This window comes from Arachis ipaensis, chromosome B5, assembly GCF_059453495.1.
Source record: "Arachis ipaensis isolate K30076 ecotype BB chromosome B5, ASM5945349v1, whole genome shotgun sequence".
NCBI lineage: Eukaryota > Viridiplantae > Streptophyta > Magnoliopsida > Fabales > Fabaceae > Arachis > Arachis ipaensis.
In genome coordinates, this window is record NC_142440.1 from 148,047,770 (window position 1) to 148,118,707 (window position 70,938).

Sequence of the window (70,938 nt, forward strand, 5' to 3'; positions counted from 1 at the left end):
GTGTCTCTTGCGCGCGTGTCTGTTCGTTGTTGGAACGACCGCTTGTCGCCTCGTTCTTCGCGCGGGGTATTTAATGCTCATAATGGGCTGGAAAACCCTGTATGCAAAGACTGTCTTGCCCCCAGGTCCTTCGCGCTTCTTGGGTGGTAGTTTTAAACAGTTTTGCTTTGATTTTTTCCTTTCCCACTCTTGCTCCTACTATCTCCCTACTATCTCCCTCTTCTTCACTCAAAAATCTCAGCGCCTCGTTCTAGCATCCTCGTGCATCTTTCCTTCTTCCTTCTCAGTTTTCGCAACCAATTCAGGTAATCTTTGATCCTTTCTCTTTTCTGCTTCATTGCTGTACGTTTTGTTGCTTGTATTTGTTCCGCGTTCTTGATGTTTTGTTTGATTTTTGTTGGTAGATGACCTTTTAGTGCCAAGTAGATGCGTTAGGGGAGGGGTACCATTCCAGGGTAGGCTTTTAGATAGCTTGCATGATAGATAACTTTTAGCCATGCTTGATCTTAACTGTTGAATAGAACGAACATAGTTTCTGGGCTTTTTCTGGACTCCCGACCTCATAGACTAAAGGAGTGGTACCCCACTGTAGGTATGCCTCACATCGTTTCCCGGGCTTCTCCTTCCGCCGCGAATTACGACCTCTACGCCTGGGTGACTAAGGATGTGAAGGACTCACCAAATCAGATGGACGAGGGGGAGTTGACGGAGTTCCGGCAAGCCGAGTATCTGTGTGGGGGGACAGACGAGGAGGCCAATTATGACGTCTTCATTCCTGCCCCCCACGAACGGCTATATGAGATTAATTTCCACTCCCCCCGGGTTGCCGACTGGATTTGGTTTTACAAATCCATGTTCACCCAGGTAGGCGTTCGTATACCGTTTTCCGACTTCCAGATGGCACTTCTTAGTCGGATATCAGTGTCGTTGTCGCAGCTTCATCCGAACAGTTGGGCTTCTATCCGCTGTTTCAAGATGGTGTGTGAATATCTCGAGCTGCCGGTGTCTGTGGACGTCTTTCTCTTTTTTTTCAACCTTACTAACCCTTCCAAGGAGGGGAAAGCAAGGAAAGGGTTCTTGTCTTTTCGATCTGCCCAGGGTAGGAGGATATTTGGCTTGTTCGAGGACTCTTATCATGGGTTCAAGGATAAGTATTTTAAGGTCCGTCCCGTCAAAGGTTGCCATCCCTTTTGGTTGTCGTTGGAGGGGGAACGCCTCATCCCGACGTATTGGAGCTTCGGGGCGGGGTCCAACACCTTCATTAAGGTGACCTATAAGGGGATGTCCGCCGTAAATAAGAGAATTGCCGACGTGTTGTGGGCGGTCTTTGGAAAGAACCACGTGAACCCCCACCTCCTTATGGGTGAACGGGAGCTCGCCAGGAGTTATATTTGTGAGCTGTTTTGTCTTGTACTTTTGCATTGTTTATCATTTTATCTATCATCGCCGACTTCACGACTGACGTACTTGTTTGTCTGTTGTAGTGGAGATGTCCGCTTCGGTAACCGGGCTTGAAGGTCTAGTTAAGACCTTCTTGGAGGATAGCGACGAGGAAAAGACTGACGAGAAAGTTGCCGGAAAGTCGGAAGACCCTACCGAGGAGAAGAAGGAGCAAGCTGTACCTTCACCTCGGGACACCGAGATGTCCAACAAGAATTCTGCCGGGATGCAGTCTTCTCCTATTCACGACGAGACGGCCGGTATTGGGCAGTCATCTTCTACCCATCGGAAGTACGATGATCTGAAGCTTGTCCCTACCCCCAAGAGGCAGAGGGCATCCTCCAGCCCGGAAGGAACTCTCACTGTGATGGAGAGGAATTTCGACGCTAGGGCCTTTATTGACAATCAGCTGATTCCCGGTACGGAGGATCACTTTCTCAGTACCGAACTCGCGGGGCAGGCGAGGTGGATGTACCGCACCCTTCTCCGCGGAGCGGTGATAGCTCGGAAGGCCGAGTTTGAGTTGTTGGGCATGCAGGCATTGCGAAGGAAGCTCGACACTGCTGCCCAGGCCAACAACGAATTCAAGGTCCAGGTCGAAAAGCTTCAGGAACAAATGTCCGCGACAGAGAAGGGGCGCAAGGATGCCGAGGAGAAGGCAGCGTCCTTTGAGGAAAAAATGAAGGTCGACGACGCCACCGTCTCCCGTTTAACCGAGCGGGAGATGACTCTAGAGAGCCAGCTTAACACCGCGCAAGGTCGGGTGGTCGCTATGGAGAAGGAGCGTGACGCGGCCGTCTCGTCGGCTGAGGCTGCGCGAGATGAGGTCGAAGAGCTGAAAAGGAAACATAAGGCGGTCAGGGAGCAGGGAAAGAACGCGATCTTTATGACCGAAGAGGCTCTCAAGGCCCAGGTGAAGATCGTGGTCCCAGACTTCAACACGTCGGCTATTGGGGTCTTCAAAACAATTCAGGATGGCAAGATTGTTGACATACCCCGAAAGTGAACTCTTGTAACTTGCGCTTTTTATGTGGATTTGTAGAACACTTGTTGAGACCGTTTACTTTTGTTATACTTAAGTGGTCGCCTGGTCGGCTTATAATTATCGCCTTTATCTTGTTTAGTAGTATTTTGTTTTGTTACCGTTTTTTCGGTGTGGACTTATTGCTTGTGTCCGTTTTGCCGTTTGTGTTGGTAACTTGGTTGAAACCGTCTTGGTCTTATTATTGCGACCGTTTGTTATGGCTATGATTCGATTGGCTCCCGGGGTGATCAATCCCGGGTTGCCGTTGAAGAACGCGATGGTGTGGGATACATATTGGGGAATAGTAGGTGGGAGAATTCAGACAAGTAAACATTAATCGTCAGCTAAACAAGTTTATGAACATGGTAGGCACTTAATAAAAGTAAATCACTGGAAACTAAAAGGTTATCTAGCTCGTCAGGCCGCTTAACCGGTGTACCCAAGCTACGAGTAGAATCTCCTCAGGTTACCTACATTCCATCTTCTCGGGATTTCTTTGCCGTCGAGTCTCTCTAATTCGTAGGCGCCTTTGCCAAGCACTTCTCTGATTCTGTAGGGACCTTCCCAGTTTGCTGCCAGCTTTCCTTCTCCTGGGGTTGGTAGCCTGACGTCATTTCGTCGCAGGACGAGGTCTCTTTCCTCAAACTCCCTTCTAAGGACCTTGGTATTGTAACGTAGGGCTATTCTTTGTTTCAGTGCTACCTCCGACAAGTGGGCCATCTCTCTGGCCTCGTCCACCAGGTCTTTCTCCACCGCTTCTTCTACTCCCGTCAGAAGTAGTCGCGGGCTTGGCTCGCCGATCTCCACAGGTATCACCGCGTCGACCCCGTATGTTAGGCGAAAGGGGGTTTCCCCTGTGGAGCTTTGCTCGGTTGTTCGGTAGGACCAGAGGACCGAGGCAAGCTCATCGGCCCATGCACCTTTTTTGCTATCTAAACGCTTCTTGAGGCCTAGTAGGATGACTTTATTTGCGGACTCCATTTGTTCATTTGTCTGGGGATGTTCCACCGAGGAGAACTTTTGTTTTATCCCCAAGCCGGTGAGAAACTCTGCAAACTTCTTGTCAGTGAATTGCGTCCCATTATCCGAAATGACGATTTCCGGGATGCCGAACCGGGTTATCACCTGCCTCCACATGAACTTTCTACAATTAGATGAGGATATACTGGCCAGCGGTTCAGCCTCTATCCATTTGGTGTAGTAGTCGACGGCAACTATAAGGTACTTGACTTGCCCTGGGCCAACCGGGAAGGGACCCCAAGAGGTCGACTCCCCATTGTGCAAAAGGTCGGGAAAACTTCAGTAGGCTCAGCTCGGAAGCTGGCGCTCTGTGGAAGTTGGCGTTCTGTTGACACTTGGCGCATTTTTTCACGAATTCCCTGGAGTCATTCATCATTGACGGCCAGTAATACCCGGCTCGGATGAGCTTCCTTGCTAGGGCTTTGCCCCCGATATGGTGGCCGCAGCATTCCTCATGGACTTCTCTGAGCACGTAGTCTGTCTGGTCGGAGTGTAGGCACTTCAGCAAAGGTTGGCTGAGTCCCTTTTTGAATAGCTGGTTCTGTATGACCGTGTACTTGGCAACCTCCCTTCTTAACGCTTTGGCTTCCTTCCCATCCCCAAGGAGTTTGCCGTTTTTCAAGAAATCGGTGATGGGGTCCATCTAAGAGGGGCTCATCTTGGTCAGGTGTAGAGCAACTGCGGGCTCTTTTGTGATGCCTTGAATGAGGGAGCAGTTGCCGGTTCCAGGTTTTGTGCTTGCCAACTTGGACAGGAGGTCTGCTCGTGTGTTTCTTTCCCTTGGGACGTGTTGGACCGTGACCTCCTCAATTTGTTTGCTCAGCTCTTTGACCCTTTCCAAGTATTTTTGCAGCAGCGAGTCTCTGGCTTGGTAGCTTCCATTTACTTGCGCGGTGACGACCTGCGAGTCGCTACATACTTCCAACCTTGTAGCCCCGACTTCCCGAGCTAGAACCAAGCCCCCCAGAAGGGCCTCGTATTCTGCTTGGTTAGTTGTTTGATACGGGAAACTCGAACTTAATCGATTGTTCGTAAATGACTCCGGCCGGAATTTCTAGGATGATTCCGGCTCCCCCGGACGTCTGGTTAGAAGCTCCGTCCACATGGAGTTTCCACCGTGTGCCCGTGTCCTCGGTTGGATTTCCGGTTACTTCCACTAGGAAGTTCGCCATTGCTTGTGCCTTAATCGTGTGTCGGGGTTCATAGCTCAGATCGTATTGGGACAGCTCGATGGCCCAGGTCATCATCCTCCCCGCCAAATCAGGTTTTTTGGAGCACCTGACGGATTCCCTGGTCCGTTCTCACGACCACCTGGTGACCCTGGAAGTATTGTCGTAGTATGCGGGAAGAGATCAAGAGCGCTAGTGCCAGTTTCTCCAGCTTGCTGTACCTAAGTTCTACCCCTTGCAGTGCTCTACTCACGAAGTAAATCGGTTGCTGGGCCTTCCCTTCTTCTCGCACCAGCACCGCTGCAAGCGCTCCTTTTGTTATGGCTAGGTATAGGTAGAGTGGTTCTCCAGCTCTGGGTTTCCCGAGCACAGGGGGTGCTGCTAGGATTTCTTTGAAGTGGTTGAATGCCTCCTCGCACGCCGGAGTCCATTCAAACGCTATTCCCTTCTTCATCAGGTTGAAGAAGGGTAGGGCCTTTGCCACCGATGCGCCGAGGAATCGGGACAACGCGGTGAGCCTTCCCGCCAGCCGCTGAACGTCTTTGATGCAACCCGGGATCCTCATCTGGAGTATTGCTTGGTATTTTTTGGGGTTGGCTTCCACTCCCCTTTGGGTTATCATGAACCCTAGGAACTTTTCGGCCTCCATGGCAAAGGCGCGCTTAAGCGGGTTGAGCCTCATGCCGTGTTGTCGGAGGGATGCGAACACATTCTCCAGGTCGCTTATGAGGTCATCAGGTCGGGCGGTTTTCGCAAGGATATCATCCACATAGACTTCCACCGTCTTGCCGATAAGATCGCTGAATATTTTGTTCATCAGCCTCTGGTACGTTGCCCCCACGTTTTTCAGACCAAAAGGCATCACCTTGTAGCAGTAGGTCCCTCCCGGCGTTATGAACGCCGTTTTATCCTCATCTGGCCGGTGCATCGGTATCTGGTTGTAGCCGGAGTAGGCATCCATAAAGCTCAGATATCGGTATCCCGCGGCCGCATCAACGAGTGCATCAATGTTGGGGAGAGGGTAGCAGTCCTTGGGACATGCCTTGTTGAGATCAGAGTAGTCCACACACATCCTCCATCTCCCATTGTGCTTTTTTACCAGGACCACATTTGACAACCAGGTAGAATAGTCTAGTTCCCGGATAAACCCTGTTTCAAGGAGGCTGGCCGTTTGTCTGGCCACTTCCTCTGCCCTTTCCTGAGACATTTTTCTGCTCCTTTGAGCTACTGGTTTGGCTTCCGGCCTGATGGCTAGGTGATGTGACATGAGTCCGGAGTCTATCCCCGGCATATTGGCAGGTGTCCAGGCAAACAAATCGCCATTGGCTCTGATCATTTCCATCAAGGGCTCTTTTAATTCATGGGGGAGGTTCCTATTCACGAACGTGAACTTTTCCTCCGTGTTCCCGATCCTAAACTTTTCCAGGTCCCCTTCTGGTTCGGGCTTTGGCTTGTCGTCAATTCTGGCATCCAAGTCGGCGAGAAATACCCCCGATGCATCCCTAGATTTCTTTCTTAACGAGAGACTGGCGTTGTCGCAAGCGACTGCCGTTTCCAGGTCTTCCCTCACAGATCCTACTGACCCTTCTTCAGTTATGAACTTCATTACCAACATCCTTATGCTGATGACTCCTCCTAGGTCGTTGATGGTTTTTCTCCCCATGATGATGTTGTAGGCGGTGGAGTCTCGTAGGATCACGAACTCGGCCATTATCGTTCTTCTCCCTTGGCCTTGTCCTAATGAGGTCGGCAGGGTGATTATGCCATCCGGCTTGATGAAGTGGTTGCCGAGCCCTACGACGCCGTGCTGGTGAGTCTGTAGGTCGGCGTCCCTTAGGCCTAAAGCGTCAAACACATTGCGGAACATGATGTTCGAGTCTGCCCCCGTATCTACAAGGATTCGCTTGACGAGACCGGTTCCTACTCTGGCCGTTATGACCATGGGAGGGCTTTCTCCGACCTCGTCAAACCATTGATCCTCCGGGCCGAATGAAATGGGTGGGTGCTTCCTCACGCTTCGTGCAGAGGACGAGGAGACCGCCAGAACTTTGGCGTCTTTCCTATGCGCCGACCTTGATCTAGGTGCCGCATTCCTAGCTGTTACCATGTTCACTATGGTGAGGCCTTGGTAGTCGTCCTCCGGTTCTTGGCATCGCTTTGCTGCCCGAGTCCTGTCTTCGCCGTCGTGGTCGCGATTCCGTCGTCTCGGCTCTCTAATGAGGTGGGAGAATTCAGCTAGCTTTCCATCCCTAATCGCTTGTTCTAATGCGTCCTTTAGGTCGAAGCAATCCTGTGTCTTGTGCCCAAAGCCCTTGTGATAGTCACAGTAGAGGCTTCGGTTTTCCCCTGTTCGTTCCTTTAGTGGTCGGGGCTTCGACAAGATCCCCTTTTCGGCGATTTGTTGATAAACTTCCATGATTGGTGCGGTGAGGGGAGTGTAATTGGTGAACTTCCCGACACGAGGAAACGGTTTGGGTGCCTTGCTCGGACCGCCGTCCCTGGCGTGTTCCTTTTGTCCTTTTCTGCTCCCGTGGTGCCGGTCTTGGTTGTAAGAGGGCTGCCGTTTGTTGGTGGCCACGACTTGGCTAACTTCTTCGTCGTTGATATACTCCTTGGCTACACATTGGATCTCCTGCATGGTCCACACCGGCTCCGTGGTGAGGTGCTTTCTGAAGTCCTCGTTCAGGAGCCCGTTTGTTAGGCACAAGCTTGCAACTGAGTTCGTCAGCCCGTCTATTTCCAGGCACTCGTCGTTGAATCGGTCTAGGTATTTTCTGGTCGGATCTCCGGGCCGCTGGGCCACTCCAAGCAGGTTGATTGGGTGCTTTGCTTTTGCAATTCTAGTCGTGAATTGGGCTAGGAAGGTGTGGCTGATGTCTGCAAAACTGGTCACTGAGCCCTGCGGGAGGTTGTTGAACCACCGTATTGCGGGTCCCGCCAGGGTGACCGGGAAAGCGCGGCACCTTACCTCATCTCTCACTCCCTCCAGGTTCATCCTGGCCTCAAAGGCCGTGAGGTGTTCCAGCGGGTCTTGCGTTCCATCATACCTCATGTCCGTTGGCTTGTCAAAGTGTTTTGGCAGCCGGACCTCGAGGATGGAACGATGAAATGGGGTCGCTCCCATTATCACGGGTTCCCGCGTTCTCGTTGTTCTCCCTTCGTCGTCCTCCTGACGAGTCTCCTCGTGGTTGCGGTCCGTGGTACGCCGCCTTTCGTGCCTGGCGTAGATGAGGGGGTCGTGGCGCCTTCTCGCGCGTCCTCTTTCCCCGGCGCTCTCGGATTCAGCCTGAGGGATAGTTGTGCGTCTGGAATGGCTCCTTGAGTGAGAACGAGAGTGGCTTTGCTCTGGGGTGTGCTGGTCGTGTTCCCGGTCTGCTAGCCGGCATTCCAAGTCTTGCATCCTATGGCGTAGTTCCTGCATTATTCTGGCGTGGTTGTCGCCAGTTCCCCCGAAAGGGCGTCTCTCGAGAGATCGTGTGGTACGTCTCGGAGGGGACCTCGTGCACGGTCGGGGAGAAATCGCGGAGGGTTCCCCTCTGCGCTTGGTCTCGCGGCCTGTCTCTCCCGGGCCCAATACAACGTCCATCCAGGCGACTAGATCCCCACAGACGGCGCCAATGTTCGGTAGGTCGGATACCGGACGGGTTGGGTTGATATCCTGATCAAAGAAGGGGAAGTCGTCTGGTCGCACGTCTCTGAGTTGAGGGTAGGCGAGGTCCCGAGCTCTTCGGATGTAGAGGGGGGTGTCACCTGCAAAGACACTCCAACGCTCAAGTCAGTGAAATGTGCAGGCGAGTAAAGGTTGGGTGGTATATGACGTACCTTGGGGGAAGGGCTTCTTCGAGACCTCCCTTGCACAGCTGTAGCGAAGCTGTCAGGGACGCGTGTCCGGGTCGGCAATCGGGCGCCTTGTTCCTAACCGTCCAGGTCGGGTGGCACCCGGGTCGGGCCGGCCCACATTCAATTTGGGCCAGGCCGTAACAGTAGTAATGTTTTTTAGTTCTTGATTTTCATGATGGAAGTTTGATTAATATTACATGTCCTACGCATGAATTCCCAAAAATTGAACATCAATGATTCTCGTTACGGCAATTTTTACTTTTTTTTTTTTATCAAAGATAGGAGACTCGAACCTGCAACCTCTTAATTGAGTATGGGGAGACTATGCCATTTGAGTTATAACTCATTGGCAATTTTTACGTTACATGCGTGAAGATTTGGATCTTTATTTCTTTTCTTAAGTACTTGCCTTCTGAAATAAAATGTCTCTAAATACAAGCATATTAGATATCCATAGAAAATTGGTCAAATATCTCTAAAATTTGTTTGATTTTTTTTCCGATAATAAATAGAATAGAATAGAATAATATGATATTCTTTAAAATTTATCAAAATTATACACATTATCTATTTGACCATTATAGTCCTATACTATATACATTCTCTTACACTGTTAAATTGAAATTATGCTACAAATAAGTTGTGAAAATTCATTTTTAACATTTCAAGAATATGATAGAGTTATCAGAAAAATCTACAGTCCATTTCAACACTAAAAGTTTGATTAACTCACGTTATCCAGTTTTAAAAATATGGTCATTTGCACAATACCATACATAAGGTCTCAAACAAATAAAAAATATTAATCAATTATTTAACAGAGCACCAATGGTTCAGAAAGCAGCAAACTGGAAGAAATAATGAATAAAATACAAAGAATACAACTATAAAGAACTAAAAATAATAACATTGCATAAATGTAGCCTATTATAACATTACCAAATAAGAAAAAATAACAAATATATGACAAAACAATTTCCAGGGGTAAAAAAATGGGGATCCACCTATTGTGGCAAACTTAAATCATGTCAGCCTCCTCCTTCATTTTGCAGCTTCAAACTTGCAATGTACTCAACAATGAACATGGAGGCAAGCTGAAAAGAATCACTTTAAATGTCTATTTGGAATGCCAAAAGAATGGTTTACTGAGACACTGATAATAGCCTAAGGCCTGCTTCTAAATCTACCAATGTGATGGTAAGAAGTTCTTCTGTATCTATACAATCAAAGCTAAGCCTCAAGTCCAAATTCTCTCTAGCATTAACCAACATGGTGTCTACCATACCACCATTTGTCTCTTTTCGCTGCTTTTCAGTCGTTACCTTTTCGATCAATTCTGCTATAGCTTGTATACTGCAAGAAGGATGCAACTTGAATCCGTATAGTAAACTATCTTCGGCTAAGTTATGCATCTTGATGTGAAGAATTTGTGCTAGTTCTTTTGAGTTGAAATCAACAAAATTGAAAAACTTGGTAACCCGTCTGCAAAAACCTTCATTTGAAGCTATAACTCTTTTCATTGGTTCGCTGTACCCTGCGAATATAACTACGATTTTTCCACTGTCCATGACGGACATAATCTCCTCTAAGGCTTCTAAACCATAGTCCTTATCATCTGCCTTCTGCATTGGTATTAGTCTATATGCCTCATCGACGAAGAGAATTCCCCCCTCCGCTTCTTGGATCTGCATACAGAGTTTAACTCATTAAGCAAAGCACTCAATGACTGGTTCTCAAAAGGCAAAGAAGATGGGGAACAGGAAAGATTTCAAAGGCAATGGCATACCTTCCTCCTGGTTTTTGGACCAGTATGGCCGACAAATTCACCAACTAAATCAGTTCGTTGTACTTCTGTCACTTTATTGGTAGGTAGAATTCCCACCATATGGAGTAATCTTCCAAGGACCCGTGCTACCATAGTTTTACCTATCAAATAGAGAAGACAGTTGGTTAATTTTATTGTTTAGAAATGATAAAAGATAACAAGGAAAGTACATGATCCATAAAGTAAAGGAAATCAGTATGCAAAATAAAAGGGGGCAAGCTAAGATTATCGGTTATAACCTGTTCCAGGATTGCCAAGAAAGGCCATATGTGGGGGTCTTCGCGTGCCAACATGCAGACCAAGAGCTCTACGCCTCTCATCCAAAAGCATACCCTTTGCCCATTTACGTAGTTGAATTTTTAGGTCATTTAGACCCACAATATTTGCTAATTCCTTTTCTAGCTCGTCCATTTTAGCTTTGGTTTCGCTGCATGCTTCAATTGCTCGTCTCTTCCTTTGCTCTTCCTCTGCATGCTTTAGTAGTTCTCTAAGTTTCTCACTTCCAGGGCCTTGGGAAAGATGATTTAAAGGAGTCATTCCCTCCTGAAATTCAAGGGTTCAATTTTGAGAATCTATTATGATTTCACCAAAACAGATTTTAAGTAGCAGAAAAACAAGGCTCAAGTTTTGTACATTGTCCTTAGCGCTGCAATCTGCATTGTAGTCAAGCAATGTTTTCACAGTTAATAATTCTTCGGCTCGTAGAGAGTACCAAACAGCAAGGTGTAGAGGAGTCATACCATTCTGCAAAGCAAAAGATTGTAAACAAACTTTCATACAAAGCATAAGATTGTAAACAAACTTTTATACAAAGCATATAAATGGTTTTTTTGCTCAGTTTAATTCTAGAGTAAATGATAGATGAAGCAAGAAAAAAAGCTCACATTTGCTTGGGCTTCAACAACAGCCCCATGGGCCAGAAGTAACTTTGCGGCTTCGCTGCATCCATTTTTTGCTGCCATGTGCAATGGAGTTTCTCCATACTGCAAAATGGTGATAAAGTAGAGGTATTTAGAACTACAATGCTATTACTAGAAGTTGAGAATCATACATGTTCTAACAATAAAATTCAATTAAAAAAATTGTGACAAGTACCTACCATATTCTTCGCCTCCAACTCAACTTTATCTTGTCCTTGCCACTCGAGCAGAAATTTAACTATGTCAGCCCTATTTTGACCGGCAGCAACATGAAGTGGTGTCTGAGCCATCTGCATAAATCAGGTTAGATTAGAACTCCAATTTAAGCGAAATCACATGCAATGATAAAGGAAAAGGCTAGAGATCAATATATCAGTATAAAGTCTAGCAACAAGCCTATTGATGAAGTAACCACCATTTCGAAATCTAATTACTAAACACTTCAAAAAGGAAGCAATTGGAGAAATAGATCATGAGAATAATAATGACCATATCAACAGATGACAACAATTGAGATGCCGAAAAGCCACTCTTTTCCATGCCAAACCTAAAAGAGGCTTCCCCTTTTCCAATCCCTCATCCAAGCAATTTCCATGCGGCGAGGGAATCAGAATCTAAAAGAACTATGCTTGCATCTCATTTTTTCTTTCAATCCCTGGAACAGCAATGGTACTATGTAGCTAAAAATGAAAATTCAGCTAGACTAGTAATCGAGACCAATTGAAAGGTGGTATCTTTTCCTAATACCTCCTACTAATTGTATCGTCCTTTCTTCTATATTATTGATAAATAAGCAGATCTCAGAGTTATGAGCACAATTCCAAATCCTCAAACCCCAAGAAAAGAAGCATTTGAAATAACACCATCCCCATTTCACACAAAGAAACAACGAGAAAAGATATCTACATTTCAAAGTCAAAGAAGATGAAGCACACAACAAGAGAAGCATTTGAAAAGGATGATAGGAAAGAGGGGGGATGAGATCTTACAACAGGGTTTCTCTCATTGAGAAGAGAAGGGTTATGACGAAGTAGCCTCTGGAGTCCAACAAGGTCACCGGACTGAGCACAGCCGTGGATGGTGGGAGGCTTGGAAGATCTTGACCGTTGATCGTGAGAGCTGCTCATTGCTGAATTCGAATGGAAAAAGAAAGAAAGAAAGAAAGAAAGAAAGAAAGTAGAGAAAATGGAGAAGAGAGAATTGGAGAAAGAGGAGAGAGAAGAATATGGTTGGTATGTGTGGTTTCCCGAATGCGAGTGTTGCGGCAGCTCAATCAATCAAAATTGAATCTTGGATTCTCACTTGATCGATCTTTCTTTGTTTCTTCTTCGCGTTGCTGTACACTGCTTTTGATTTCACAGTTGGCATTCGCCTCCTCTTTTTCCTCTCTCCTTCTCAAATCTCATCCTTCTTCCTAAATCATTGCCTTTTCCGAATCTAATTTTCGCTAACTACAACACTCTTATATATTATTAAAATTGATTTCTTCAATTAATAATACAGCTCACCTTACATACTTTTTAAGATGTTTCTTAATTTATTTTAGAGTACTTACCCAATCAGTCCCAAAAATATTAGAATAGAATATTTTAGTTCCAAGAAAAATTAATACACAGATTAATTTCTAAAGTTTTATTTCGGCAGACAAATCAGTCCTCAGTTCATTTTTCGCCAGAGTAATTATCTAGATCAGTTCCCAAAGATTTTAAAAACGGATATTTTAGTCCGCAAGAAAAATTAATGTACAAATCAATCCTCAATGTTTCTCTCTATTAGACATAATAGTCCTCCATCCAAAAATAAAATAAAATAAAATAATTATTATTATTAATTGCACAATAATATTGTACTATATTTTTTATATTTTTTGGACAAAAATAATGATAAATTTATTCATTAAATTCTTATAGTCACTCAATAATAATAATAATAATAATAATAATAATAATAATAATAATAATAAAATTATTAGAGATTATTTTATAAAAAATTCAAAATTAAAACCATTTAATATTTTTGTATTTAATATAATCAAAAGATGTCCTATGTAAAAAAAAATATATATGTTTGTATTAAAAAATATGTATTAAAAGAAAATATTTTAATTTGGATTTATATTAAATACATATTTTTTTTAATACAAATATATTTTTTAAAATAGTACATCTTTTGATTATATTAAATACAAAAATATCAAATGGTTTTAACCTTGAATTTCTTGTAAAATAATCTCTAATAATTTTATTATTATTATTATTATTATTATTATTATTATTATTATTATTATTATTATATAAGAATTTAATGAATAAATTTATCATTATTTTTGTCCAAAAAATACAAAAAATATAGTACAATATTATTGTGCAATTAATAATAATAATTATTTTATTTTATTTTATTTTTAGATGGAAGACTATTATGTCTAACAGAAAGAAATATTAGGGATTGATTTGTACATTAGTTTTTCTTAGGGACTAAAATGTCCGTTTTTAAAATCTTTGGAGACTGATCTGGGTAATTACTTTGCCGGAAAATGAAATGGAGACTGATTTGTCTGCCGAAATAAAACCTTAGAGATTGATCTGTGTATTAATTTTTCTTGAGACTAAAATGTCCGATTCTAAAATCCTTGGGACTGATTTGGGTAATTACTCTTTATTTTATATGTTTAACAAACGTGTCTTAAGACTTAATGTTAATATATTCTTAGTTTAAAAGTATATATTAAAAGTACTAATTATAATTTTTTTATAAAAAATTATGCAAAGTTTGAATTTTAATGTAATATTATATATTTATTAAAATAAAAAATTTAAATTTTTTATTAGTAATAATCTTAACTAGTATCTTAAAGATATATATTAACTAAAATCTTATTTTATTATAAATTAATTTTATTGAAATAAATATTAAATTATTTAACATTTTATTTGACTATATTAATTATAATTTATAACTAATCAATTACCTTCATTATTTGATTTGACTGGAATAAATAAATTATTTTTATTTTAATTTATATTTATTTTTTTATGTATTTTAAATTTTTTATCATTAATTTTTATAAATATTATAATTAATTATTTATTTAATTTGATTGAAATAAAGATTAAATTATTTAATATTTTATTTTATCATATTAATTCAATTATAATTAATCAATTATATTAATTATTTAATTTGGCTTAGATAAATGAATTGATAAATGATTTGCCTTTTAAAACAAAAGTGGTTATATTGGACAGAAAAATAAATATTATTTTTATTTTATTGTAACAAAAGATTTTTTATTTGGTTTAATTATTCGGCTAGTTTTTATAGTTTCATTAAATTTTTAATTAGGTTTTTATATTTTTTTTTCAATTAAGTTCTTATACTGTATCAGATTTTGTAACTAAGTCCCTACCATAATAAAAACGTTGAAATTAATAGAATATTCGATTAAACTATACGAAATATTCAGTCAAGTTTTAGGCATATTCATTTTGTTTAATAAAATATTCCATTAATTTCAACGTTTTTGTCACAGCAGGAATTTTATTATAAATTCTGATATAATATAGGGACACAATCAAAAAAAATATATAAGAATCTAATTAAAAATTTAGTGAAATTATAAAAATCGACAGACTAATTAAACATTTTCTTTTTCATGGAAAGGATATGCATCGATAATTATTAATTTACATATCGACAATTCAAGATTTTAGACGTAAATCTTCTCTGTCATTTCCCAAGAATTAAGACAACATATTGTAGATTTAATTATGCATTCATCTTATCTTTAACAATTTTAGTAGGTGTTTAAAATAACAAAAATAATATAAAACTATTTTTAGGTACAAATAGAATTAATTCAACTCAAGAATAGATAAAATATATTGATAAGCTTCCACAAGTAATAATATTGGTCATATTACTTTGATTTCAAAAATGAATATGATACTAGAATATAAAACAGTTCTAGATATATTTTAATAAAAACAGTTCTCCATAATAATTTCTTTTGTTATGATAATAAAAAAGGTAATTCAAAGATAAATTTTATCTCATGTTAAATTATACTTACTCAATCGATTTTAATATAAGAATAAGAGAATTTAAAAGTTTTACTCATAAATCATGAGACTATATTATTTAAAAAAAATATATTTGAAAAGATAAGATTCTAATGTAGATATTTTAATTTAATCACGAACTATATATTACTATTAATGAATAATTGTTATACTTTAAAAATAAATAAAATTATTACTCATTAATTTTATTATTTTTAATATTAAAAATAATTAAACGTTAAATTTAATTAATTTTATAAAATTTTTATATAAAAAATTATTAAGCATGTTTTCATTTAAAAAATTTAAAAAAATACTTTATATATTTTTGTGTATTATACCGTGTACTAAATATTAGTACCGTGTAAAAACTTATTTATTATTGTTACATAATTTTAGATATTTAACTACATGTTTAGATTCATTCTATCTATCAAATATTTAGCTCAACCGTCTTGAATAAGTGTTAAAAATTTGAATTCACACATATTATTTTATATATGCAACAACTCATTAACCAACAATAAATTCTTAAATGAAAATCTTAAGTCTATAATAAATTCATTCTTAATTTGCCAAACTAAAAAATATCATAAAGAGTAAAGTATTGTTTTTGTCCCCAACGTTTGGAGTAAGTCTTAAAGTTGTCTCCTAACGTTTGAATTATCCTATTTAAGTCTCTAATGTTTTAAAATTGACTTAATGTTGTCCTGCCGTTAGGAATCTGTTAACGGAATTGACGGCGAGACAAAATTGAGACGGTTTTGAAACGTTTGAGACTTAAATAGGACGAACATGTTGGGGACAAAAACAATACATAGAAATAAATTTTAATTTTATCCTTCAATAATATCAATTTTTTACAGTACATAGTTATTCAATTATTTTTTAATCACATCTAAGTAAATTACACATAATCATATTAATTTTATTCTAAATAAATTTATTTTTTTATAATTTTACTCTTAAACATTTTTACTCATCATATATTTGTAAAATGACTAGTACATAAACTTGTGGGGAAAAAATGATACATATACAATAAAGTAATGTGATTCTAGTCATTTTACAAACATTTCATGATGAGTAAAAAGTTTTAAGAATAAAATTATAAAAAAATAAATTTATTTACAATCAAAGTAATGTGATTAAGTGTAATTTACTTAAATGTGATTAAAATATAATTGAATAACTATGTACCGTAAAAGATTGATATTAGTGAATGATAAAATTAAAATTTATTTCTATATATCGTTTTTGTCCCCAACGTTTTCGTTCTATTTAAGTCCCTAACGTTTCAAAATCGTCTCAATTTTGTCCTGTCGTCAATTCCGTTAACAGATTCTTAACGGCAGGATAACATTGAGTCAATTTTGAAACGTTAGGGACTTAAATAGGACGATTCAAATGTTAGGGACAACTTTAAGACTTACTCTAAATGTTAAGGACAAAAATAATACTTTACTCTATAAAAAAAAATTGCGTTTTTTGTTTTATGATTACAAATTCACACATCTCCAAAAATATGAAGTGGAAGAAGTCAAAGCACAACATTAAAACAACTAAAGAGTGAAGTACCAACCCGGTCCCTGTCCATTTCCAAGAATGACAACGCGACCCCTCAAAATAAAATTGATCCAGTTCGGTCCCTGTCCCCGATTTCCGTCACACAAGGCGGTCCCCATGCGTTTTTCTTCGGTGAGGCTTGACGGAAAACGCTGAGCTGGCTCGTTCGGTGTTTGACACATCATAAGAGGTGGATGACGTGTTCAATCAGTGCTGAGCTGGAGAAATTGAAATGGACACGGGCTAATTTGTCCTACCCAGTCACCATATAAACGACGTCGTTTCAGTGGGAAGCAATATTTCTTGTGCTTTTCAGAAGGTGGGTTTCCATAAAAACCCTTCTCCCAGCCTCGACATCCTAACAGAGCCATGAGCAGCAGCAACGAACCAGCGTCAAGTTCTATGGATGGGAGTGGAAGACAATTTTTTAAAGATGATGGCAGAAGTCCTCTAAGTGTATCTGCAAAAAGTGTTGTTGCGCCGAAGAAGAAGAAGTTCATTGCTCCACGATGCCGGTGTGGGGCGCATGCTATTTTGTTTCTCTCTTCAACAGAACTGAACCCTAATCGGTTATTTTTTGGATGTCCACACTTCAAGGTAATCTGAAATTTAATTTAAGTTTTGTTGATTTTAACTCAGATGTGACATCTTATGAGCTGTGGATATATTGTACAGAGCACAAAATCGCATTGTAAATTTTTTGCATGGTTGGATGATTATGTTGCATCATTTGAAGAGTTTCCCAGAAATTCTCCTGATATAGAGTGTTGGACGCGAGATCAGAGTTAGATTCCTGATGCTGCTGGTGTTGATGCTGGAAAACTGAGGGAACTAGATGCAAGAGTTAGTGGGTTAGAATTGGAAGCTAAAAATTGTAATGCCAATAGTGGTTCTAGCGGCGGTAGTGTTAAAGCTTTTGTTATTGCTTTTGTATTTGGAATTGTGATCTCCAAATTTTTTTGAGGCATATGAGTAGCAAGAACCTTCTGTGACACTAGGTTCATAGTGTGTGTTGTTTCTTACAAGTGTAAGTTGTTTACATCATAAGTTGTATTACTTTAGAAGTATGTATGTTATTTCAGATGAGATTATGATTTGATCCAAGAAAAAGGGTTTATTACTACTTTGATGAATTCTGGCAGCATATAGTCATACAGATTTCTTACTAGAAAATGTTGGATAAACAAACTCAGAAGATGTCTTATATAAAATATTAACACAGAATGACTAAACATGTCCTTGTTCAGCATGAGAAAGGGACAACTTATAGCCCTCTAACACCAAAAAGAAGGCCAACATGTAGCCTTGAACCAAAATGTTTCCTAAATTTGTCAAGTTTCAAACTGACTTAAACATCTTATACATCAGTCTAGTAGAGTTTCAAAATGACTTAAACATGCATACAAACACTTAAAAGCTTCCAAAATATTTTCTAGATTTCTAAACACTGACACTTAGACTAATAACAAAAGGAGTCATTCTTATCATCTATGTCAACAGCAACATATCAGATATCAAGTCTTTCTCGGAGGTATAAACTCAAGGGTAGGAATGAACTTGAAAAGCCTTGCTGCAATCCCGGAACTTGCTGTAGCCATGGTCTCAGCAGAAGGAGCACTTTGTTGAAAGGGAACATTAGCAGTTGTTGTCCTCGGGTTCACAGCCTGACCGGTTAGAATACATGGTCTAAGATCTGATGCTGCTTGAACTGATGGTGGAGTAGGTTGTCCAAATGAAGGTGGAGCCGAGATAGGAGCGGTTGGGGGCCTAACCACAGGGTGCTTTCTTCTTTGAGCATAACTGAGGTTGGGGGTGGAGCAGGATTGTGGGGGTGGTTGATTCAGGTTCATAGCCTCTCCTGCAACCTGTAAAAAAATTTTAATGAGAATAAAATAAACAAAAAGTTTAAAACAACATTGACCAATCACTATACCTCATCTGCCTGGGGTGCATTTTGTGAAAGGAGAATTTCTTCTCCCTATTCTTGTTGGTCAGAAGTACCCTTGTTATGCATTGTCTTTGGAAGTTTCTTCTTATACTTCTTTGCCTTTGTCTAGCAGAGGAGTATAAACATATTAGTGCAAGGAGAGTGTAATATGTCATCTTACAATAATAGGGATAAGGAGCAGGATAAAAGATATAACCTGTGGATCCATAGGTGGGGGAGGTTGAACACTAGCACTGTTCAGATTGACATTAGGTCATACATCCTAATCATATAAATAACCAATAGTGAGACACATAAACCCCTCACAATATTTTCATGAGACAACTAAACCCTCCACAAATTTTAAATGACACTTAAACCCTTAACAACTACAACTGTGTACCGAATCGAACCCTAATTACATGGCCTCTGTTCTGGTTTGTGTCAAAGGGTACAATCTGCAACCTCTTCCCCTTACCAGCTCTTCTCTCCTTCTTGGTCAATGGCTGCCAATTTGGGTCCTTTGGGTCATTCTTACAGGTCTTGTAGTAATGCCCAAGTTGTCCACACTTGCTACACATCACTTCAAAGGTTTTCTTGGCTTTAGTGGCATGCATCTCAGGTTCTACGGGATCTACCTTCCTCTTCATCTTGGGGCAATGAGCTGGTCTCTTGATGTTGGGTGGTTCTGTTCCTGGAGCATCATATGGGGTCCAATACTCCTCTGAATTAACTGGTTTGATACAATGCATATATGTTGCTCTGATTGATTGCATGGTGAGCCATTTATGCACATGCTCCTCTAGTTTCAGACCAATCTTATACATTGCTGCAACAGCGTGACAACAAGGCATGCCTAACAAGAAGCACAATCCAGACATGCAATCCACAAGGTGTTATGATACAACAATTCAAATAATGATTGATTCATAAACAACAAGTATGCCAATATTCCAGCACCAACACAACAGAAATTTATAAAATTCCATAAGATACAATAACTCAGATAAGATGATTTCAAAAACAACCTTACCAGTAAGTTGCCAAACATTACAAGTGCAGGTCCTTTGCTGAAGGTTAACTCCAACCTTGCTTGCCCCTCTGTGAACCTCGAAGAGCACCCTGTCATTGTCTCCAGCCCAAATGGCTCTCCACTTGTTAGCTTTAGGTTTCACAAACTCCTCCAGTTTCTTCTGCTGTACTGGTGCCAATTTACCACTATAACTCTCAAGCTTCTTCTTATGTGTTGCCATTTTTCTCATTAAATAGCATCTCAAGTCTTCACACATCGTTAAGATGGGCTTCCCCCGATACTCTACGATCTTCGCGTTCCACACCTCGCACATGTTGTTGGTTATATTATCCACCTTCGGCCCATGACTGAAATATGCTTTAGTCCACACTGCCGAATCAAATCGCTGTAAATACTCCCATGCACCATGATTGATTTTCTTCATTTTCTCCATGCATGCATTGAATTCCTGGAATGTTGTGCATCTTGCTGCTTCCCATACCATTTGCTTTGTTTACTGGTCTTTGAAATGCTTGATAAAGTTTTTTCAAATATGTAGCACACAATTGCGATGGTGTGCATTAGGCATTACTTCCTTGATAGCTAACTCTAGCCCCTGTAATCGTTACAAACACAGAAACAGTTTAACAGTTTACATATCACTTGCATTTTTCATGAAAGATAACAAACAAACTAATTGAATTACCTTCTGCTGATCACTTATAAAATTCCATCCATGCTGCGTCACCAGCCCCAAATCATCTTGCAACAGCGTTAGGAACCACTTCCAGGTGTCCTTACATTCATTAGGGACAACAGCATATGCTATGACAAAAAAAATGGTTGTTTGCGTCTTGGCCCACTACACTCAGCAATTGTCCGCCATAATACCCTTTCAAAAAACAGCCATCTAGGCCAATTAACGGCCTACAACCCTAAATGAAACCCTTCTTGGAAGCGTCTAAGCTAATGTATAACCTATCAAATAATGGGAGGGCTTCAGGTTGTGGTATTGTCTCCATCAATGCTGTGGACCTGGGATTACTCCGATGAATCTCACTCAAGTAGTCTCTAACCTTTCCATACTGTGCCCGTGCATTACCAATGACCACCTCTCTAGCTACTTTCAAGGCCCTCGCAATCATTCTATAGTTAAGTTGCACATTGTACTCCTCAATCATGTGATCCATTGCCTGCCTTGGTTTCATATCAGGATGGATTAGTAGTCTCTTAATGAGCTTCGATGCCACCCAGCCCCTATCTGCCATGTTGCTGCCATAGTCTCTGGCACAGGTGTGCTCATCTATCAGAGTTTTCACCTGGAAACACCTACTAGCACTATTCCAGGATGTGAAAATCAGCCATGGACAATCCTCAGCAGCACATGCTACCCTCAGCCTATGCTTTTCATTTTTAATATATAAGACATCCTTTCCCTCAAATACATAGTAGTCTTTTAAAGCCTTCTTGAATGTTTCCATTGTAGGGAACATCTGACCAACCTTAAACACTACCTCTCCATACTCAGTATCCTCACTAAAGGAATCATATGCAGTCCTTCCCTCATCCTCAGAAGAAACTGGGCTCTTGAAGGCCTCACTCTCATACTCATATGGTTTCTCAAAATCACTATCCATCTCCACCTCAGTTGGGACTGAGCTTCGGTTACTAGGCCCATCACCCACATTAGGACCCTCACCTGATCCACCTACAGGCCCATCTCTTTGGTCTGTTTGTCCAGCCCCAACACTTGGTCTAGCTTCTCTACTTTGGCCCTCCATCCCCTTCTTGCCTAGTCCATCTCTTAAGATATGCCTCCTTCTAACACCAGAGTATTTTTTAGATGTTCTCTTCTTTGCAGTCCTTGGTGATTGTCTTGGGGTATTACTACTTACACCACCCTTCTTTCCCTCATGCTTTTTACGTGACACTGTTTTTTTAGGCACACTATTCTTCTTCATAGTTCTTCTTTCCTCATCTGTACTTTTATCCTCAGTTTCATACCTAGCAGCCTCATTACTCGTCTTTTTCTTTGCTGAAACTCCCCTTTTTGGAACCTTTTTCTTCCTCTTATTTTCTTCTTCACTACCACTGTCATCTGTCTCAAATCCAGGGGGAGGAGGCTTGTAAGGCTCATCCTCTGTTGTCTCATATCCATCATCAGTTGATGACGATGATGATGAATCCAACACAACAGTCTCCTCAGCCACATCTTCTTCAACTACATCAGGCATGTCCATATCGTGTTCAAAGTAGATGTATAGCTCATCAGTTTTCCTGTACCTCAACTTACCCTCCCTCATTTGATTAATTTCTACATCTCCTTTAATTACATGGAGTCCAGCTTCCATATTCGGTTCTCCCATATCAAGCCATAACATCTGCTTATACTCCCGGTAACTCAATTCTTTAAATAATTCAACCAAGTCAAAAAAATTTACGTAATCTAAGTCTAAGGGGGAAAATCTCTTCACTTTACCATCCAAGTAGCAGAGATCACCTTCAGAGTTTCTAACAAATCTCTCCCCATGGTGAAACACAGGAATGACCATATATTTAGACATCTGCAATCAGTTTATTCAAGCTTTAATAAAATCTTCCTAACAATAAACATGTTTAAACAAGAATGACCACCACTATATTATTTAATTTTTTCCAAAATGCACATAGTTCAGGGTTATTTGAATTTTTCCATGACTAGGACCACAAGGGGTTGCAGACAACAATGGTTCCTTGTCAGAAGCAGAATCAATTTGGGGGGACCACACAACGCACAAGGGACAAATGCTTCATATAAAATCACTAACCTGGATTGTCTGTAGCATCCTGACATGATTCCGTCCAGCTCCGTCAACAGCACCACCAACCCGCTGTGAACTATGACGTCGTCAACACTGTAAGCAGCAATGTCAGCGCTTCCCTCCACCAACACAACGTCCACACTGGTCTCGAGAAGTGAAGAAGCTTTTGACCTAGGGTTTAAGAAGTAAATGTCGAGGCTGGGGAAGGGTTTTTATGGAAACCCACCTTCTGAAAAGCACAAGAAACGTTGCTTCCCACTGAAACGATGTCGTTTATATGGTGACTGGGTAGGACAAATTAGCCCCTGTCCATTTCAATTTCTCCAGCTCAGCACTGATTGAACACGTCATCCACCTCTTATGACATGTCAAACACCGAACGAGCCAACTCAGCGTTTTCCGTCAAGCCTTGCCGGAGAAAAATGCATGGGGACCGCCTTGTGTGACGAAAATCGGGGACAGGGACCGAACTGGATCAATTTTATTTTGAGGGGTCGCGTTGTCATTCTTGGAAATAGACAGGGGCCGGGTTGGTACTTCACTCAACAACTAAACAAAAAGGAGCTCAACTCCAACCAAAGCATAACAAGATGTTCAGTACCTATAATAAAATCATAAGAAGATAAAAAAATAAGATAAAGGATAAGAGACTATATGACACCTGTATTGTTGTTATATCCATGTTTTTGTCTCTGTTATTATTTTGAACTCTTTTTCAACATTCATCCACGCTATCATAGAATGTTTCACTGCATTCTTCATCCTGTTAACACTAGAATTTACTCTTCTAAATATTGCACCAAAGAACGGCAAAAAATGTTATTCTCCACACTCTTACATCTGATCTCCTTTTTTTCTAATGCATGCATCCAAGCCTCAAAATAATCCTTTGGCATTCTCGACCAAATCCACTCCCAACATCAATGCTCAAGAATCTTCTCCCATAATTTCCATGTGACCGTGTAGAAGAAGAATAGGATGAATGTAAGACTCCAAATTTTTTAAAATTAAATAATAAATTATTTATGATTTATTATATTTAATTAAAATCATATTTTAAGATATTTTATATATAAATTAAATAATTTTTTATTTATGATTTAAAGTTTTAGTAATCGAATAATAATGAGAATTATATATGTATTAAATTTGAATAACTAGATTTTAAATTTTATTTTATAATTTAAAAGAAATTAATTTGATTATCTTATTTTTAATTATTGAATTAGAATATTTATTTAAGGGATAAGTATTTTTTTCGTCCCCGACCTTCTTTTCTTATTAAAATCATTCTCAACGTTACAAAACGTTATAAAATCGTCCTTTTCTATTTCAATTTTATTTTTTTTACCAAATTACCCTTATTAAATAATAAAAATAATTAAAAAATTAAAATAAAACCTACCCCCAACTCCCTCACCGTAACCCCCACCCTTCACCCTCTCACCCCCCTCACCCCCTTCTTCATCACCACTAACCCAATAACCCTCCAATTCCTTTCTTCATCACCAAACCTCTTACCCCCTTCTTCATCACCAAGCCTCTTTCTCTCTCCCTCCTTTTCCAAGACTCTTACTCTCCCTCATCATTTACCCCTAACCACAAAATATATAAAAAATTTAGCAACAACATCAATCACAAAATAATCACAAAATTAGCAACAATCTATCATCAATCATGTATATGTTCTTCAAAAAAAAAAAAATAGGAAGAACAAAGAACAGAGAAAGAGAAGGAAGCCTTGGCCAATCTTCTTCTACTCTTCACCATCAACTCTTCCCCTTCACACCTCCTCACTCTCTCTTTCCTCACCACCATCACCATTGCCACCATAGCCAAATCATCATCATGCAATTACTATAATCAGAAGCAATTACTAATTTACTATAATCAAAATCAGTATCACCAATAATAAATTAACAACAATAATTGTGAAGGGTGAATCAACAATGGTGAAGCAACAACAAAAATAAAAATAGAAGCAGAAGTAAAAGCAGAAGGCAGAAAGCAAAAGCAGAAAAGCAGAGGCAGCGGCGGAGGGTCAGGAGCTGGACGGCAGTGGTAGTACCTCCATGCAAGCTTGCGACGGCCGGTGGCTGCAGGTTAGACACAGGGGCGGTGGCGGGTTGGACGCAGGGGCAGCGGCGGGTGCACCTCCGAGGCAGCCCAAACGACAGCATGAGGGGGTGGGGGGCTACGGTGAGGGGGTGATGGAGTGGCGTGAGGGGGTGGGAGTTACGGTGAGGGGGTGAGGTAAGGGGATGAGGGAGTGGGAACTGATGATGATGATGATGATGGGATGGGATTTGGGGTGGAGAGTCAGAGAGTAGGAGGAAGGGAAATTGGGGGTGGGTTTGGGGTGGGGGGAGAGACGAAGAGATGCTGGGTGTGGATGGGGTGGGGTTTTATTTTTTTAATATTATTTTTATTAATAGTTAAGGGTAATTTGGTCCAAAAAATAGAAAATGACGATTTTATAACGTTTTGTAACGTTGAGGATGATTTTAATAACAAAAAAAAGATTAAGGATGAAATTGATTTTGACCCCAGACCTTGGGGACGAAAAAAGTACTTATCCCTTTATTTAAAAATAAATTTAAAAATTAATAATTAAATAACATTTTCGTAAATGAGTGTTGGATTAAAAAAAATGTTTTCAATTACTATATATTCCTAATTTTTATTAAAATTACCAAACTATCTAAAAATTTTTAAATTAAAACTCTAATTTACCTTAACCTAAACCTAATTGAAACACACTCTAACCCTAACCTAGCCACTGCCTCGCCGCCACTCCCCTAACCCAGCCCATCCCTTAAGAAAGAAAGAAAGAAACGAAGAAAGGGGGGAGTCCGAGGGAGAAGGGAGATTGGGAAGGGAGGAGAGGACCGTGCTGCGTCCTGCCGCCATGCCACCATATAGAGAGAGAGAGAGATAGAGAGAGAGAGAGAGAGAGAGAGAGAGAGAGAGAGAAGACACTGTTACCGAGCCGTCGTCCATGGAAGTTCGCAAACAGAAGGAGGAAGGCGTGCCGTTCTACCCAAAGCCGCCGTTGTGACTCCTGTCGCTGCCGTCGAGCTTCGAGGAGAGAGGAGGAGATCGCGGAGTGGGAGAAAATGCGATGGGACTCCGCTACTATTGCTTCCATGGCCGCCGTTCTTCCAGCCGCTGCCGTGGTTGTAGCCACCATGCATGGTCACCGGGAAGCACCACTGGAGGTGCTGATGTCCCTATTCTCTCTTCCTAGTGGTTCGGTAAATCTTTTTGCTCTGAAAATCCCTCTTTATTGCTGTTCTGTTATAGATTATTGAGTTTTACGTGACGTTAATGTCTTAGGGTTGAGCTATGGGTCTTGCGTGTTGTGTCTAGAGGCTGTGACTGCTGTGGGGATGGTCAGTATTGATGTCGTTGCTACGAGATAAGAATAGAAGTATAGTTTGTCGCGTAATTGAGTCGCGAACGAGGTAGGGGCCCTTTTCTTAAACTTATTTTACTTTCAAGAGTTGTTACAAGTCGATATTTATATGAAAAGTATATTTTTGTGATTTTGTACGTCTTATGGATTGAGTTGAGTTGCTCTGGATAATTGTAGTTATTTGTCTGGTGAAATTATTGACTATTTGAAAAGGTTGTATATTTTGAGTTATTGGTTTTGTTAAATTGGAGGTTGCCGAATTGATTTTCTTGAGATTTAGAAATGATTTGTTATTAAGAATGAGTTAATTTTGAAAAGATTTAATATCGGAATTTAGTTTAAAACAAATTTGAAAAAGATTTGATATTTGGAAATAGTTTGATTATTGAAAATAATTTGCTATTGAGGAATGTTTGAATGGGACCCGAGAAGGGTAGCAGAGTTCGAGTTTTAAAGGAGATGTTGCCGAAATTTTTATAAAAACTGAACATTTTGTTTGGATGGTTATTTAGAAATATTTGGATTTAAGAGTTATATGATTTTGTTTGAGTTATTAAGAAAATGATTACATTTGGTTTAATTACTCTGTTGGTCCCTATAGTTTCACGAAATTTTTAATTAGGTCCTTATACTTTTTTTTCCTTTTAATTGAGTCCTTGCACCAAATTTTTTTTAATTGAGTCCTTACACTATTTTTCTTTTATTTGAGTCCCTGCACTAACTTTTTTTTTTAGTTGGGTCCCTATACAATTAAGCCAATTACTATCAAAAGAGACCTAATTGTAAAAAAAAATTGGTGCAGGGACCCAATTAAAAGGAAAAAAAAATATAGGGACCTAATTAAAAATTTTGCGAAACTATAGGGACCAACAGAGTAATTAAACCATTACGTTTTGAGTTTAAAATTATTGATGGATGCAATGGAAGAAATGATGATGATTGAATTTGAATGAAGGATGATGAGGATTGATTTTAAAGTATGATTTTTTTTAAATAAATTGAATGATATTGATGAATGATGATTGAGATATTCATATGGCTTATGTATTTGGAATATTTGAGACATTGTTGACCTTCTGTACGTAAGATGTGACCGGACACTTTAATTCTCCGAATTCTCCCATCGGCATGCATATATATATGAATTGAGTTTGGGATTTTCTCATGGAATATTAAATTATTAAGTTTGGAGTTTGACTCCATAGATATTATTTTTGAGCTTGGGGATGCGTGTACAGAGGGACTGTCCAATGGTTAGCTACCAAGACATATTGGGTTGGCTGTATAACCAACAGATGAGCTCATTAGTCATAGGAAAGACATTCATCATATGCATTTGTATGCTTTGCTTGGGTTTGTATTTGTTTGGGTTTGCCTAATTGCTTAACTGTTATTAACTGCTATCTGAGCTATTTGTTGTAACTGCTATCTATACCTGTGTTTTCTTGTCTGTTTTGCCTGTGTTTGCTTTTGTTGTGGTACCTTTAAGATTGGATATTGGTGATGAGATGATGATGGTGTTGATTCATTGTGTGATGGGCTAAAGGCTTTGATTGGTTTCTGATTGAGGTATTAGTAAAGTATGAAAAATCAAGCTGGTTCAGCATAGACTTAATGAACATATGCTTGGAACAGGTTGGTCATTCATACAGTCTAAGAAACTGATTGAGATTTTTTTATAAGAAAAGAAGGGTTTTGGATTTCTGAAACATTAAATAGTATTTCTTTAAAAAGGTTTTGGATGATTAACAGATAGTTTTCCTTAAAAAGATTCATAAGACGAGCGACAATCACTACAATCGAAAAACGGTTTTCTTACTGAGAACTCTTTCGAGAATGATGCTTTCACCCCTTACGAAATTTCTTTTTCAGTGGCAGGTTCAGAAAGTTTTGGCGCGAAGCCGTGACCAATCTACAAATTTTATGTATATGTTGTATTTTCTGTTTGTTGGGTTAATTGAGACTTTACCCCTCGTCAATTGTCTTTTTGATTTTTTAGAGGAGCAAGATTTGTATTTAAGAATTTTTAAGTAAGTTTATGTATTTATTATTATGTGATTAAGTGAATTAAAGTAAAGACTTTTCGATTTCATAACTAAGAATTCGGTTTATATTCGCGAAAGCTCAATATTAAATAATTATGATATTAAATTAACGGATTAGAGGTAAGTAACGCCTAACATTTTAGTACGATTATTAGGTCTTAAAAGTAAGGGTATTACAATGGACCGATTCAACCTCATTGCGGCACAAAATACAATTAGTATCTGATGCTCTTATCATGCCAATCTTTCTTAATTTATCCGTTGTGTTCAATGTTTCTATTATAATGAACCACGCCAATAGCTCCACACGAGGGGACACCAAGTTCTTTCACAAAATTTGGGCAAAGTTATATACATTTGAATCTATCCTAGAATCCCTAAAATAATAGACCCTTCCCAAAAATTACTTCGTTGAATATTCTCCATTCTTCTCAAACTTCTAGATCATCGTATCCTTCTTTTGTTGTTTAGTCCCAATTTTTGCAATCGTGTTTAACAAATTAGCATGATCACCTTTCTCGCACTCCCTCAATGCCTTTACCAACTCAAACTCCAAACCCACGATATATTATCTCAAAATCCGCACTCACTAATCATAGTATTAATATCGATTGTAATTTTCAAAAGGCGTGAGAATCTCTCCCTTAGTCTCCCTTTTCGTCACCATAAGGCATGTTAGAATTTTGTTCTAGTCCCATTTTCAACCACTAGTTGCATCCCCTTATTGAATGTGTTAATCATCTCCTTACTACCCAGTTTTGGATTCGTAATAGTAGCCTAAATACCACCATTTCTCTATATCATTTAATCATTCAAGAACTCTTTGATCGGCAAATTATTACAAGAACAGACAATAGTCTTTCATAATGGACACTCTTTTTTGTTAAACTTACACCATCATTTAAACAATATTGTTAGAATTTTTAGTTTGAAATTTCTAACTCTTAACCCTCTTTAGTTCTTAGGTTTCTGAACCACTTTTTATTTTACCATTGTTATTCCTCTACTTCCATCCTTTTTTACTTAGATGGTAAAAAAGTAGTCTTTGCTGCCACCGCATTCGACATCTTAAATATATTTAAATAGTACAGTAGTAAATTGTTTAACACGTATTTGATTAACACCAACTTTTTCGCCTTAGACAAAAACCTCCCTTTCTATCCTTTAATATTTTCTCAATCTCCTTTATAATTGGATCCCATGTATCCACCCTTTTTGGGTTAGCTCCAAGTGGGATACTTAAATATTTAATGAGTAATTTCACTTGTTCACACCCAAACACGTTATAAGTTATGAAATACAGATACTTTGCTAAGTTGTCGTGTTCACGTGTCAGACATAGTTCAGACACGATACTTATCGATACTCGTCCGATACGCATGTCTGTTGTGTCCAGTAACAAAGCTTAGTTGAGACAATGGGGCCATGCCCCCCCCCAAACTTTTTATAAAAAATTAGTAGTAGTTCTTCAAAAAATAAAGAATAGTTTAATTGACTCAAATACTTTACTATAACTTAAAGCACATTTTTCAAAAAAATATGTTGCTTTGCTTTTCTATTTGCAGTTCTCTATTCAACAAGCAACACTCTCTATTCAAGTCACTAAAGACTCGAAGAGTACCATTATAAACTATTTTATATTTTTTATCTGTAGAATTATTTATTTATTATCTTATCAAGTCACTAAAGACTCGAAGAGTACCATTATAAACTATTTTATATTTTTTATCTGTAGAATTATTTATTTATTATCTTATTAGTAACAAACTTAAAGAATAATTACATTTATAAATTTTATTTTGATATAAATATTATTATTAAATTTTTATGTTAAATATGGCCCCTCCAAAATTTTGTTTCAAGCTCCGCCATTGGTTGTATCCAACTGTGTCTTAATAAAAAATAAAAAAATTCTTTTTCCCTCATATTTGAACACACCTAAATACTATCACATGTCAGCATGTCCAACCTTATTCTTAACATATATTCTTGAAATGAGTTTAGAAATAATATATATTATTATTTATTAAAATAAAAATATTTTAAATACTTTATATAATTAAAAAACATTAAAAATAGTTAAAAAATTGTATCAAAATATTATTGTAATTTATCTAAAAAATAATTTATATTTTATATATATGCCGTGTGTCTGTGTCTTACAAAATTTTAAAATTCGTGTGTCCACATATTCCGTGCCGTGTCGTATCCTGTGTCCGTGTCAGTGTTTCTGTGTCTTACAAAATTTTAAAATTCGTGTGTTCACATATTCCGTGTCGTGTCGTATTCTGTGTCCGTGTCAATGTCCATACATCATAGGTTATAAGCATTCATTGTCATCTCCTTTTACAATTTAAACCCTAAGAGCATATTTATCATAAGGGAAAGTATAGGTAAATAATGAAAATACTAAACAATGTGAACAATTAATATATCGGATGTTCATTTCACTAAGTGTGCAGATGATTATTCTAATATTAAGATTTAGGTGAATAATTTAGAGATGTAATATATTTTAATTTGATTAATAATTGTTCATGTTGTTCAAAAAAATTATTGATTACCTAACATTGCCCTTATCATAATTGATCCTAAGACCAAACAATAGTTCAAAGCCTTGCAATATTCTCTTAAAATTGATCAGTGATTCAAGGTCACATGAACAAAATAGAATTGTGCCATCTACAAATTGCAAGTGCGTCAATAGAATTATATTTAAGTAACAACGATTTAATTCTAACAAAATATCTCAGTCTATTCAGCATGCTATTTAACACTTTACCAACCAATACAAAAAGGAAAGGAGAGAGTAGATCACATTGGCGCAATCCCTTCTGAAGATTGAATGACTTTGTTGCAGTTCCGTTCACTAATACTAACATAGAAGCTAAAGTCAAGCACCATTTAATTCAATCTCTCCATCGAACTCCAAAATCCATCTTTTTCAGCTCCAAAATCAACTAAGCTCTATCTTGTCTGTGATAGGCTTTCTAAAAGTCCAGCTTGATTAACCAAGGCGATATCCTTCTTCTTTTACATCCAGTAAACTGACTCACAGGCTATCAGCGTTCCATTCACGGTTTTTTTTTTTTTTTCAAAATATTTAACTATTATTTAATAGTAATTTAGTTTTATCAATAATTGTTAAAATTAAAATTATTATTTTTTTATTCCAATTAAAAGAGCTTTTTGTCTCTACTAAATTGCATGCTCATATATATGCGTCAATAATTTCGGATCATTTTTAAGTATACACAACTATATGGTTTATCTATATTTAAAATTTTCAGTCTAATTAAAATGATAAATATTTAATGAGTTTGTTTGGGTGCCATTCTTAAAAAAGATCTTTTTTTAAATAAAATTTTTTAAAAGATCTTTTATAAAAATAAAAATAATTTTATGTTTGGATATCTCATATAAAAATATCTTTTTATTTATCAATTATATTTTAATAAAATAAAATAAAAGTACTTTTTTGTTCATTTATCATGTAAAAATTATTTTTTTAAGAAAGAAAGATCTTTTAAAAAAAGATGTGAATTGTAGCTTCTCAAAAAAAATATTTTTTTTATTTTTCTAGTGTTTTTTCTTTTATTATTAGAAATTTGCCAAACACACTAAAAAATAAAAAAATATTTTTTCATTAAAAAAAAAGATTTTTTTATCGATTTAATGACACCCAAACAAATACTATATTATTTTATTTTATTTTTTATTTTAAATGATACCTCGTTAGTCTTACCACGAGTTAAACGAGTTCTACACTGCTAGTGTACGACTACAACTACCAAAAAACGAGTTAAACGAGGGAGCTTTCCATGAATTCAGAAGTCTTTAAAATTCTCATTTAACATGGTGTACATAAGTTTGGTTTTGAAGAATTTTAGAAAGAAAAAAAAAATTGGTTTAATGTTAATATGAGTTTTTTTATAATGATTAAGTGATTAAGGCCCAGTTTGGTAACTAATTTAATTAAGCTCCTTTTGATAAAATAACTTAAACAATAAATGACTCTGTTAAAAGTAACTTATAAATAAGTTATTTTGTGTTTGGATTTTTAACTCTAAAAGTGCTTATTTTAAATAAATATAATGAAAAGTAGAAGTATTATGAGAGAAGTCATTTTTTTTAACTTCTCTATAATCTCCAAAATAGCTTTTTAGAAAGTTGCAATTTGGTTTTAAAAATTGCACCCGACATTAATACTACTACTTTTCATAAGTCAAAAGTTAAAAAAAGCTACTTCTAGAGTTTCCCAAACGGGCCCTAAGCGGAAAAATTATAGATTCGTTTGTTTATGCTTATAGAATAAAAAAAAATACTTACTTTATATTTTAAGTCATTTTTTGAAAGAAAATTACAAAGTTATTTTCATATATTTTAAAAAAATAAATATATCAATTTAGAAAATATAAATTTCTAACTACTATACAAATTTTTGAGATTTTCTATTGCACTGTCCTAAAAATGAGATCAAATTATGTTGGTGGGTCTAAAAATTTAATTTTATTTTAAAACAAAAAAAATTATACTAACAGTCTAGCTAAATATGTATGTATGTATATGTAAAAAATATTATATATTGTTCTGAACAAGAATATATAGTATATTGAGAATTTGGTTAAATAAAATTGATACGTTACTAGCTTAACACAAGGGTAACATATATCAGAAAAATGAATGAAGTCAAAATTCGAAAAATTGATAAATCGTGATACCGAAGCATATACTCAAAGTTGTAAATGCCTAACGGTTACTTAGTGACAATATAATACAGGAAGAGGGACTTCGAGGTAAGATACATTCTCTTTACTACAATCATCCCAAAAACACTACTGACTTAAGTATCAGAGTGTCTTTGCAGGTTGTCCTCCCAGTCTGGTGTTAACGTGGCTCATGTCAGGGTCTCAGAATCTCGTAAGTTTGTGACCAACCAAAGGTACGAAAATCTGATGCGGAAAAGTCGTCAATTTGCTTCATAAGATCGAAAATTTGTTTCTTGAACTTTTCTTTCCTAGCATCGGAAGTATTCTTTGCCTTTTTCCGAGTTCCAACTTTGGCTTGAAGGCTTTTATTTCCTTCTAAGGCTGGCCAATGATTCATTCAAATTTTAAACCTGCAACTTTGCCTCTTTCAAATTTTTTTCTTGTTTTGACAATTCAGATCGGTAGTTAGAAACTTCTTTCTCGATATCCCTAATATATGTGGCTAAGCGAAGTAACATCTTCTGAACTCGAGGCAGAGTCTCATCAAAAGGAAGTTTTGCTAAACCAGATTTAGTCATATCAATTAGGAGATACTCATCGATGAATTCAGGAGCTTGAAACTCTTTTTCCAAAATACAATTAAAAGAAGTCAGAAGAGAAGTTCATGCTGCTTCAATATGAATTTTCTTTTTTTTTTTTTCTCTTTTTGGGAGAATTGGTGGGAGAAAGATCTTTTACATTATGAACCTCGAGACCAGTCCCTGAGTCAAATTTTGGAGGAGGAGAAATATTGCTCATCGTGGTAGAAGAAGAAATTATGTATCCACTACCTGGATTAGTAACAATGTTAGCCTCGGAAGAAGCCAACCTCCTTCTCATTGCTATGGTAGCTTCCAGACCTCCAGCCATGTCAACTACCAGGAAGGAGCAAAAGATCATTAAGTCGGTATGTAGTAAAAAAATAAAAAAAACTACATAAAAATATTTACCAATGACATTTTGAACAGCATGCTCGTCAGTCAGAATGGTTCGAAGACTCAAAAGTTGACAATTTCAGAGTTCTAAAAGCCTTTGGATACTTGCGAACTCAGAAGCATTGACGCCTTGAAGTTGGATCTTAGAGGACGACACATTAAAGTTCTAATACAAGTTAAACCTTTTTTTAATTTTTTATAATCAGAAAAAAAGGTGTTGTTCCCTCTATTCTTTCAACTTGAAAGAATCTCTTCTTAAAATCATGATAGGATTCTTCGAAAAAGTTGAAGATTCTCTTATTTGGGTTGCATCGGAAGGAGATAAACCCTCGATCTTGAGAGCTAAAGGGCATGGTTAGGTTGAAAAAATAAAAGAAGACTCTATAAGAGATATTTTGTCCAAAGAAAGAACACAACAACTCAAAGCTTCAGATGATAGCCCAAGTGTTTGGATGAAGTTGTGATGAGGCACATCCTGTATAGCTAAGAATATCTTATTGAAAGAGTGTGAAGGGAAGACGGACTCCAAGACGAGTAAACAGCGTCTCGTACATCTATAATCAATCAGGTTGGAAAACTGCATGGTGGTTAAAGTAGCAAAGACGATTGTTCTGGCTTAGGACAGAAATGACGTACAAGTTTTCGATATCAGAATTAAAGATAACATTGGCTTCTCATAACGCATCCAGCTCATCACTACAAGAAAAACGCTAAGTACCATTGGATTTATTGGCAGATTTACTAAACAAATCCGCTGGTAATATGTTTATCGTCGGAATAAATTTGACGGCATAAACTTTGTTGGTAATTGTTTATCGACAGATTTTTTCGTCCGCCGCTAATTATCGTTGAAAAATTTCCGCTAATAATTTTTACCGTCGGATTTTTTCCCAATAAATCTGACGGCAACATATTATTAAATAATAATTAATTAATTACTACTGGTGGATTTAACTGTCAATAAACTTAAATTTTAAATTTTTTAAAAAAATTGTTTAAAAATTAATATACAATTTTAAATATTTAAATTCAATAATTTCTAAACTAAAAATACAACACTAATTAACTTAAAAAATAATTAACTAAGATAATAACAAACTTAAAAAATTAATAACAATAAAAAATAAGTCAATAATTAACTTAGAAAATAAATAAGTTAAGATTAACTTAGATAATTAACAACAATCAACTAACTAACTCAAAAAATAATTAACTCAGATAATAATACACTTAAAAAATTGACAACAATAAGTCAATAATTAATACAAAAAATAAATAAATTAAGATTAACTCAGACAATTAAAAACTATTAACTAATTAACTCAAAAAATAATTAACTTAGATAATAATAAACTTAGAAAATTAACAATAATAAATAATAAGTCAATAATTAACTCAAAAAATAATGAACTCAGATAATAATAAACTCACAAAATTAATAACATAAACAATAAGTCAATAATTAACTTAAAAAAAAGTTAAGATTAATTTGGACAATTAACAATAATCAACTAATTAACTCAGAAAATAATTAACTCAGATAATAATACACTAAAAAAATTAACACCAATAACAATAAGTCAATAATTAACTCATAAAATAAACAAGTTAAGATTAACTCAGACAATTAACAACAATCAACTACTTAACTCAGAAGACAATTAACTCAGATAATAATAAATTTAGAAAATTAACAACAATAAATAATAAGTCAATAATTAACTCAGAAAATAAATAAGTTAAAATTAACTCAGACAATTAACAACAATCAACTAATTAACTCAGAAAATAATTAACTCAGGTAATAGTAAACTTAGAAAATTAACAACATAAACGATAAGTCAATAATTAACTCATAAAATAAACAAGTTAAGATTAACTCAAATAATTAACAACAATAAACTAATCAACTCAGATAATAATAAACTTAGAAAATTAACAACAATATATAATAAGTCAATAATTAATTTAGAAAATAAATAAATTAATAAGATTAACTTAGCCAATTAACAACAATTAACTAATTAACTCAAAAAATAATTAACTCAGACAACACCAGAATAGAAATTAGAACAATGCAGTTAGAGATCTTAAACTTGTAGAATAATAAACAGAAATTAGAACAATAAACAGAAATCATAATAATAAACACAAAATGATCAAAACAAAATTCAAAATCAGAATCATAAACAAAATTTTAAATCCAGAATTATCAAAACAGAATTAAAAAATCCTAAATCAAAATAGGATTAAAAAAAACCATAAATCTAAACTAATACATGAACTAAATCTAAAAAATAATTAAATATCTAATACAAACATCGTAATTGCAAATTTTCTAATACAATAACAAATTAAATTTAGATAAATTAGAGTTTAGGGTTTAACTACCCAAAACTAATTAGTGAATTGTCTGGAGATAGTGGCAATGCAAAGGACATTTCTGGCGTGGTGGTAGCACAGATGGCAAAGTGGCGACGGTGGTGACCAACCGACAAAGCTGCATTTAGATTTTTTTAAATAAATTAAAAAATAATAGGAAGAAGGGGGAAGACAATATACCTAGAGGGAGGAAGGAGGCAACTCTGGCGACACAGAGAACAACAGCAATAGTGATGGCTACAGTGACGGCAGCAACAGTGGCGGGAGCGACAAAAACGACAACGATAGAGTGGCCAACGCGATGCAAGGAGATCAAGTAGTCTTTGAATGCTGTTGGTAGTGGCCGACGCTGGTGGAAGGAATGCCAGAGGTGGTTTGTGGGAGAGAGAAAACGGGAGGGAGAGAGAAAGGAAAAAGTTAGAGAGAGAGTAGTTCAAAAATGAGGGAGAAGGGTTCGCAATTCGAATTTAGGGCAAGATTACCAGTAATACTTAACGCAGTGTTGCACTAATTCGGATTACCGGTGGATTTATCTGCTGATAAATCCGATGGTAATGATCGCGCCAATTCACCCTCCCCCCTCCCAACAATTATTACCGGCGAATTTACCGTCAAAAGTTAAATCTAACGGTAATTTTTTACCTGATGAATTTATTGCCAAATCTACCGTTAATGTCTGCCGCTAAATCTGGCGATATTCAGCGTTTTTCTTGTAGTGCATCTTGGATGATGGTGGAGGCAGGAGATTTCACCTCTTCCAAAACCCAGGAATAAGGATCCACTTGCCAAGTTGGATTAGGATTTAGAGCAGGTCTAGATGACGACATATCAACTCTCGCAATCAATAATTATCTTCTTCCTCGACATCTCGGATAGACCTATAGGAGCACCATCACTACGTTACGAAAAGGAAAGTTCCATAAAACACTAAGGGGACCCAGAAAAAACCCAGAAAAAGTTCTACGATTTTTTCTAAATTTCACTAATGTTCAAAGTAAGAGGAGAGCTAAATAGTGGTACCCTTACTAAAACATAAACATACATATTTGATAGACTAAATTATAAAACTACATATCTATAATCACATAAAACCATCAAAATAGGGGCAATAAACTATTCATCTAGGTTGATGGAATTAGAATAACAAATATAATTTGAAAAGTGGAACAGAAAAATTAAGTTTCCATACCTGAATAAAAGGTATTGCTGCAAATGTATAGCAGAAATGACAAGTACACCATTTTTAAAAGACCCAATAGCACTGTAAGAGTGAAAGAACTTAAAATTTTTTTCACAAGGGTTGTAGGTTTCTTCGAATAGGAGAAAAGATTTTCTTTCGAAGAAAGGGATAAAAATGAAAAGTAAAATTAAAGAGGAGTTTTTATTAATAAAGATTAAATGCAGCATTGATTGATAAAAAGAGAAAACTGACGATTCGAAAATTAAAAAATGTTACAACCGCTTGAAGAAGAACAAAAAATTCAAATGGGATTAGTCCATTAAATTCGGATTCACTTGATAAAATCGTAAGTAAAAAACCTAAGTTAGAGTACTTTTCTAGACAAGAATAGTATACTGAGAATCCGGTTAAAATGAAATTGATATGTTACCAGCTTAACACAAGGATAATAACGTATATTAGAAAAATGAATGGAGTTATAACTTAAAAAATTGATAAATTGTGATACTGAAATATATACTCAAGGTTGTAAATGTCTAATAATTACTTAGTGACAATAATATAATACAGGAAGAGAAAAATCTTAAGGCTACGTCCTCCTCTCTATAATCATCCAAAAAGTACTACTAACTTAAGTATTGAAATATTTTGAGAAAATACTCAGTTTAGTTCCTGAAATTACATTCAAGCCTCAATTTAGTTCTTAAAATTTCAATTGCCTCAATTTAATTTTTAAACTTTTCAAAATTTAATCACGTTAGTTCCTGTGATAATTTCCGTCACAGAGTCAATTAAAAATTTAGGGACTAAATTGAAAAAATTAAAACTTTAAAAACTAAATTAAAACTCGAGTATAATTTCAGGACCAAACTGAATATTTTCTCAAATATTTTTCAAGTTATCCTCATGACCTAAATTTGTGACCAACCAAAGGTACCAACATATATATATATACTCAGGCTTCTGACTCCCCCTATTCTGATTCATAAGGCCCGCTAACCGAGCTCATCAATCAAAACAAAGGGGCTCCCTCAGCTTTCTGGTCCAATCAGATCTACCTCGCCCTATCAAAAGGCTGGTGCCTCGTTTCCGTGTTCGGGGGTTCCTTGATCTTAAGGTGTCAAGGCCATTAATAGCCTAGGACTAATAGCAGTTCTATCGGACCGTTAATATCTTGGATAGCAGTCCGTCCTATATTACAAAACCCAAATTGCGAAAAATTCTTTCTTTTTTTAAATGGGCCTTTTTTTACTATATATATATATATATATGCATGCTACTATATATTAAAAATATTTTTAATTAAAACTTTATTAAAAAGATAATATAGTTAGTATATAATTAATCATTATATTTTATAGTTTATAATAATAAGTAAGTATATAATAAAATGATTATACCTCATAATTGTTAAAAAAACCATGTTTTATAAATTATTATAATTTAAAAAACACCATATACCAAATACTTTATCTTGACACTCGTATATAAGTATAGCTGTTAGTAATTAATTATATATTTAAATTATTTGTTAATTAACAAAATAAAGAAAACACATATTTAATTATTAAAAAAATACTGATGTTAAAACAGTATTATTATTATAAAAAGTGTAATTGTGTAAACATAGTAAAATTGTTATAATTTTACATGAAAAAAATGCTTATATATTTATCATATTAAATAATTAATTGATATTAATTATAATAAAAAAGTATTCCTATAAATATATCAAAATATAAAACATTCTTTTGTTTTTGCTTCTACAAAAGTATTCTTGTTGACTACAGAAACAAACGAGCAATATATATCATCCTCCTTGCCAACTTAAGAATTTTTTTTTTCCAAAGAAACTTAAGAACTGAATTCATATGCATTTTCCCCCTAAATATTCGTCTGTATTAATTAAGACAATATTTTAAGCTTAGCCTTTTTCAGCACTATACTACTATTACAATTAAGAGACTTTTCTTATAATTATGAATTTTAAGGGGACGTTTGGTTTGTATTTTTTTAAAATATTTTTTATTTTTTAGATTTTATAAAAATAATAAAAATAAAAAATATTAAAAATAAAACAAAAAATAAAAACACAAACGGAATGCACCATAATTTTTTTTTTTATTTGAAGGGACACTCTACTTATATCCACAATTGCATTTTAATGCGGCGGGAAAACATGCCTACCCAAACAAATTTTCTTGCCACCACATATATATAATATTGAAGTATAATCTCGCATCATTCATTCTTTTCTATTTTCTCCCCATTTTTCTTTTTCCTTCTCCACAGGCAATATAATTCAATCACCTGTTAGAAAAAGCAATGAAAAATAATTTAAAAAGCGTAATCAGTAATTGTTTTATTTTTCATAATTTTTTAAAGTATATAGAAATAAATGTTATGTCATGATAATAACATGGCTGCAACTTGTAAAAAACTAAAAATGTAAACAGTAACACACACTTCAAATCTAAATAACATTTATCGTTACGTTCACGTTAATAATGGTGGCAAATTTTGTTTCCATTAAAAGAGTTTCCCAATGTTTTTATTTTGCTGAGTTCACGCAAAAATTTATAAATAATATTTTAATCAAGAAAAACAAAAAGATTAACATTAACATTTCAAATAAGTACTCTCTAGTTAGGACTAAATCGAAACTAGAACTTTCAACATTGTCTTTTACCTGTAATCATAATCCAAATACTGTTCCAGCTCCAGTTCGAAGGTAGAAGTGGGAAAAAAAGTAAAACTGAAAAAGTGAGGTGGACACAGACCCACATTGCCACGTGTCAACCAATCCAATGAAGATGAGGTTTCTGTAACGTGTGGTCATCACACTCAACTCAGTTCCTTCTTACGTTTGTACATGTCCCACTTGAATCGGTGGTTTCTTTCCCTTGAGATATTTTCTCTCTTTTCATATACTCTAGCCACAAAATTACAAAAACATTGTTTTCATTTTTCACCAACAATGGATAACAATAAATAAACCTGAACGAAGCCACTCAAAATTCAACAGTTTTTCTTATTTTTTCAGTATTCACCAAACTTGTTCTAACATTTTCTTTTGTGGTTTGTTCCATGAACTTTGGATCTGCTGAATTCTAACTATGGCTACAGTTATGAAGATCCATGTTTTTCCAGAGAGTTTCAGCAACCAACACAGAACAAGGTTTCATAGGAGCAGCTCCTCAAGTTCTTCACTTGGGGTGCTTGGTTTTGGGCATAATTGTGAAGGGCTTTATGTGAAGCAACAGTGCAGGGCGTTTAGGACTGAAGATGGGGGTGATTTGAAGGACAAAAAGATTAGAAATTTGAAGAAAAATGATGAATTGAAAGACAAAAAGGTAGGTGGGTTTTGGAACTCACTCAGGTCTATTCTATTGAGGAATTTCATGATGGGTTCCAAATCAGATGATGAGTATCGCCAAGCTGTCGTCAAGGTTGAGGAAGTGCTATCATCAGTAAGTTGTTTTTTTTTTTTTTAATAAATATAGTCATCTTATTAGTTATTACTATTCAAAATTGCCCCCCTTTTTTTCTTATTTCTATCTTGTGTTGTATTCAAGATTGCCATACAAATTGGAAGGTATATTGTGACTATGATGAGCACTGGGGTCATCCTTGCAATTGGATTTCAGATGTCAGGTTGGCCCTCATACAACTTCAGTTTCCCAATTGAAAAATGTGTATGGAAATCTATTTGCTCTAAGAGATTAATTTCTAGTTACATTGTAAGCACTTAGAACTTAATTCCTTGCTCTAATATGCATTTGTTATTATATTTGTGAAGGTGGAGATAGTCAATTGGATGCACTTATATGGTATAGCTGGCTTGGAGGAATTATCATTGGGACAATGATTGGTGCTAACATGGTTTTGGAGGAACATTGTCGTGCTGGTCCACGTAATGTTGTAATAACTGGCAGGTATATACATTAACTTAAGGCCTCTTCTCCAATTATTGGTATTTGATTCCCATAATTGTTTATGTTCAATGAAGTTGTGCAGACTTATGTTAGTAGTAGTTAGAAGTTACTTTAATGATATTAAAATACAATTATCTTTTGTTTTTGTATGACATTGCTTTATTTGTTGCTTGTTCTGAATGATTTGCTGCAGCACAAGGGGGTTGGGGAAAGCCCTGGCTCGCGAATTCCTTCTTTCTGGAGACCGAGTCGTTGTTACCTCTCGCAGGTGGTATTCTCTATTAGGGGAACTGTTTGGTTTTCTTAAGAGATCAGAGTACTATATTTAATGTTTGGTTAGTTTTGATGTACTACGTTTTACTTACACCATGCTATTGCTTCGGTGCTCGCATTTGGTGAAGGCAGCCCCGAGTCTGTGCAAGAAACTGTTAAAGAGCTGGAGGAAAACCTAAAGGAAGGCATTTCCAATGTGTTTGGTTCATCTTTGACGAAACTTTCTCATGCAAAAGTGGTAGGCATTGCTTGTGATGTTTGCGAGCCGGAAGATGTGCAAAGATTGGCAAACTTTGCTGTAAATGAGCTTGGACATATTGATATTTGGGTAAGTGTTGTGGCTATTCTCGATTTCTCGCCGTTGAGAATCTTGAGTTTTATGAATAAGCACTATAGAAGAATGTTGTGTGGGACTGAATGTTGGGTTGTAAAAGCTAATAAGAACATATTGGTTTTGGGATTAAATTATAGTAATGATAATTGATAGGGAACTACAATATTGTTTGATCCATGCACTTGGACCTGCCAAGCAGGATAAGGCTAAGTTGTTGTTTGTTTGTTAGTTATTATTTTGGGATTATATTGTCTAAGCATTTATTTATACAAAAAGTATGACTATGAAAGAAAACTTGTATCCCTTACTTTATTTGAGCATGTGTCATATTTCATACTTCATATAGGCTTTACAATTTAGTATTTGGAATAGAGATGAGAATTGTGATATTTACATTCAGTAATGTGATGATGGTATGCCTTGAATGGATATTTATATATCTGAATTGGCTTTGGCTTTGCTTGCACTCTATTATCTCTTCTGTGAAATTTAAGTTTCCTCATTGATAAACATCTAAGCATTCCTTATATAATTGATAATGCAATTTCTATGTTTTTGCTTCTAATCTTTTGGATTTTGTCATTCAAACTCTTCAACAGATAAACAATGCCGGAACAAATAAAGGGTTTAGACCACTGCTTCAATTTAGTGATGAAGACATTAAGCAGGTAATTATTGATGACTAGTACCTTATTCATTTCGTTAAAATCAAATTTGGACAAGGTTAATACTCATCCATTCTTGGTATGTTTCTAATAATTATAGATTGTCTCAACAAATTTGGTCGGATCCATACTTTGCACTCGAGAAGCCATGCGTATTATGAGAAACCAAAACAGGGCAGGGCACATATTTAACATGGACGGTGCCGGTTCCGGTGGTTCCAGCACACCTCTCACAGCTGTGTGAGTAATTCTCTGGAGCAAGTAGTTTCTAGAAAACATATGTTCCTGTAAAGTCATGATCGATGGTGTTGCCAATGATGCTTACAATTTGTTGTCCCTTACAATTAATGTGCAGATATGGTTCTACAAAATGCGGTCTTAGGCAACTTCAAGGATCATTGTTGAAGGAATGTAAGCGATCCAAAGTAGGTGTTCATACGGCATCTCCAGGCATGGTTCTTACAGATTTGCTTTTAAGGTATGTCTTTTGTCACAAGGCTATTCTCGTGGAATCGTAATCTTGCTTGGATTTATTTCCGAATCCTGTGAATTTGGAAAGTTCCATCATATTTTTCTTTCGGTGGCTCTACGCATGCAGATATTTTCATGTGAATATAACTGAAATCCGTTAGATAGTTTGACATGTTTGACTCGATTTTTTAACATAATACGTGTCAACTTCATGTGAGGAGTCACCTTTTCTTTATCTTCGCCAAAGGCGATTCTGTCATTCTCCAAGAATTGAGAATTTCCTTGTATTTTGAATGAGTATTGCTTAATTGTCCAAACTTCGGCTTGTGCGCAGTGGCTCAACTGTCCAAAACAGGCAAATGTTTAACATCATCTGCGAGCTTCCGGAAACTGTTGCAAGAACGTTAGTTCCACGGATGCGTGTCATTAAGGGAACAGGCAAAGCCATCAATTACTTGACACCTCCAAGAATTTTACTTGCTTTGGTAACTGCATGGTTACGGCGAGGTCGCTGGTTCGATGATGAGGTAAGGGTGATTCTCTATTGATCTGTTGTGTTATACCAATATTATTCATTTCTTCTTGTACTACAAGTAATTTATAGAAGAATCAGATCTTGCAATACTTCCAAACATAATTAGTCCTAAAATTTCATTGAAACTACTCCCTCCGTTTCAAAATATTTTCGTTTTTTTTGGTTCTTTGAAACATTAATCTATCTAGATTCTAGATACATTAATGTTTCAATGAACCAAAAAAAGTGAAAGCAAGAGTTATTTTGAAACGAAGAGAGTATTTGCTGTTGTTAGTCAATTGAATTTTCTCTTGATAGCTAATGTATGTAAAATCTTGAAGCTCATTGAGTCGTTTAGTGTAACCCTTTTGCTTAAACTGGAATTTTGTCTAGAATAAATGGAATTTTATATAGCTAATGGAAATATATATTTTGAGCAAGGACTTACACTGCAGCCTATGCTTACATTTCAGGGTAGAGCACTGTATGCGGCTGAGGCCGATCGGCTTCGGAACTGGGCCGAAAATCGTGCACGGTTCTCATTCACCGACGCAATGGAAATGTACACGGAGAACACGTGGCTATCGGTGTTCTCGCTCTCGGTCGTTTGCGCCTTCATAATCCTTTCCAGCACGGGTAACAACATGCCTGGAACATGACGAGGTTGTTTTGGTGCTCCATTTGATAAAGTGCATATAAGCTTGTCTAGTAGAGGTGCCAAATTGGTTCCTGAAATCACCAAAAGACAACAACATAAAATGATTCTACACAATAACATAAAACAAGGTGGATCTGTCTTTTTTCCACCATGTCCACCTAAATTGTCTTCAACCATTTAGCTTAGACATTTTGTTCTACCATGTTATAAGTTGCTAAATATAAATGTCTTGTCTGAGCTTTGTGTATAGGCTGCATTATTGCATTCAAGTTGAGCATTCTCTATTGAGATGCTTATTATAGTATGTATAGCTTTCTTTTATATTGTAGACTCTAGTGAAAGGATCTTATCTTTTATCTCCAATATATTTATTTCAACATTATATATCTATTAAGGGAGCTTTACTTTGAAAGTTTTGTTGAACATAGGTCAGTCATCATATTACAAAGTTTGCTATTTTTGCTTTGTATCAATTCTGTTTATGGAAGAAAAATAAATGAGTAATATTTCCCTCAAGAGTATTGCTACTCAGGAAAAAATATTTTGTTGATTCTAATATTTAAAGTCAAAATCTCTTAGTAGGAGATTAGAGTTAAAATGGAAGGAAAGAAAATAAGAGGAAAGAAAATGAGAGGAAAGAAAATAGAAGGAAAATTAGAGTTATTTGTATGTTGTTTGGATGAAGAGAAAATAGATGGAAAGAAAATGGAGAGAAAAAAATTTTTTTTTGTTTGGATGGAAAGAAAAATGAGAAAAAAAATCATAATAATATAAAATTACATTAATATTTTATCTATATTATATATAAATTATAATTTATTAATGATAAGGGATAAATATGTAATTTTATTTATATTTGTCATATTTCTATTCATTTTTATCTCATTTGTGGATAGAAAATAATTTAGTAGGTCTTATATTAATTTTTTTTTCTTCTATTTGCTTTTCTCATCCAAACAATAAAAAATTTACTTTTCCATCCATTTTCTCTCCTCCTATTTTTTTTCTCTTCAAATTCCCTCAATCCAAACAATCTGTTATTCTTTCTTTCTTCTTCTTTTAGGTTCAATTTATTGAATAACTAATGAAACTATTTGAAATGTTTATTTGTAAATCATTTTATTTAAATATTTGACTTCTTAATTAAAATCTTTCTGCGAAAGTTGATAAGGCGTCATAAATAATTTGAAATGACTAATTAGATTTTTTTAAGAATACATTTAATAGTATAACAATATAAAATTTTAAAATTTTTTATACAGTTTAATATATTGAAAATATATATATAAAAAAAAGTAGTTTTTTGGGCTGCTGCTCTTAATCTTGTTTACATGAAGGCCTTACTAATAAAATAAAAACCAAATTTTAAAGAATTCATCTAATTGTTGTGTGTGGATGAGTGTGCATTGTGTAGCGTAGGTGTGTTGTGCTACTGAAATACTTAAAATACTTAAAATTAGGAATTATCTAATCCATCTGAACAAACAAAAAATTCATCTAATATTCACCAAATTGAAAAAAAGAAAGAGCACGCATCTTTTTTTCATGTACTCTGCACAATAAAGTACCTGCTCTGCTCAAATCATGTGTGCCCATGCATCAATAATATATACTTGCATTTTTTTGTTATGTTTTATTTTTCATCTTCTTTACACATTGTATAGTGCGTGCGTCTGTGTATGTGTGTGTGTTTTTTTTATTATCAAAGCTTGTATATTGTTGGAAATTGGAATTCAATTATTCATTGTAATTTGATTTTGAATTTCAATTTCTGTACACTTTGCATATTCTGAATTGTTGCTCTAGTTTTATGTGTCTAATTTTATAGGTCATCCATATTTGTTTGTTTAGGCCTTGAGAGTTGAGTGTTCAAGTAAGCAAATTTGAAATAAAAGCTTACGTGACTAAGAGTTTGAAGTTGGAGGATTATGAATTTTCATTCGGCTTAAATGGTGGAGAGTTGAAGGGATTATAGAGATAAATAATATAAGCTAAGGTACATTATTGGTATATATAGGTAGTTATACTTGCTGTTAGTTTTGATTTGGCCTGTGTAAAAGTATCTGCTGGAGTGTGATGCTCTTGCTTATTGTCTTTAAACTACTGAAGGTGGTCATGGAAATGGTAGTTAGATATATGACCTATAATTATGGATTTTTTTTATTTTAATTTTCAAAGGATACTTCTTCTTTCTTTCTTTTTCTTTTTTCTTTATTTAATTTTTTTTTTTAATCAAAGATAGGAGACTCAAACCCGCAACCTCTTAATTGAGTATGGAGAGACTATGCCATTTGTGCTATAACTCATTAGCAGATACTTCTTCTTTTAAGTGGTCACAGTGGCAGACTAATCAAAATTCAAAATAGAAAGAAGGATAAGTATGTTAAATTGGTGAGAAAGCCTCCTCATTTTAAATTAAGATACTGTCTTACATACATCATAATTCTTTTCCTTCCTATTTACATGACTAAATGAGCAAAGACAATGTCTTTCCAATAAGTCATGAGTGCATAAGCAATTTGTTAAACATTTTATTATTTTATATTGCATAATTAAAGTTTTATATGAAAGCTTCAAGATGATTTTGCTGTTTTTTTTTTCCTATACTATTTTTGCTAATACAAGTCTATTTGTAATCAAGTTGGTTCAATAACTCACTCAAAACACTTACTAACAAAAAACTAAACACATGACTACACTTTCTCCTATTCTCGCTCTCTCTCCCAACCAAACTCACACTAAAACTATCCTTCCTTCTTTCTTCTTTTTGTTGAAAACTTCTTATTGTTTTTATTAATAATTTCACATAAAATTACATGTCTCGTATATAAAGTAATAGGTAAAGCATATATACGTTAACAAGAGTAAGGACTGTAATTTTTGTCGGCAGAAAAGAAAAAATATGAATAATTATTCCGTAATTTAAAAAAAATTCTAATCCTAAATGCGTAGCTCGACTCTAAGTTTATTAACTACACCTAATCACCTATATCAACTTGCATAAACATATATATGTTAACTAGGCCTTAATTAAAGTAATCTCACAAATTACGAACTCTGAGAAAACTTTATAAGCCTATCTAAGTATCTATCTATCTATATTAGTGATTTGCACTTACAAATAATATGATTAATCATAAATATTTTGTCAGCATCAAAATAATGAAATATGCCATTTGGCTCATGTTGTGTGCCCTGTGGGGCTAAGTGGTTAATTAAGTGGAAAGAGACAACATATTTGAGTGGCACCCACTTTGTTATTTTGTAAGAGTAATGTGAAACTTTATATGTATGAAGTTCATTCTTGATTGTGATTTATGATATACTCATCAACATCAACCTCTCGTAATAATAATGAGATAACAGTGTATGAATTGTTTTCATTAATCCATGTCATCTAGGAATACTAGTGCCTTATTAAAGAGTTTGTTGGACACGTGTGTTATAGTTGTTCTCAACCTTTCAATTATTTTTCTTAGATCTTTTTAGCATTCTGTCTCCCAAATTATCAATATTGATTAACAAAAATATTATTTATATATTAAAATTAATAATTATGTATTTATATATAAATACATTTATTATTTTAATTTATTTTTAATATATATTTATATTTTAATATGTATTTTATATTAATAACAAATTTTAACAACTAATTTTAATATATATACTTAATATAATTGATTAATTAAATATTTTTTTTAGTGAATTTTTAATTAAAGGGTATGATTATATATGCATTTTAAGTTATCAAATATAATATATTAACTGCAATATTGAATTAAAATATTCTAACAGACATTATCTATGCATTTAAATTTATAATGTATGGAAAACTGAAATTCGTTATATCTAAACTTATATAATAAAAAAATTATGTATATACTAAAAATTAGATCAGATTCTTCTAAAATGACAATGTTAATAAAATGATAAAATAATTATTATTAAATTAAAATAATAGAGTTTATAAATAATAAATATTACAAATTTAAAGATAATTATATTTTATCACTATTTTATCAATATTTTTATTTTAAAATTTTTAAAAAAATTAATCACTAAATTAATCATTATTTATTTGTATATAAAAATATATATTTTTTAATTTATTTTTAATATATATTTTATATTTTAATATATATTTTATATAAAAAATTAATTTAATAATTATTTTTAGTATTCACGTAGTAGCATAATTTTATTAAAATAATATAATAACTAATCATGCCATATATCATTGGAAGTCTTCATCCCTTCTAAAAGATCAAACTCAAGTAGTTACTGATGAACAAAATTCTTATATATAACAATATGATTGAATTTTTTATTGAACGACATTATATTTTAACTAACTAAACGTTAGGCTTTTTTATTTAAATAAAATAAAAGAAAATCAATATTTTTTAAATTCTCTTAAACCAAATTTTAAAACGTGAATTTTTTGTTTCTGTTAATATATAAATCGTCTCAATGTGTTATGCTTTTGATAATATATAAATTACCACATTTTAAGACACAATTTATACATTGAACTCATTTTAAAAATGCATATAAATTGTCCCAGAGTTTTGAGCTTTTCAAATTCAATATAACTCATTCCAGAGTAGCATGATTTATAGTATTTTTAAACTAAAGTACTATGGGGTAACATAATTTATATACAAAAAGATAACTTACAATACTCTAGTATGATTTACGTATAAAATTATAAAAAATGTTAATAAACAAATAAAAAGCATGTTATGTATATATATATATATATATATAAAATCAGCCACCACTGAGTGTGTGTTGGATTGACTTTTGTAAACGAAAATTTGTATAAAATTAATTTTGCAAAATTTATTTTGTTTAAAAGTGATCTGGTAGCGGTTGCTGCGACGGATTAGGGAGGGACTACCAAAAGCTTCTCATTTTGCAGCAGTTTTGCTTTAACCGCCACAAAATGTCGATTTGTAAAAATAATATACTCTTTTTGCAACGGTTTTTTTCCAACCGCTGCAATATATTTTTTTTATCAAATTTGTTTACTTAAACGTTGCCTTGTAAAATCAACTTAACTTCTCACTATTTTTTTTTTTGAAAAAAATGTTTCAACCACTGTAACTTAATGCATTACATACATTTTTGGATTTGTGTTAAGTAAAAAAAAAAATTAATGAATTAAAAAAACATATAGTGATTAATTAATGTGCACAAATTTACGAATTACGTTTTCTCGTGTACTATTAGCGCCTGTTAAACTTGCAATCAAGCATAAACATTAAAGAGAAAATCAAGTTAACATCTAAATTTTTAAAGTCAAAACAAAGTTTAATAGAGTATAAAAATTAGAATTCCCAAAGTAGACAACCAAGTATTGAGTCAAAATTTCTTTTCAACATCGTATTGACCTGGCCAGAAATACTCTATCACAAATCTACAGCTTTCACGTGATAATAGATCTGATAAGTTATCTCCAAGCTATAGCTTTTTGTTTAGATTGAAGCTCCTTTTTACAGCATGTACATCATGTTCTCTTTATTGGGCGTATAAGGTTTCATTTTCTTCTTCCGCAGCCTTATTGAGCTCAAACTGCCTGGAGATATCAATTCCACCGAAGGAGATATCATCTAAATTATCTTCGGAATCAGTCTCTGCCTCATCTAGAGTGTCATTAGCTATTTTACCTGAATATTCAGCTGACACTGAAAATATCAACATGCATACAACAATCTAAGTCTACTCACATGAAAGTGATAATTCCCAGGTCATTAGCTAGTAATTAGAAAAAAAATGTGCATTAACATGGCTAAGGAACCTTGAAACTAAACAAAAAATAAGATAAACAACTACCATCTCCTTTGTCAATAGTTTGGACAGATTTCTTGGAAAGAAGTTCTGTAATGTGCAATTCTATATACTTTATTTCCTCTTTTGAAGCAATATCCAACTCAACAACATGCGTGTTTCTATGGCGCATCTGCACCACAATAAAATGTATAGTTCATGGTCTTTTTTGTAAATCATGAATGTTTCTCTATGATGCACTTTCTATGCTAGATATTTATTTTTAACCTTTAATTCATCAAGTATGTCTTCAGAGATTCTACCAGTTGCACATGTCACAAAAATATACCCGAATTTCTCCTCGTACATTGATCTACATTCATCAAGTTCCTGCAAATTTGAACACTAAATTAATATATATTATTGCATCAAATTTGTTAGCATATATCAACTTAAAATTTATGCTATTCAAAATATAATTTAACACAAGTTTAAGATTATGGCTAACGAATAAACCTGCATAGTAACTTCGCTCGCCGTTTTCAAGTATTCGTTAGAACAAGATCATCCTGATATAGCCTCCAACCAACATTTAATATTCAATTTACGAAACCATATGTCTCTAGCAACAGTAATTGCATGTTCTAATGAAGAAAATGGAGAGGCTGTAGCCATTTCGTTAGCAAATGTTGTGCTTGCACATCATGATGAGAAGTTCTCCGTTTTATTTATCCTGTTACACCACCATTTTATGTTTACTATATTGGTCAGTCGTAACAATATAGAAATTGATATTAATATACTCACTATCATTATTTTTTCACTGGAAATTAAGACCAACAATAATAAAATCAACATAAATACTAAATTGTAAACTATCTTTTGCTAGCAACAAAAGGTGGAAAGAAACGGTAAACTACTTTTATTTGAAATACGAAAATATAGATAGTAGTGTAACCAACAAACTACGTACATCATAATGATCTATTAAACTTATTAATCACACACAGATCTTCTATAAATGACGTTCACGTTTTCCATATTTTCACTGTGCCACATCATCAAAATTCTCATTAACTTTGTCTGTTGGGTCTTCTGCATCATCATCTCTTGTCAACTGTAAATCACCGATATCACCTGCTGCTGACATCTTCAACACTGGCTGTTGAGAAAAAGTCACTTCAACTTCTTCATAATCTCCTCCCATGTCATACGATTCTCGTGGTTTTATATGAACCACTACACTCTAGTCTTTATCTACTTTGTCATGCACATAGTATACGAGATGAGCTTCTGATACCAATATGTACGGTTCATCGTCTTCGTGGTCACCGGTGTGTATCTGACGAGTGAAATTAATGCTGGTAAGGTCTAGATGGTCTTGTTTGATGCGTCTGCTCGTGGTTGTATCAGCCCAAATACATTTGAACAAAACCACTGTGAAATGACAGCTGTAATTCAATTCAATAATGTCCACAATTTTTCTATAAATGGAACACTATCAACAGCCACTCTATTGTCACACATGCTTGCATAACTTCTTGTATTAGATGATACATAAACTCCACTATTTTGGATTTTTAGCCCGTCTTCCTTTGCGATAGTTCTAAACTTGTACCCATTGACGTTGTACGCCCCAAAACGTCTTGCCTGAAGTATGAGACCGCATGCTAGCAACTTCATTTCTTTCGAATGATGCGTACTATCCATTGGAACCTAGCACCATAACATCCATCGTTTATATAAAAATAGAGGTTCATAAAGTTCAAATTGTAAAAAGAAGACATTGGTCAAGTTAAATCTATAGGAACCTCATGCTTGAACCAACCGAAAATTCTGCATGCACAACACTGTCTATCTTAGATTGTGACCTTGTTTGAGTCCGTAATCTTCGTTTTGTTTCTACCCTAAATTGACTTTATGACACAACAGGAAATTAGTCCTACTACTCAATGGGTGAAAAAAGTTATGCTCGTGTTTAGGAAATACATGTGCATACTTACTCAAGAAACGGAACGACGGCCTCGCAATTGACAAGCATATGACAATGAGCCTGATGTTTTTCTATTGGAGAGAGTCCAAAATGTGAAATAACCCTCGAAGCCTTTCCAATATTTGGAAACATAGTTTCCCCTAAATGTTGGGTGACATTAACATGTTGATCATCAACTCGCCTTGGTCAATTGATTCTACTCTCAATATTATCCAAATATCTAGAATAGAAAGTCAAAATTTCCTCAGATAAATAGTCATCCGCAATTGAGCCTTCTGTTTGTGCCCTATTATGCACGTATTGCTTCAATCGACCTAGATACCTTTTATAAAAATAGGACATAACACTCAGTATATACGCAAGTAAATGAATTGAATGTATTAAAGGAGTTTATTAGCGAGCTAACCTTTCTATTGGATACATCCACCGATAATGTACCAAGCCACCAAGTTTTATTTCATCAACGAGATGCACCGTAAGGTGAACCATGACAATGAAGAAGGATGGGAGAAAAATCATTTCCATCTGACACAGAGTTTCTACAACATGATTTTGAAGGTCACCAAGCTGCATAGGGTTTACAGCTTTCCCATAGAGTTTTCAAAAAAATGATGACAAATTTGCAATCACAGTCGACACCGGAACCGGCAATGCATTCTTCACCAAAATAGGAAGTAATTGTTCCATTATAATGTGGCAGTCGTGACTTTTCAACCCAGACAACTTGCGCTGTCGCAAGTCAACACAACAAGCCGTATTACTAGAGTAACCATCTGGAAAGACCACGTTCTGTAGAGTCTTCAAGAACACATTCTTTTGTGGATTCGACATTGTGAATATTGCTGAAGAATATTTACCACCTTCACCCGGCCACAATTCACGCCTTATGCCCATGCTTTGTAAATCTTTATGCGCTTTAAGATTGTCCTTTGATTTGGCACTATCGTTTAGGATAGTGAAGACCCCATTGTCACAAATATTTTTCTCTATATGCATCACATCAAGGTTATGATGCAACATACGATCCTCCTAGTACAGAAGGTCAAAGAACACACTCCTCTTTTTCCAGGGCGAGTCTTCTTGATCTACATCTTGACCACTGCGTCTTTTTTTTTTTTTGCTGTCACAGTTGACTGCTGCCCAAATGAAACCGATACATTAGATTGTTGCCTCAAGACATCCGTTCCAGATAACTTTCTCGGTGGATCTCTGCTTTCGACTTGCCCGTCAAATCTATTCCGGTCTAGTCTATACTTATGGCCCTGAGTCAAAAAGCGGCGATGACCCATGTAACACCATTTTTAACTGAATGTCTGCCACTGAACCTTAGCGTCCACGTTACATGTAGGACACGCTAACCCACTATGTGTATTCCACCCAGATAATTTTTCAACCCCGGAAAGTTGCTGATAGTCCACATTAGTGCCGCGCACATGTTGAAAGTGTTTCTCTTGTTAGCATCATAAGTTTCAACACCATCCCACAGTTGCTTCAACTCATCAACCAAGGGCTCCAAATAGATATCTATGTCCTTACCAGGCCTCTTGGGACCAAGAATAATCATAGATAGAATAAAAGAAGTCTGTTTCATATAAAGCCATGGAGAAAGATAGAATAAAAGAAGTCTGAATAATTTAACATTAATTTAATATTTCACAAACAACAATCACAATCCAAAATAAATTCAAAATGGTCAGTGACATTAAATATCTATTAAAAATTAATCATTGTCACTCATTACATAGAACAACAATAATCGAAAAAAAAACTATACAAAACAAAATTACCTTGTTTAACTTAAAATAGATTATATTACTTATTATTTTTTTTTTAAATCATAAAAAAATATAATAATGTTAAGTCCATATTTTGAATACAACATAAGTAGTCCAAAAAACCAAAATAGTCATACGGGAAAAAAATTAAGTAGAAACAATTTTTGTAATGAGATTCGTAATTTTCAAATATTAATAGATGCATAGGCAAGAATGAATAAGTATTTACAACTGATAAGGTGATACCTGGATGAGTGGTAAATGTGAAAAAAAAAATAGAAAATTATAAACACTGATAGACATTCATATAAGAGAAGAAGAAGACTACCTAGTATGACCATGTTTGTGATTATACGAGAGAGTGCAAGTAATTATATAGACTTTCAAGCCAAAAAATATAACTAACTAGATATCTTTTTTGAAATTCAAATGAAAAAAACGTGTTATAAATTTCGGATAAATTTAATCTTATTTTTTAAATATAAGATCATGTAACTTTCAGAATTAATTTTTAAGAAGGAATTAATAATTAATGTGAGAAAACGGGCTGGTAAAAACAAATAATTTCCTAATCAGCGAATAATTTGATAGAGAATAATATGAAACGAATTAAAAAAGTTATCAAGATTTTAGGGGTTAGTTTCACCCACCTCCGCTTCCTTCCCCTAAAATGCGAAAATCGTAACCCAACTTAAACCTAAGCTAACAAACCCTGCTAAGCGGCTAAACCTACCATAAGAGCTGCAACCCTCTTCGTGTTCCAAAGCGTCGCCACAATCGCCGCCTGACCACCAGCATTTACCGCCACCACCCGTCTAAAGTGTCATCAGCCATTGTTTCATCTCCCCTTCTTCGTCGCTTGGTCTTCCTAGATTTGTTGGCGTCGCACCCTTGGTCATCGTCGGCAATGCAGTCTCCGTTGGTATCACTCCAAGGTCACTCATCCAACAACAAAAGTAAGTCTATGAAACCTCTCCTTCACCGGAGATATGCATTTCTTTCCGTAGCTTCCTCCTTCAATGTTGCTTCTTTGTGATAGTTATGATTATTTATCTGACCGAACAACAAGCTTATGTTGACCAAGGTTTTTTTTTTCCTTTTTATGATTAACACAATCTATTCTTTCCATCTAATAACATGATTTCCCAGAATTGCTTATTGCATTAGATTTCTACTTATGCATCTCCTCACTACTTGATTTCGGAATATTGGAATTTGGGCACTACTTGTTATAGTCAATAAATTTTTCTTTTAATTTTTTTGCGATTTGGTTTTCCTTTCTACCAATGCATTTACTAGCCTTTTCTTATTTCAGTGTGCTTAGTCAATCTTATTTTGAATAACCCCTAATTTTTTTTCAACAGGGGAAAAATAAAGAACTAACTTTGAATCTACATTCTCAGAAGCTATATTTTTGTTTTCATATGTTAATAAATATAAAAGGTGTATGAGAAGATGATACCTACCACTTCGTACTCCTTTAATTCCTAAAGGATCTATATACACGTTCTTTCAAATACACTTAATAATGAGTGAACTATTTTGTCTATGTATTATTGATATTTTTATATATATGGACATGGTCCTCCAAGGAAGTGCTCTGTTGAATAATTCATTGGTCCCTATCCTTCCTTAGGCACGGGTCTTTCTTTATCTTTGTTTATCCACAACTCCTTTGTGATAGAATTGAGACTTTTCTTGTCTTTGTTGCTGATATGCTCCATGTATTCCTATTCTTTAATTATACCAATGCATGGTCCATGTTTGATTAATTACTAGTGACTAAACTCAACATTAATTAGTAAACCAAATTTATTGTAAATATTAGTAAAAAATGTAGCTTCAATTTCTTTTATTTTTTCAAAATTATAGATATCGCAGAGAACAACATTTTTATTAAGTTGATGAATTTTAAGAGTCTCAAATAAAATTATTGATTTCCAATCCTTATAGCTACTAGTTCCCCAGGTAAAATTACAAATTTTATCTCGTATTCTTTTATAACAAAGTTAACATTAATATTTGTCTAATTTCATTTCAATTTTATAGTATAGGCAGATAAATTAATTTGAATTTATTTTACGTCTTTGAAATTGAATGGGGTTTACATATTTAAAGCCTCTATCAGAAAGCTAAACGTGTTCAATTGCAGATATCCCAGTTCGCATAAAAGGCTGAAAGAGATAGGGTTTATCCAATCAAAACCTTTGAAGGATTAGGTGAAAACTATTTATTATTTTTCTTTTCCCATCTAGATTCTAAAAATTTTGGAGCTCTTCACTACACTATTAGTGTTACGAAACAAATAAAAAGATGCTTCAAACACACAGTTTCAATTGTTTGTGATGTAACTTCAAGAACCGCACAATTCTCAATGTTTCTCTACCTCTCCCCTTTTTTCATGTTCTATTTTTTGTATTTCATTACTTGAACAAATCTTAGAACAAATAAATATCTTTTGAAAAAGAAAATACAATCAGATAATGGTACCCAAGCATACATTACTTAGTTAACAAAAAAACTTAACTTATACTTTGTATTTTTTAAAAAAGTATGTTTATAACAACAGTCTGTCGGTAAAGGTTTGAGTGTTGTGTACTCTTGAGTTCTATCATTGTCGTTCTCTTACTAACTAGCTAATGACCTTATGCTGTGTAAAGGATTAATCAAATGCCTAGAAAACCCGGTACACCGTTAGTAGTGCAGCCGGAACTATTGCTGCCCCTGATAATCAAACCCAAGCCACCTTGGTGAGTTAAGCAATGCTGGCATGATAATGATAAAGTTGATTTGCATTTTAGGATAGATTTTTAGTCAATTTCATTTGTGGGTATATAGTAAAAGGTTGGTTGATTTACTAACTAATTTGTTTATAACACAAGGATGGAACGACAGATACGGGAGCTAATACTTCAAGTGCACAGCGACGTGCTAAAGCGCCTCCACTTCCGTATTCCCGCAACAGTACTTGACAATATCGTGTTAATGTTGTACTATTTCGACCACCACACAATAAAAGACAGTTGGCTCCATCGAGTGACATGGGTGACACTCGAGCTCCTGCAACACGCACAGAGCATTGGGATCGCGATGAAGTTGCAGATGTCTCTTCAGAAGATGAAGATTATGACCCAGAGAAGGATAAAGTCGAGTCGTTCGATGACCATGTCGACGACTTGTTTGCCGCACATGAAGTTGAACATCAAGGCAACGCCATCAGGTAAAAAATGGACACCGATTATTGGGAAGTTGATGTCATCGGTATTATTTTTTGCTCGTATTTTAAAAATCGTATTTAAAGTTTTCCTTGAATTATAATTCTCTCTGTAACTCTAATGTCATACACTTTTTTCCTCCATTAGAAAATGGCGTGACAAAAAAGATGGATCTGACGGTTAAGGAGGCATTAGCACTTCCTCCTGAAAGGAAGATCTACTCCAACATAACAAAGAGTTGCAACAAGTTGGTCAGGCAGCTGGCCTATTAAGCGGGTTCTTTTGGAGTTTGGAAGATGATTTCAATAGTTACGAATTTGTGAAGAAAGTTGGAAGATAATGAACAAGGCCATCAAAGAGCACGTGTTTGACCAGTTTAAGGTAATTTTACAGTTTTTTTAAATAGTAAGGCTTTTATCATATCATAATATATCCCTTTCTCACCCCATCATTCAAATACATGCTTAATTGCTTATAAGTTTTGACTTCTTTTTTGTTTTCATTTGTTGGAATTATACGTAGTTGCCCCAAATCTCCATGCACAATGAAAGCAAAAAATTAAATTAACATTTGCTTAAATGTGAAAAGAAAATTAAAAAAATTCTAAACCGACGTGATTGGTTGATGATTTTGTGATTCGGGCCACACTATAATATAGAAAATCTTTATCATGCATCTTATTATGTTATCTGTTGTACAAGCATTAATTTCCTCACATTAAATAGTAAATTTGAATAAGCTTGACTATTACTGGATATAAGGCTTCCAGATTAGACAATATGGTGATAATATATTGAATATATGTTACATTATTATGATGAGTTTCATTACCAGTATCCTTTTTTCATTTGGAAATCAATTGAATTTGATATTTATTTTTTTGGGAGTGATCATTTGATTAGATTAATTAACAACCTATTGCAGGACATATTTGTTGCATTAAACCAGCCATATATAAGCTAGAACCTACCAAAAAATGTTTAAAATATAATACACCTTTGTAAGTAATTTATATATAATTGAAATAACCATATATCAAATTGTATGGAGAAATGCAGTTACTTAGAATCTATAAGCTAAAAAATTCAGGATGACTAGGTATATATAAGATTGAAATACATAGAAGAAAAGGATAGCAAATACTTTATACTTACAGTATACCATTCTTAAGAATTATTAAAGCTATTTTTTAAATTTACAAATTAAAGGGATCATGAAGAAGAGAAGTTTAGAGATGGTGAAAAGTTTCTAAGGGATTGCATCATCCACGCAAAAAAGATTCCAGAAAAATATAGAAATCAATAAGAATTAGATCAATGCGATCCTTTTGGAATTCTCCACCAAGTGTAACATTATCCACATTAATTGATTTTGCTTACTTATGATGTGAAATGTTTGTAGTGAGTCTTTCACTATGAGGATGATGGAGGAGGAAGAATAAAGCAGAGAATCATACAAAGAATAGGAAGAAACTGGAAGAACACAAGAAATAATTTGTTTCATAAGTTTTATGATAGCAAAAGGATTTTTGAGCAAAATGCCAACCATAAACCATCAGGAATAGATGGAAATCACTAGAAGTGGTTTCTTGAATATTGATTGAAGGATTCGACAAAAGTACAAATATTCAATTGATTTTTCATTCTATTCATGTTCAAACCCTCTGAATTATTGCTAAATATCCTGTATTTGTTGTGATAGTAGAAAAACTTCTACCCAAAATACCTTTACCTTATGCTTTTTTTCCGAAATCGTACATGGCTATTTCCTAGACTTCTAACGTATTAATTTATCCCGTTCACATTTATGTTCTTGGTTTTTTGTTTGTATACTAAGAGAAGTGCAGAAAAAATGCTATAAACCGTTCAAAGCAATGTTACACACATACCGGAGGTTCTAAAACATTGGCTAGAAAAAAATACGAAAAAGTAATCAATTTAAATTCAGTTTCATATTTTTGCTTAGTTTTTTGTAATATAGAGTTTTTTTTTTTAACTATGATTATGTCTACATGAATGTTATAGGAGCAACGATAAGGAAGACCTATTGGTAGAGGAGAGATATGGACTATGTCTCATAAAAAAAAGGATGGCACGTATATAAATGAAGATGCGCGTGTTGTTGGTGTAAGTCATGTTCTTTAAATTTTCATTTTTCTTTTTGATTTACAACTGTAGATTTAAAATTAGTGTAACTCCGAATCTCGCATGTCTGCAGGAAGCAATTGAGCATATTGAGGGCCAAGACGCATCCAACAAAGAGCTTTCACAGAATGATTCCCTCGCACAAGTTCTTGGAAAGGAGCACCCAGGACGAGTTTGTGGACTGGGTTTCGGACCATGTCCCACTCAGTGTTTTCGTAATATTCCACAGCAGTCAGACTCCGGTGTGCAAATTGAGGAGTATCAGAAGGAGATTGCAGAACTTAAGGCAGAGGCAGCAGAGGAAAAAGCAAAGAGACAGACAATGGAAATTTTGTTAAGACACCTAATCCAGCAACAAGGAGATGATTTGCCACCTGACGTAGCTGCGGATCTGGAAGTTTTGGGAAGTGCACCGACCTTATCTCGTGCAAGATGATATTCTAGCACTAATGATCTGAATGAAAAATCGTGGAATCAAGTCAACAGAAATAGAAACACTTGAATCTGAACAATTTTTAATTGTTCACTGTCTAATGACTTTTGAGTTATTTATTTCTAGTTTACAGACATTGATGCACTGAAGACAAATTTCTCTTATAATGATTGACTTTTGGGTATATATTTTTGTTCTATTGTGTTTTTTAGTTTGATTAGTTGTTGGTTGTTTTAATAAATTAAAGCAACTTACGTAGTGGAAGAACGTAAAAGGAATTAAAATAATGATTATATATAAAAATTCGAATTTAAACAACAAAAAAAACTATAATATGACATTTGGCCGCGGTTACAAATCCGCTGCTATATTAGAAACATAGCTTTTTGACAGATGGCATTTTGCAGCAGTTAACAATCGCTGCCATCTACAAGTAGACTAGCTTATGGTTTAGTAGCGGTTAGAACCGCCGCAAAAACATATCCCAGCAAAATATCATCTAGCAGCGGTTATTCCAGCGGTTACTATTAACCGCTGCTAAAAGTTTAGCCATACGCTATCTTCCAGCGAATTGACAACCGCTGCTATTCGGCGCCATAACCGCTGCTAAATGTTATTTGGATTACATTATTCAAAATTACTTTTTAGATAAAAATTACAGAAAAAGACATTAATTTAAATAATTATTTTATCTTATCTTATAATTCTATTTCAGATATTTAAATAAATTTTAATATTTTTTTAATACTCTCAGTACTCTTTAGTACTCTAATAGAACTAATAGAATCATAGTACAAAACAAAAAATTTATTTTATACAAAAAGAAATAACAATAATGATAAAAAAAACTTATATAAACAAACAAAAAAGAGTTTTATAAAAAATAATAATATGGATGAGGGAGCATTAAAGAAAAAGTATTATATTGATTCAAAAAAATAGTCAAACAAAAAAAATAAAACTAATTTTTAATATTTACGTGATATTTTTTAATAAAAAAATTATATTGATTCAAAAGCAAGAAAAATAGTTAGCCCGTATATATTACACAAACACATTTTTATAATAAGTGTCTTATATTAGAAGAAAATGTATTTTAATATATTTTTTTGGTGTTAAAAAGAATTAATAACAAATATTTGACACATTCAAGAATAAATTCTACATGTCTAATTATTTGTATAAATATTATTTGATCTAACTAAAATAAAATACAACTTGAAATGGCCAAAAAAATATTATTTTAAACATCATTAGTTCTAAATGAATAATTTTTTTTTTCAACCAAATCCCCAATAAGTATTCATTTTTCAACCTTTAAACATTAGTACTTTTTGATAAATAAGTCTTTCTTCTATTAATAGTATAGTGTCCTTTGTCTAGTTATAATTTATGTGATGTTTTTTAAGACTTTATGTATGTGTTATTTTTGCAAAATTTACGATGTTATTTTAAAAATTTGTGTTTTTTTACAATTTTTTAATGAATTAGCTTAAAATTTAATAAAAATTAGGTGACCAAAAAGAAATTTTTTAAAACTTTGTATAAGACTTAATTAAAAAAATATAGTATTTTTCTTTATTAAATTAAAAAAATTATACTTATCTAATTTAAGTTTATCTTACATTATTTTCTGTTTTTTTTTTTTTTACAAATTTTGTATAAAATAAATTAAGCTTAAAATTTAACCCAAAAAAAAACTATAAATACTATAAACCATACTAAGGTATTTGAGTTATTCTTTTGTACATAAATTGTGTTAGGATATTGTGAGTTATCCTTTTGCATGTAAATCGTGCTATCCTCCAGTGTTTTAGGTTAAAAACACTATAAACCATGCTACTTTGGACGAGTTATATTCAATTTGGAAAGCTTAAAGTCTTGAGACGATTTATATGTATTTTTAGAATGAGTTTAATGAATAAATCGTCTCAAGATGTGGTGATTTACATATTATCAAAAGCACAAAGTCTTAGAACGATTTATATATTAATAGAGATAGAGGATTCACGTTTTAAAATTTGGTTTAGGAAAATCTGATAATATTGATTAATTTTTCTTTGTTTTATTCAAATAAAAAAGCCTAAATGTTATAATATAATTAATTAATATGTAGGAGAAAGGAATAATACTTGAAAAATAATAATAAATTAGTAATTCAAACCAGTATGAGTGAAGTGTCTTAAAGTTCAAACACGGTACCAAGGGTTAAGAATGCTTAATGTTGAATAATGGATACCCTAGTTGGTACACAAACCTTGCTTCATATATTGTACATGTTATATGCCAGCTTCATGCAAAGATAATAGGTTACGTTGGCGTAACGTGGCATGAAATTAAGTTGCAAAGTTGAAGGCATATTCAATATGAGAAACATACACAAAGGAATTGATCGATAATTACTCGTTCATGTTCACCCGCCAACACGGTGCAAATTAAAGCAAATTACATATCCTCTAAACCAAAATATTTTTTATTGCATTGAAATAAAAGAGTTATTGTATCCTTAATTAATGATTTATACACTTTGTAGAACGTGATGATTTGGTAAGCACGTTCCTGTATGCGAACTTAAACAATGTTATTGTTTATGCTAATGAATAATCATAGAAATGGTACGTTAAAATGACATTGATTAGTTGAGACGACAAACCTAACTTATTTTTTTAAAAAAAATCTTTTTTTTTTCTAACAAAGTTAAAAGAGAATATTCATAATAACAAGGAGAGTGGAATTCTAGGTAAAAATTCAGGTGCAGTAGTCGACTTCACGTAAAGTTGATAACTGAGAGCTGTTAGATTCTTTGACTAATTTGACTAAATTTTTATCTAACAGCTCTTAATTATTAATTTCACATAAAGTCAACTGTATCTGAGTTTTCACCTTTTTCATATTAAACGAAGTTTTTTACTTTAACAAGAAGAAAGTTAAAGAAAATTGGTGGTTCTAACACTAATCTACTATACATCATATACCACTTTTGCATTTAACCTCATCTATCTTATTATTATACTACTTGATTGAATTTTCAGAATTGCATTCTTCTTTAATTTTGTGTTCTTCCAAATCAACGTCTAATGATTGCTTGACAAGAGACATTATTTTATTTTTGAACTTAAAGCATGGATATAATTTGTCTTTGTGCAACTTCAACTTACTTATTTATATATTAGTAGGAAAAAAAACTCGGACCATATATAGGGCTATTTTATATAAATAAATAAATAAATAAATACATTATTTTTCATAATACGCATGCATAAAAAGCTTGACAAAAATGCGTAGGACCACTCTAGGAAAAGCATCCGTGAAATGGGTTAACCCTTCATCTTAGAAAAGGCGTCTACGAATTAGATCTGTCATGGCAGACTGAAAAGCTGAGCACCGAATCCATTACTGCCGACCACGAAATGGAGAAAGTCGTGAATGGCGCATGCAAATTGGCCCATTGCAGGGTCAGCGAATTGGAGCAAAATGTTGGCAGCGCACACAAATTAAGCAACTCATGTATGGCGACCACGAAATGGAGACACAGACAAAACTGCAAATTTCAGTAAGCTCCAGTCCTCGTACGAGCATGCACTTATTGAGCTGGGTGGCAAGGGACAGGGTGAAGGGATTTGGGACGCATATAAAAAGGGAGAAGGGGGAGGGGACCAAGTGAAACATGCCGTATAAAGAGAAAGGAAGTTTAATAAAAAGGGTGGTGGGAAAAAATATTTGTGCTGAGTTTAAAATTTCGTATTGTGGTTTAAAAAAAATGAGTGGCGGTGGAATTAACGTAGAAGAAAATCTCAATCGGTTGGATGAAATTCATATTGCTGCACATTTGCTTCATAAAGGTTAGTATCAGTGATTATGTTTAGTGAATCATGTTATTAGTATTTTTCTTAGAACTAATTTTGTTGTTATTTAATCTTGGTTAGAGTATCTTCAATTACATTTTCTATTTTTTTTATTGCAGACCACCCATGTTCTCACTCCGCATGGCACACATGTCAATGTTTTTATGTTGGAGCCGACAGATCCAAGCATGGAAATTAGGCGGCAGAGGCTTGAGCCTTATCTAAGACGATCATGATTTTATTATGCTTCTTTAATAAAGCTTTTCGAGTATGACAATCCACTGATAAGCACCTTTGTCGAAAGATGGCATCCTAAAATACACACATTTCATCTCCTTTGGGGTGAGTGTACCATAACTCTGGAGGATGTTGCAATGCAATTAGGGTTACCTATTGATAGCAAGCCTGTGAGTGGTACTTTGAGGTCATAGAACAAGTTCTACCAGAGAGATATATGGCAATGGTGTTAAGAACTTCTTTGTGATGTTCCAGCTGGCCATGTAGGGACAACGAAGTTCAACATAAAGTTAAAGAGGCTCCGGACTCGTCTTCAACAGATACCGCTTGACTTACAAGATAATGCCCTCATTTAGTATGCACATTGCTATATTCTGTACTTGTTGGGAGGCGTGCTACTACCAGACAAGGCCAACAACACGGTCCACATTCGATATCTTCCGATTTTGGCTGATTATGATGCCATAAGTACTTATAGTTGAGGTAGTGCCGTTCTTTGTTGGTTATATCGAGCTATGTGCTTAGCAACAGATTACAATGTCGAAGGTATGGCTGGCTGTCATACGTTGCTTATGTCATGGATATACTACAGACTATCTTTCTAGACACCGAATGTAACGACGCCTTATAATTTTCCGTTAGCTATGAGGTATGTTATTATATGGCATTACATGTTTCGTGTTGTGACATCTTGAATTTTCCTTTAAGGTCGAATATAGAATTTATTTAAAAGTTGTTGTTGTCCACTAGGTGGGCGGGTAAGAAGGGATATAATGACTATGCTGAGCAACGCTTACTGAGGCACCGCCTGAGGTTGGACAATCTATAAGTGGATGAGTTAGGTAGAACCCATTATTAAATTGTGGTTATGAAGTTCATCTTAACCTGTACTGACGGGGATACCTTTGTGTGTAGTTTAATTGGTTGCCGTACATGGATCCTCGCATTCTGTCCAGAGTGCCTGCGGAATTTCTCGGCCATCCACATAGAGATTTTTACACGGCGGTTGTCCTGCTCATATTTTTCTGGTGGATTGAGATTCTTAATGTTGATCGAGTGTTGCGTCAATTTGGGGGAAAGCAAGGACCTCCAAACCCTCCGCTGAATATCGATACCTTCCATCGACAATCGGCCCGCAACGACGATGGATGGTGACCCATCCGCCTATCGGCATGGTTTGAGGTACGGGCTAACCAACGTACTAAGGCATATCGTCTACGGATTAATTGTGCAGATACCTTATGGCCTAGCCAAGAATATCATAGGTGGTACTGTGACAGAACAAGGAGGTTTTTTTCTGCGCCTGAAGCATTGCATGACATTGCTATCAAGTTGAGCATGATTTTGAGATATTGAACTTGCCAAACAAGTATGAGGCCCTTAGTATTTTTGAATTTTCCAAAATCTGGAAGACCTGGTCTTTGCAACCCGTACCATCCAACGACATTGGTTCCCAAACTACTTGCATCAACATACATACCGATTTTGATCTGACTCTACCACCTTGTATTCCGCACTTCTGCAGATGTTGTAGTTCTTGACAGCAAGCATCGTTGTTTCTCTATTGAGAAACTTCATCCCAATCTCGAGCTCCATCTCACTTGACAAAGCGTAGTTGCTCGGTCTATCTTCTGCGGTAGTCGAATTCATTGCTCCAAGATTTAAAGACAAATAGTGTGTTAGCGTGCTGCTAGATACACCACCACCCCTCGTCCCACCTCCCGATTTGACATGAATTGGATGAACTGTCTCGCGATAAAGCGGTTGGTCTTCGGGCATAACTTTTGCTTCGTCACCGCTAAAATCTTCAATCTCATCTTCATCAGAAGTTTTTGCCATGCCATCAGCATGACCTTCTTGGAATGCAACAAGGTTGGAAGGGGAGGGACGTGCATGACGATTTTTTGTATTTTGTTTCGACGTCACAAAGGCGTTAATGATGGTTTTCAGTGGCTAAGAGAAGGGGGTTGAATCTTAGCCCCTTTTTGAATCAATAATACTTGCTGGTCTTTGAAACAGCTCCTGGAGACTTTTTGCCTTTTTGTCTCGTACCCAGCCACGAGACTTTTTCTTTTGTCTCGTACCCAGCCACGAGACTTTTCTTTTCGTCTCGTCGATCAGCACGAGATATTTTCAGTTTTATCTCCTGGGCAACAGAAACAGAAATGGAGCAGAAAAGAAAGAGAAATACACCAAGATATATCCTGGTTCAGCTGCTAAGTGCAAGGTAGCCTACATCCAGTCTCCATCACAAAGATGATGGAATTTCACTATAATCATTCTTGATTACAAACACCAATACTCCCTAGGAACTACCCTTCCTATCCGGGATAAGTCTAGAAACTAAACCCAATCCCGAACTTGACTTGGTCACTGCCAAGCTTTCAACTGCTAAGTGCTAACCCAACTTGCAAGGAGATTCCCACAGAATCATGAAACACAACATAGATGTACAAAGGACCTCTAAGGACATCTATGACTTTTTCTTTTAATTTTGCACTCTCTGCCTTTTTCCGCTCTATGGCTTTTTCATTACAAACCTCACTGTTTGCCTTTTTCCATGAGACTCAAGACATGACAAAATTAAACAGAAAAATAAAAAATGAAAACATTGAAGGAGAAGAACTTCTATAAGCTTGGAAAGCTATAGGAACTCTATGCTCACTCTTTTCCTTGAATCAAACCCTGACTGTTCACCCTTACTTATAGGGAGAATCCTCCAAGGTTGAAACCAAACAAACCAAGCCAATCTTCTTCTTCTTCTTCAACCAGAACCGGTTCGGCCAGAGATAGAGAAGAGATAACTCATGCAAAACCCAACATGCAATTACCTCTAGTTCTTCCTTGGTCACCAATCTTCATCAATCCGAGCCCTCCATCCTTGCCTTGCTCTCTAAGATGAACTCCTGGCCCTTGATGCTTCATGATGATGATAGCTTCATCTGCTCCAATCTCTGCCTCTTCCATCACGTAGCCACTGTAGCTACCTCCTGTGGTGGTTGAGCAGAATCAGAGTCAAGCCATCCCTCCAAGGATCTTCTTCTTCTGACCGAGATCTTCTCTTCCATTTTTGGTATGGAGAAGCCAAGATCTCTTCACTAAATCTTACCACAAGTGATGAGAATCTTAGCCACAGCATACTTTTAGTTTGCTTTTTCTTGCCATCATGGTGATGGTCTTGTTACTAGCTTTTTCTTCTTCTTCTTGTTGGTAGCTTCTGATGGCTTCCATAATTTCTGTGAAATGACCGAAAGCTTGAAAAAGAGTAGAGAGAGAAGAGAGAAAATATTCAATGGATTTGAGCAATAATTAATGTAACAAAGAGAGAGAACAAAAGTAAACTCAAGTTTCCCACTTCCCTTTGCTGAGTAGCGTGTAGAGTCATTAAAGCTGTCAAATCAATTTCTCTCTCTCATTTATGTTTCCAATGCTAGCAAATTAAATTTTGAAATCCATCCCAAAGTAAGAAATGGGATCCGTTGGAAGCATTGAAATTTTGCTTTCTTTGCTTAAAAGTTTCGGACCAAGCATGCTTGCCTTCAAGCAATTTTAATTTTGGGCTTGTAACAACAAAATTCAATCTGGCCCAATTAATCACAAATTGCTTCAGCCACTTAATATAACACATTTTGAACCGAGCTAAATGCTTAAAAGCACATTGGGCTTGCAGTAATAGATCAAACTGGCCCAATGAAATAATTCAGCCATCATAATCATATTTAACATCAAGGCTGAAGGAAGATGCATATATGGACTTGCAATATTTTCTTTTATTTTCGGCCCAATAGCAGAATCTGCACCAACAAAATTATTAATTAAATAATTGTGAATTAAAATCAAATTAATAATTTTGTAAATAATTATATTAATAATGTTTAGTCATCATAAAGATTAATTTAGAGTTTTCTAAACTCATCAATCTCCCCCTTGATGACAAACATTATTAAAATTGAAATGGAAAGAAATTAAAGATTAAAGTATAAAATACTCCCTTTGAATATTTGAATTTCTCCTCCTTTCTAATTGTCACATGGCTCCCCCTTAATGTATGCTATTTTACCAAGGAAAGCTTTATACCTATAACAATTTTGATCAAGCCTAAGGCAACAATGTTATTCAACATATTCATTATGTAATGTTGAATGACTTGATTTATGAGCAGAATTTGAATGATAATCAAAACTCATTTGTTATCAATAATTTGATTTTCTGCTCAATCTCTTACAAAACAATTGATGCAAACAAACATTGATGTTTCCTGAAGTTGCTTTTCAAGTTATTTTGAAAGTATTTTCCAAAGAATAAATCAGAGTAACTTAATTATAGCAAGGAAAATTTGTCTAATCAAGTATGATCATCTCAAACCATAGCAACTATCAAACTTCATATATCACAACTTAAAAGAACTGCCAAAAATAAAACAATAATCATTTTATCAAAGTAAGACAAAAGCATCACAATTACAATCAAACAAGCATTTTACCAAGATAAACATCAGGCAGCAGCAACAATCAAGATAGAACAAATGCATTATCAACATCAAATGTATCATCTCAACAAGACATTGAAACAAGGGTGATCATGAATCCTCAAAAGGATTTCATCCCTGTTTTATTAATTTCAATTTTTCTGCACCATTTCTCCCCCTTTTGGCATCAAGGGCTCCTGCAAAAAAATGATATAGAACACAAAATATGCAAAATATACACAAAATGTTAAAAGTGTATCATCAAGACATAGATCCAACAGTATCCTAACAGACAAAATAGAGTATTAAATTGAGCCTAAACATGCCAATATCAAATACTAAACAGATTAATAATCAGATAAATGAAGTTCAGATTCCTCAGCCGCTTCTTCACTTGCAACTCCCATCTCCTCCTCAAGGCTCTCCAGCATCAGACTTACCATGTCCTTGCATCTCATCCAAGCCTTTTCATTTTCATAGGCTAGCTTGCGTGCCACCTTATGGGATTGTACCATGAGCTCCGACATGTTTGAAAATTCTGTGAGAATTTCTTTGATAGATTCGGTTGCCTTGGAGGACTCATGCCGACTTTCATATTCACTATCCGAAGCCACATATTTCTTCCCTTTGGTTCCTTTAACAGCTTCTCCTCCTTTAATCATAGATACCTTGTTTTCTACAGCCTCATTTAGGAGATCAATTTTAAAATATTCAAAAATACTTGTTAAAAACATTCCATAGGGCAGATTCGCCTTTTTGGTGCTTTTAACTGATTCCCACATATGTCTGATCATAAGGTAACCAAATGTTATAGGAGTTGATGTAACAAGAGCAAAAATGATGAGAGAGTCAGAGAATGTTACTCTATTATGGGAGCCACTTTGAGGGGTCAGGATGTGAGTGATGATCCTGTGAAGCAAAGAGTTGGTGGGACCGAGAGCTTTGTGGATAGGAGTAGTCCCATCCAAACCAGAGAGATTTTCACAGATGTGTTGAAGAACAATCTTATAGTTGACGCCGACCTGTGAGTCCCACTTCTCGGCCATATATGCTCTCGGCCCTTCCTCTTTGTAGCCTAGAGCCGTTCCAATAGTTCCAGTGTCAAGAGTTATGTGAACCCTCTTCACATATGAGTGGATGGTGCCATCAATCAGTCGCATGTTGGCATAGAATTTACGAACCAAACCGGGGTAAATCGGTTTCTGGATGTGGAGCAGTGGAGTCCATTGAAGAAGTTCAAAAAGAGAAGAAACATTTATCCCTTTGTTGGTGAGAGAGTCAAGATTGACTAGATAGGTTGCACAGAGATGACGTTTTTCCAGAACCTCTTTGTGGAATTCATATGAAGCACAGGAGTTAAACCTGGCAGGATCATAGTGAGAGTGTGATTTGTTGAATTTGTTCTTGAAATCCAAGGACTCCAGGTTTGCGGGTTCCTTGGTGTTGTGCAGCCTGAACCCTTTTGTTTTCTGAGTACTCCTTCCGGGTGTGGCTTTCTTCGGTGGAGATGGTGGTGGTGATGGAATCGGTGAGGTGTGTGATTCTTCCTCTTCCTCTATAGGAACTTTCTCTTTCTTCTTCCTTGAAGAGGTTTTAGTGGCTATGACTTTCCTTCGCATGGTGTTTGTTTGTTTTGAGGGTGGTGAGGGAGAAGATGAGGATGTAGAATGGATATGGATGTGGGTGTGAGATTGTGGTGTGGACGGTTTTTGAGAAAATAAAATCCTTTCACTTTTTCTAGGGGCGGTTTTATTTTTCATGGTAATGAAAATGGAGAAGTGGAAGATGGGGGGTTGAATAGAAACCGAATTGAGTGAGGGAGGAGGGAGGTTAGGGAAGCATTAAATGTGGAGTGGAGAGAGAATTGGAGGGAGTTTAATGACCATTAAGGAGCGGTTAATACCCAAGGAGGTTTCTCTTTTATTTGAAATAAACTGAAAAGTGGTTTCCTAGAATCAAGGGATTAGATGAAGAAAAAGATTTGATTTGACAACATCCTCTTCCAACAAGATTTGATGAGACAACAAAAGGATATTGTGATTTACACAAAGAGAAACTAACAAAACGGTCAGAGTGGGGTCAAGGAAATTTGGTGGGGCCTATTAAAATTAATTTTGGCGCAGTCTCCCCCTTGATCACAGCCCTTTTAACACACTCTGATTTTTATCTCCTCCTTTCCTACGAGACAAAACTGAGCAGAATCAAAATTTCACAAGTTATCAATAGAACTTAAATCAATCATTCCCAAACTTTTTCTCAAAGTACAGAATCTGTCTTCACAGAGGGGTTTTGTAAAAATGTCAGCAAGTTGGTCTTCAGATTTTACAAATTGAATATCGATAGTACCCTTTTACACATGTTCTCTAATAAAATGATATTTAATTTCAATGTGCTTGGTTCTTGAATACAGAACAGGATTTTTTGAAGTGTTTATAGCATTCATATTATCACAAAATAAAGGTATACTATTGATCTTTAATTTGTAATCTTCTAACTGCGTTTTTAACCAAATTAATTGTGAACAACATGCAGATGCAGAAATATATTCAGCTTCAGCTGTGGATAGAGCCACTGTGGCTTGCTTTTTGCTTGACCACATGTTGAGTGAACTTCCAAGGAAGCAACACATACCGGATGTACTCCGTCTATCCACTCTATCTCCCGCATAATCTGTATCACAAAATCCTACTACACAAAAATCATTAGATTTAGGATACCACAAGCTATAATCACTAGTTCCCTTAATGTATCTAATGATGCGATTAGTGGTTGAAAGATGGGATTCTTTTGGGTGAGATTGAAACCTTGAACATACACCCACACTTTGAACAATGTCCGGTCTAGAAGAGGTAAGGTACATGAGTGAACCTATCATTCCTCTATACCTTGTTTCATC

The 70,938-nt window shown here is 35.2% G+C and overlaps 4 protein-coding genes across 4 annotated transcripts; 2 read left to right on the top strand and 2 right to left on the bottom strand.

Moving 5' to 3' along the window:
• Nucleotides 1–9,283: 9,283 nt before the first annotated feature.
• On the bottom strand, nt 9,284–12,684 carry LOC107644373 (AAA-type ATPase family protein / ankyrin repeat family protein). Its single transcript, XM_016348212.3, has 7 exons — nt 12,228–12,684; nt 11,418–11,528; nt 11,203–11,301; nt 10,952–11,062; nt 10,558–10,861; nt 10,280–10,419; nt 9,284–10,178 (listed from the first exon to the last, which is right to left on the bottom strand). Exons 1-7 carry the CDS (start codon nt 12,363–12,365, stop codon nt 9,636–9,638), a joined length of 1,446 nt encoding a protein of 481 aa, XP_016203698.1. The 5' UTR covers nt 12,366–12,684; the 3' UTR covers nt 9,284–9,635.
• A 5,695-nt stretch (nt 12,685–18,379) lies between these two features.
• Nucleotides 18,380–20,249, bottom strand: LOC148566173 (uncharacterized). The gene is made up of 3 exons (XM_088487414.1): nt 19,826–20,249; nt 19,215–19,648; nt 18,380–18,730 (listed from the first exon to the last, which is right to left on the bottom strand). The coding sequence occupies exons 1-3, from the start codon at nt 20,247–20,249 to the stop codon at nt 18,380–18,382; spliced, it is 1,209 nt and encodes a 402-aa protein (XP_088343540.1).
• A 19,720-nt stretch (nt 20,250–39,969) lies between these two features.
• On the top strand, nt 39,970–44,572 carry NYC1 (NAD(P)-binding Rossmann-fold superfamily protein). Its single transcript, XM_016348214.3, has 10 exons — nt 39,970–40,780; nt 40,886–40,964; nt 41,110–41,245; nt 41,439–41,513; nt 41,651–41,846; nt 42,452–42,520; nt 42,618–42,757; nt 42,873–42,995; nt 43,323–43,515; nt 43,976–44,572. Exons 1-10 carry the CDS (start codon nt 40,427–40,429, stop codon nt 44,159–44,161), a joined length of 1,551 nt encoding a protein of 516 aa, XP_016203700.1. The 5' UTR covers nt 39,970–40,426; the 3' UTR covers nt 44,162–44,572.
• Nucleotides 44,573–56,370: 11,798 nt separating this feature from the next.
• Nucleotides 56,371–59,495, top strand: LOC107644376 (uncharacterized). Its single transcript, XM_088487415.1, has 4 exons — nt 56,371–56,450; nt 56,583–56,920; nt 57,063–57,166; nt 59,133–59,495. Exons 1-4 carry the CDS (start codon nt 56,371–56,373, stop codon nt 59,493–59,495), a joined length of 885 nt encoding a protein of 294 aa, XP_088343541.1.
• The last annotated feature ends 11,443 nt before the right edge of the window (nt 59,496–70,938 follow it).

Coding starts and splice junctions, on each gene's coding strand:
- LOC107644373 (XM_016348212.3), bottom strand. CDS start 12,365: ATGAGCAGCTCTCACGATCAACGGTCAAGATCTTCCAAGCCTCCCACC. Junction 11,063..11,202: donor TTGTTGAAGCCCAAGCAAAT/GTGAGCTTTTTT, acceptor TTTGCTTTGCAG/AATGGTATGACTCCTCTACA. Junction 10,179..10,279: donor GTCCAAAAACCAGGAGGAAG/GTATGCCATTGC, acceptor CTCTGTATGCAG/ATCCAAGAAGCGGAGGGGGG.
- LOC148566173 (XM_088487414.1), bottom strand. CDS start 20,249: ATGAAGAAAATCAATCATGGTGCATGGGAGTATTTACAGCGATTTGAT. Junction 19,649..19,825: donor TAATGTTTGGCAACTTACTG/GTAAGGTTGTTT, acceptor GCTTCTTGTTAG/GCATGCCTTGTTGTCACGCT. Junction 18,731..19,214: donor CAAACCAGAACAGAGGCCAT/GTAATTAGGGTT, acceptor ATTTTTTTACAG/GTTGCAGGAGAGGCTATGAA.
- NYC1 (XM_016348214.3), top strand. CDS start 40,427: ATGGCTACAGTTATGAAGATCCATGTTTTTCCAGAGAGTTTCAGCAAC. Junction 40,965..41,109: donor AATTGGATTTCAGATGTCAG/GTTGGCCCTCAT, acceptor ATATTTGTGAAG/GTGGAGATAGTCAATTGGAT. Junction 41,246..41,438: donor AATGTTGTAATAACTGGCAG/GTATATACATTA, acceptor GATTTGCTGCAG/CACAAGGGGGTTGGGGAAAG.
- LOC107644376 (XM_088487415.1), top strand. CDS start 56,371: ATGCCTAGAAAACCCGGTACACCGTTAGTAGTGCAGCCGGAACTATTG. Junction 56,451..56,582: donor ATCAAACCCAAGCCACCTTG/GTGAGTTAAGCA, acceptor TTATAACACAAG/GATGGAACGACAGATACGGG. Junction 57,167..59,132: donor CAAAGAGTTGCAACAAGTTG/GTCAGGCAGCTG, acceptor GCATGTCTGCAG/GAAGCAATTGAGCATATTGA.